Source organism: Tenrec ecaudatus, chromosome 11, assembly GCF_050624435.1.
Source record: "Tenrec ecaudatus isolate mTenEca1 chromosome 11, mTenEca1.hap1, whole genome shotgun sequence".
Taxonomy (NCBI): Eukaryota; Metazoa; Chordata; class Mammalia; order Afrosoricida; family Tenrecidae; genus Tenrec; species Tenrec ecaudatus.
In genome coordinates, this window is record NC_134540.1 from 100,903,000 (window position 1) to 100,975,088 (window position 72,089).

The 72,089-nt window shown below is 39.3% G+C and overlaps 1 protein-coding gene across 1 annotated transcript; it reads left to right on the top strand.

Annotated features, from left to right (window-relative positions):
- The first annotated feature begins 16,922 nt into the window (after positions 1-16,922).
- SLC10A2 (solute carrier family 10 member 2) lies at positions 16,923-42,225 on the top strand. Its single transcript, XM_075562603.1, has 6 exons — positions 16,923-17,299; positions 30,234-30,352; positions 34,911-34,999; positions 36,913-37,088; positions 38,693-38,850; positions 42,098-42,225. The coding sequence occupies exons 1-6, from the start codon at positions 16,923-16,925 to the stop codon at positions 42,223-42,225; spliced, it is 1,047 nt and encodes a 348-aa protein (XP_075418718.1).
- Positions 42,226-72,089: the final 29,864 nt, after the last annotated feature.

The following is a 72,089-nucleotide window of genomic DNA, read 5'->3' on the forward strand; positions in this document are numbered from 1 at the left end:
CAGGAGAAAACAATGGGACTGATAGTTCTGTGGGACATGGGAGACGGGGAGGTGGGGGGAAAGGTAGTGGTGTTAACAAACCCAGGGAACAACAAGCGATCCAAATTGGTGGTGAGGAGGGTGTGGGAGGCCTGGTTGGGCATGATCAAGGGTAATGTAACTAAGAGGAATTGCTGAAATTCTGGTGGGCACTGAGCATGATAATTGGACAGGAGGGAAGTCAAAGAAAATAGAGGAAAGAGCTGGAAGGCAAAGTGCATTTATCTAGATATCTAGATAAAGACATGTATGTATGCAAATATATTTACACACGAGGATGGGGAAATAGATCTATGTGCATATATTTATAAGGTTAGTATTAAAGTAACAGAGGGACATTGGACCTCCACTCAAGTACTCAATCAATGCAAGAACACTTTTTCTATTACATTGACATTCTATGATGCTCACCTTCCCGAAACAACTGCTGGACACAAATTGGGTGAACAACTAAATGTGGTGAAGAAAGCTGATGGTGCCCGGCTATCACAAGATATAGCATCTGGGGTCTTAAAGGCTTGAAGGTAAACAAGCGACCATCTGGCTCAAAAGCAACAAAACCCACATGGAAGAAGCACAACAGCTTGTGTGATCACAAGGTGTCAAGGGATCAGGTATCAGGCATCATCAGAACAAAAAAAAATCTTACCATAGTGAATGAGCGGGGGAGTGTGGAGTGGAGACCCAAAGCCCATTTGTAAGCCACTGGACATCCCCTTCCAGAAGGGTCTTGTGTGATGTAGCAACGATGAAAAATACAACTTTCCTCTAGTTCCTAAATGCTTCCTTCTCCCCCCCACCCCGCCCCCCAGCACCCACTGTCATGATCCGAATCCTACCTTGCAAGCCTGACTAGACCAGAGGATGTACACTGGTACAAATGGGAACTGGAAACACAGGGAAGCCAGGGCGGATGATCCCCTCAGGACCAGTGCTATGAGTGGTGATACTGGGAGGGTGGGTTGGAAAAGGGGAACCTATTTCAAGGATCTGCATGTGACCTCCTCCCTGAAGGACATACAACAGAAAAGTGGGGGAAGGGAGACGTGGGACAGAGTAAGATATGACAAAATAATTTATAAATTATCATGGGTTCATGAAGGAGGGGGAGTGGGGAGGGAGGAGAAAAATGAGGACGTGATGCCAGGGGCTTGGGTGGAGAACAAATGTTTTGAGAATGATGAGGGCAATGAATGTACAAATGTGCTTTACACAATTGATGTATGTATGGATTGTAATAGGAGTTGTATGAGCCCCTATTAAAATGATTTTTTTAAGATGAGGAATGCTTATCAAATACAACTTGAAATTTCAATCAATCTTTGACTCCTCTTCTTTTAACACCCAGGAGGACTAGTTTTTTAATATGTTCAGTTTCTAACTTTAATTAGTGTCTCAATCCCACTTCTGTTGTTCCACCTGAACTGCTCTGAGCAAAAGCTTGGCACAGGAAGAAGTCCAGCTTCCCTCAGATGCCAATTCACACAGGATCTCGTTCCTATCTCAGTCATTATCTCGTCCTAACTAGGCACCCCTCCTGTGTTCGTAATAGCCCAGAAAACTTGCCTACTTCTAGAATTTCCTGTGGTGCCTTTATTTTCATTTATTCTTTCTTCATATTCAATAACATGATCTTCGAAAAGCTGAGCCTGTCTTAGAAGTGCCCAGAAAAACAATGGAAGATAGTTTGTCAATTTATGTGTTTCAGTTTTCCTGAAAACTGGAATTTCCAAAGGAGGGTCTAAACTCAGGCTTGATGAAGATACAGGAGGGAAACTAGTTTGGATGTGGGAATCAAAGTGAGAAAACGTGGGCAGGGGGTGCAGAGAGCCAAACCATTATTTAATTTGCTTCATCATCTCCTCTACCACTTGGAAGATTGTGTGATTCAGCATCTTATTATTCCAGCTTTGGAAAACACATGTTTTGCTAGAGAGTTCGTTATCCTGGATTTTATTTTTCAAAGTACCATTGGAGGTGGCCCTTCTAAGATAACTGATGTACTGAACGTGTAGGAGTCAAGATCCTGAACATGAGTGAAGTCCATTCAACCATGCAACCTCTTCGTAGGGTATTTCTTAATACATAGGACATCTGTCCACAGGTAGATATAAGCAGTTATTTCAGACCTCCCACTTAAGGTTGGTGGGAAAACAAGAATACAGGCAGTTACAGAGAGAAGTTCAATATTAAAGTAAACTTGTATGCAAGAATTTGTGAGATGAGACTAGAAATAAATCTGTGTCCAGAGAGGAAAGGAGATTTTCAGGTTTCCACTGGTAGTGAGGATTTAAAAGAATAGAGACCAATGGGTTTCAAAATTGTATCAGAGGTACTATTTAATAAAAAGTCATATTTTAAAATGATTTAATGAAGTGAAAGAAGAAATGTCATTATGAATCCCTGCGTTAAAATGGGAAGACAATTCCTAGGGAAATTTGAATTTCTGTTTATAGTGATAGAAAATTGGGTAACAGATATTGGTGATAGTTGCAAAATATAATTGATGTAATTGGTGTTACAGAATTGTGTTTGTAAAATATGTTGAATTAATAAATGCTGTATTAAATATATTTCCACAAATAATTCTCTTACATGTTATTTGATTCTGAAAATATCAAATGGGAAGGTATTTCAGAGGGAACAGAAAGTACAAAATGCTGCAGAAAAAAAATGAGTTTGTTCTATCAGTAAAAGACAGAACATCAGAGAGGCTGGACTAAGAAAATGTGAGTAGAGACTTAATTGGAGTGGTAGACAGGGGCTAGCTTTTTAGAGCTTTCTAAACCCCAATAGATAGGTTTAATTATATTCAGTAGGCAATAAGAATGTAGTGTACAATTTGACAAGAAAGTGACATAATCTATTTTTTTCAGTTTTATATTCTGGATTTTCTTTTCTTATTTTTAAACCATGAAGGGCAAAAGAGAATGGTGGTTGAGGGTAGATAATTTCAGTAATTAAGATGATATATGCAATTGATCCAGGAATAGGTTTGGGGCTTGCTAAATCCTAGCCCCAATTTAAAAACAATCAGTTCTTACATCATGAACCTGCTCAGTACTCACCTGCATGAAATGATCACTGAGGATAAGGGTGCTACAGCAAAGTGTGGTGAAGAAAGCAGATGGTGCCCGGCTATCAATCTGAATAGTGTCTGTGGTCTTGAAGACTTGTGTTCATGCAAATAGCCATTTACGCAAGGAGTCAACTAAGCCCACACAGGAGAAGCACACTAGCTTATGTGATCCAAGGATGACAATTAAAAAAACTCAAATATGGTAAAGAGAAGAGCATCTGAGCAGAAAGTATGAACTCGCAATTTGTGGAGGGCTATGGGGGGTGATGAGAGCCCAAAGCCCATCCACAGAGGATCTGGTCAGACTGAGCCCCGGCAAATCCACACATGCCTCACGCAAAAGTCACCATCAGCCTTACTATCAGGCAGAGACCACTGTAATCTTGATTATGCTGGATCGAACTTGACAGTTGGCCAGTTGACTGCCCTATAGATGTGACCTGAATTTGTTCTGGGCTCAAGCATCTCTCAGAGTTCCGTGACAGAAATTTCCTCCATGGCTTTTTGATTCTTTGGGGCGGGGAGCTTTTCCTTCTTACACATGACTACTTTTGTGTGTATCCTGTTATGTTGTTTTTTCCCTTACTACCTTAGCATAATTTTGTTTCATATTGTTTTCAGTTGGGCCTCCCAGCTGTGAAGCACAGGAGGAGTGGATGCATAATGAGAATAACTGATCCCAGGGAGCATCGGAATACAGAGCAGGGCAGGGCAGGGGTGGGAGATAAGGAGGGAAAGGGATTTCAGGAGTAACTAACGAACTAATGAAGACGGAAGGGAGGAGGGAGTACTAGAATGGATTGTGAGTGCATAAGTATCTTACAGGAAATTTAACCATGGGGTAGCGGGGAGGCTCTGAAATTGATGTGGGGGTGATTGTGTGATTCCCCATGATATGATTGAATGATTGAACTACATGATATGTACATTATTTTCCAACAAAACTGACGGGGGTAAAAAGATAATATATGCTAGTGGTTAGAGCAGGGACGATGTTAGGTTTGGGGTATACCGTATGTACTCATGTACAAGCCGAGTTTTTCAGCTCATTTTTCATGAAGTTTTTGTGTCATAATTAGGTGCCTCAGCTGATATTCGGATCAGCTTATACTCGAGTGTATGCAATATATTGTACATACTTAAGTTATGTGGTAGGGAATTTTGAGAAACACTAAGAGGAAAAGTTAATAATGTGTGCTATCTGACTGAGAAGAGAACCTCGTCTACTAAACTTTTGATGTGAGAAAAGTGAATTAATTTCATTAGAAAATTCCTGCTAACGAGGCCAGATAAAAAGAGCAGTCGAGGCACTCTTGAATTCGCTTTTGTAGTCTCCTTTAAACCATATGAGAATAAGTTGAAATCTGAGAAACAGACACCAAAGTATCTTCTTTGCTGCTGGAGCTTGGGAGATTAAAACTGTCAGGAGAAGTGGTCTGAAGGGCAGTTCACCCTGAATAAGAATAAATACCCTGCACTACCTAGAAGATGGTATTTCACCAAAACAAACTCACACACTCATTTCCATCAAGCCAAAGCTCTCTCATAGCAATCTGGTAGCACAGTCAAACTACCCTGTGGATTTCCAAAATTGTACATCTTTCCAGGGGTAGAAAGCCTCGTCTTTCTGTGACAGAACAGCCCAATATGTAACCTACTATTCTACCAGGGCTCAAGCAGGACTGGTATCCTGAGAATTCCCGCATCAGAAAAGGCAACTTACGTTTTATCATCAGTCTGTGAGATCTCTGAAAAGTCCGGTAAAGAACAACCAGAAGTTACAAACTGAAACAAGAGAAAACATAACAGGGAGGACAAATATATCTCCCTTGTTCTTGTACCTCTCTGTCCCAGGACAACTGCAGCTGAGCCTCGGGTATAAACCACACCTGTCCTGTCTTGTTCAACAAGGTGGGGACAATCCTTGGCTTTTAAATGTCTATAAAAGATATCAGCCTCTATGTCTACGACTCAAGGTGTCTTCTGACCCCTTCCCACTCCCAGGGCAACAAACAGATGGCTGTGTAAAGCCTCAGTCACAGTCACTGTAAAGTTCTCCCGTGCACAGAAAAAGATCCCAATCTATGCCTCCAAAATAAATCAATGGATCTTGCTAGTAGACAGTTCAGGGTGCATATTCTGACTCGTCGAAAGGCAACCTGAAAGAATGAAATCTTAGTCTGGCTGGAATTCAAGTCCCTGGAAAGTCAGGGAGGAAGTGATGATCAAACCAGCAGACTGATTCTACTGGCCTGAGCATGATTTAAACAGAAATGACTTTTGATTGATTTTGAAGCCTCTGCAAGACTGAGGTTTTAGTCTGGATTAAACAAAGCCCTCGTCTAGCAAGGGGATGAGGGGAATAAGCAGTGTCTGAAGATTAAAGACTACGGCAACTCCCTCAGAATTCCCACCCAGACAGTAGATGGATTAGCGTGTGCTTTCTAACCTGACTGGAAAATGCTTAAGGTGTACAACATCAATCTGGCCTGAAGCAGGGATACCATAGGAAAGAAGAAATCGTGGGACATGAAATCTGAAGGCTGCGCCTACCTAAGAGTGCACTGCAGAAACTGGTGCTGTTGAAAGCACTATATAGTTGAGAGAATTGAGAAGCTAACATTTGGTCAGATTGAAAGCAGCAAACAAAAATGTCAGGGTACACACACATGAAAAGAAAGACAGAAAGGAGGAGAGAGTGAAAGGGGGCAGGGACCCATATAAATAACCAAGAAATGTAGAGAATCTAAGTCTATGGAAGGTCAAATAATGAACACATTGGAAGACTGAGTTCTCATCTCTGGTGTGTGTCATCAAGTAGACGCAGACGCAGAGCAACCCTGAGCACAACAGAACAAACACTGCCCACTCCTGCAGCAGCCTCACTACTGTCTGGCCCGTGGGTGCAGTCACAGTATCACCCATCTTGTTGAGGGTCTAACTCTTTGTCACTGACACGCTACTGTACCAAGCATGATACCCTTTCCCAAGGGCTGGTCTTTCCTGAGAACATGACCAAAGTACGTGAGATGAAGTTTCATCATCTTTAATTCGAAGGAGTGTTCTTATTATACTTCGTCAATGAAAACACATTGTTTGTTATTCTGGAAGTCTACACCTCTTTCAATATTCATAATTCTATTGCATCAACTCTTCCACTGGCTTCATTATTTACTGCCCAACTTTCACTTGCATATGAGGCAGTTTTAAATATAATGTTTTGGGTCAGATTTACCTTAACTCTCAAAGTGCTATCTTATTCTTTAACATGGTAACGAAGTCTTGTGTGGCAGATTTTCACAATGCAATATGTCATTTGCTTTCTTGACTTCTGATTCTATGAATGTTGACTATGGATCCAAGTAAAATGAAATCTTTACAACTTCAATCTTTTCTCTGTTGATAATGATGCTGTCTAGTGATTCAGTGAAAGAATATAATACAACAATATTAAACAAGCTTGTCGAATTAACCCAAACCAAACCCAGTGCCTTTGATTCAAGCCAGACTCAGATCTATAGTCCATGGCAGAACGGACTCTCTGGGTAACTGTTTATGGAAATAGAAAGCTTCATTTTTTGCCAGCAGAATGGCTAGTGGATTCAACTACTGACCTTGTGGTTAGCATCCCAATGTGCAAACTACTGCACCTCCAGGTCTCCTGCACAAAGAATTAAAGAAGTGTGGGGGCATATGAAGACCTAAAAGTAAAACATATGAAGACACAAAAAACACCACATAAAGAACTCAAGGAAATGATGCACAAATAAAATAAGACTATAAGCAAAGAGATGCATGTTATAAAAAGAAACCAAGAAAAAATTATGTAACTGAAATACAAAATTTGATTGGCCAGACTTTAAAACAGAGTTGAACCATCAGGAGCAAATGAAGGGGGAGAAAGAGAAAGTGGAGAACATCCTGGCCCATAAAGCCTTGAGGACGATATCCCTGCTCAGAGCAGCCAGTGCACAGAGAGGACCATAGAGCCAGACCCACTATGAGATATGAGACACGACATCCCTCACTGACCCATACCTCAACAGAGGACAACACTGGAGACACAGTGTGGGAATTGAACCCGATCTGACCACATGGAGGAAATCACTAAGGATGTGCAGCAGAACAGCAATGGGAGCAGAGAAAGGAAGTCCTGAGGGAGTACCAAAAATAGACTTTGGAGCCAGGGTGTGGCAATCAATCAAACTCAACTGGAAAATACACCCAAAGAGTCAACAAACCGACCTTGAACAATTTATAGGTTTTTATTTGTGTACATATGTGTGTGTGTGATTGTTTTGTTGTTGTTGTTGTTTTGTTGCTTTGTTTTGCTCTGTCTTATTTTTGTGCATATGATTATCTCTGCAGGTCTATCTAGATAAGATAGGCTGGATAAACCATCCAGAGGAGAAAACAATGGGACCAATGGTTTTGGGGGGATATAGAAGAGGAGGAGGTGGGAGAAAGGAAGTGGTGTTAACAAACCCAGGGACAAGGGAACAATAAGTGATCCAAAATCAGTGGTGAGGAGGGTTTAAGAGGCCTGGTAGGGATTGATAAAGAGCAATGTAACCGAGAGGAATTATTGAAACCCAAATGAAGGCTGAGCGTGATAGTGGGAAAAGAGGAAAGTAAAAGGAAATAGAGGAAATAACTAGGAGGCAAAGGACATTTATAGAGGTCTAAATGCTTATGTACATACGTAAGTATATTAATAATAATGATGGGGAAATACTATATATATATATATATATATATATATATATATATATATATATATATATAGTATTAAGGTAGCAGATGGACATTGAGCCTTCACTCAAGTACTTCCTCAATGCAAGAACACTTTGTTCTATTAAATTGGCATTCCAGGATGCTCACCTTCCCAACATGATCACTGAAGACAAAGCAGGTGCATAACCAAATGTGGTAAAGAAAGCTGATGGTGCCCGGCTATCAAAAGATATAGTTCCTGGGGTCTTAAAGGTTTTAAGGTAAACAAGTGGCCATCTAGTTCAAAAGCACAAAGCCCACATGGAAAAGTACACCAGCCTGTGTGATCATGAGGTGTCGAAGGGATCAGGTATCAGGCATCAAAGAACAAAAATAATAATAATATCATTGTAAATGAGAGGGAGGGTGGTGTGGGGACCAAAAGCCCATGTGTAAGCATCTGGAAATCTCCTCACAGAAGGGTCTTAGGAAGAGACTAGCCAGTCAGGGTGCAGTGTAGCAAAGATGAAACATACAACTTTCCTCTAGTTCTTAAATGTTCCCTACCCTCTACTATCATGATCCCAATTCTACCTTACAAATCTGGCTAGACCAGAGGATGTACACTGGTACAGATAGGAACTGGAAACACAGGGAATCCAGGACAGATGAACCCTTGAGGAAAAGTGGTGAGAGTGAGGATACCAGTGGTGAGAGTGAGGACCAGTGGTGAGAGGAAGGGTGGAGGGATGGTGGTGTAGAAAGGGGAAACTGATTACAAGGATCTACATATAATCTCCTCCCTGGGGACAGGCAGCAGAAAAGTGGGTGAAGGGAAATGTTAGATGGTGTAAGATATGACAAAATAATAATAATTTATAAATTATCAAGGGTTCTTGAGAGAGGGAGTGGCAGGGAGGGAGGGAAAAATGAGGAGCTGATTCCAAGGACTCAACTAGTAAGCAAATGTTTTGAGAATGATGATGGCAACAAATGTACAAATGTGCTTGACACATGGAGGTATGTATGGATTTTGATAAGAGTTGTATGAGCTCCCAATAAGATGAATTTTTGTATAAAAAGAATAAAGAATCAGTGAATCTAAAAGGTAATATAACCAAATTCATGGAAGCTGAGGAGCTTAAAGAGAGAGGGTAAAGGCTGATTGGGCATAAACATATGTTCACTTGGGTGAAAAGAAAGGCAACAATTAGAGGAAGGTTGGCAAAAGCTGATGGAGCCACTGCTCAATCCATACCTATCAATAATTACACTGGATATAAATGGATTAATTAACTCAATTAAAGGACAAAAGAATAATCAGCATAAAAACAAGTTCCTTCATTATATTGTCTACAAGAAAAACATCGTAGACACAAAAATCAAAAATGGCCTAAAATATAAAAGGATGGGAAAATAAATCAAGCTAACTGCAATCAAAAATGGAAAACTCCTGCTTTATTTTTTGACGTGAGTATAACTCTGACACCAAATCAGGCAGAGACATCACTAAAAAAAAAAAAAAAAAGAAAATTATAGAACAATATCCTTCAAGAATATAGATGCAACTATTCTCAATAAGATTTTAGCCAATAAAATCCAAGAATATAAATATATACAGTACATCATGACTAAGTGGGATTCAGAACAGGTATGCAAAGTTGGTTTAACATTTGAAAAATAATAAATATAATCCATCACATAAATAAAACAATGGAAAAGAAAACATATAATCATATCAATTGACAGAGAAAGGGCTTTGACAAAACCTAATATTGGCTCCTGATAAAAATGCTTAATTAAAAAGGAATAGAAAGGCAATACCCCAGCATAATTAAAGGTGTAGACACTAACCCAGTGGCTAATATAATTCTCAATGGAGAGAAATTGAGAGCATTTCCCTTGCAAACAAGAACCAGACAAAGATCTCAATTTTCACTACTCCTATTAAGCATTGGGCTGCAGGTCTTAGCCAGAGCTTTAGGGCAAGAAAGAGAAAGTAAAGGCATCCCAAGTGGGCAGGAAAGAAGTAAGACTCTATTTACTGATAAAATGATTCTATACATATAAAAGCCCAAAGACTCAGCAAGAAAAATGTTCAAATAAAATGAATGATTCGGCAAAGTGGCAGGATACTAGATCAATATACAAAAAGTCAGTTCAATTATTTTATGCTAACCAAGAAATCTCTGAAAAGGAAATTGGGGAGGGAAATACCATTTACAATAGCCAACCAAAAGATGAAATACTTAGGTATATGTATAACTAGAGAAACAAAAGACCCAAATCAAAAAAAAGGATGAAAGCAAAAAACCCAAACTTCAAAATACTATTATAAGAAAGCTAAAGAGACCTACGTAAATGGAAGACTATACCAGGTTCGTGAATAAGAAGTCTTAACATTGTGAAAATGTCAATACTACCCAAATGATCCACAGAAATATTGCAATCCTAATCCAGATTCCCACAGCATGCTGTAAAGAGATGGAAACATAATCACCAGGCTTATACTAGAAGGAAAGAAATCTCAGACACACAAATCATTACTGAAGAACAAAGTTTGAGGCCCCTCACTTCCTAGTCTCAAAACCTAAGAACAATGGTCTGCTTCCATAAAGATGACAACACTGGAAACTCTTTGGCACGGTTCTACTCTGTCCTGTAGTTCATTATGAGTCATAATCTTCCCCACAGCAACTGATGTTGGCTGTTGTGTTAGTCTGGGTACTTTAGAGAAACAAATCGACAGAAATTCATGTATGAGAGAGTTTTATATAAAGGTTAAGTGTGCATCAAGAAAACATCCCAACCCAGTGCTGCCCAAGCCCACAAGTCCAACATTAACTCATGCGTCCAACACCAATTCACAAAGTCCTTTTCCATCTCACAAAACAGAAACTATGATGCCAACTGTAGAAGGAAAGGCGAATCAGTGAATGTGTAAGCATCTCAGCACCGGCAGGGGTCTCCACACAGGTGCTCTAGCACCCAGGGCTGCATCGGGGTAGCTCCATGTGGCTTCTCCTTGGGATGTCTTGCAGGAAGTGACACTTGCCATCTGGAGCAGGGAACTGGCTAAGGCAACTGCACCCCTGTCTGACTATTAGAAAGTAAGAGACCCTAGAACTCGAAAGGGGAGCCTCACTGAGCCATTTATCCCTCTGCCCTTGAATTAATCCCACATGTGTTTGTAGTGCAGGTTGGCACAATAAACTAACTACCTCAGCTGTGTTCCATTGTTCTTCTCATTTCAGGAAACTAGGACTAGGATTTGTCATTGGCAGGACAAAAGGAAAAGAGGAAGAAATCTGGTGCAAACATTCAGTGGCTCTAAAATGTTCTGCTTGGAAGGTGCATTCCCTCTCTTTCATTCACATTTAATTGGCCCAAGAAATTCACCAGGCTTGACACTCAAACTTAACAACTGAATGAGGCAATAGTCATTCAACTTTCAAGCACAGCCACTCTTTTTCATCAGGTGAAAAGCCTATGCAAGGTTGTGGGGAGGAGATTAACCAGGTAGGGTGCAGAGTAGCAAAGATGAAACATATAACTTTCCTCTAGTTCTTAAATACTTCCTCCCCCCACTATCATGATCCCAATTCTACCTTGCAAAGCTCGCTAGACCAGAGGATGTACATTGGTACAGATAGCAACTGGAAACACAGGGAATCCAGGACAACTGACTCCTCTAGAACCAGTGATGAGAGTGGTGATGCTTGGAGAGTGGAGAGAATGTGGGGCAGAAAGGGGGAACTGATTACAGGAATCTACGTATAGCCTCCTCCCTGGGGGAGGGACAGCAGAGAAGAAGGCAGGGGGAGATATCATACAGTGTAATATATGACAAAATAATAATAATTTATGAATGATGAAGGGTTCATGAGGGAAGGGAGAGTGGGGAAGGAGGGGGAAAATGAGCAGCAGATATTAAGGGCTCAAGTAGAAGGCAAATGTTTTGAGAATGATGATGGCAACAAATGTACATATGTTCTTGACACAATGGAGTATGTATGGATTGTGATAAGAATTGTACGAGCTCCCAATGAAATGATTTTTTTAAAAGCCTATGCAATCCTATGAAGTAGCCATTAATATACAATAAGGGCATATTCTACCACAAGTGGATTCCCAGAAATCAGTGTCCATGCAAGACATGGAGATTTAAGCATTCAGTAATTAACCAAAAGCTGGTGGTTCAAATCCGACTGCAGAGCGATGGGCGAGCAGTCTGCTTCTGTAAATATTTACAGGTTTGGACACCTTGTGCAGGAGCAGTTCTACTCTGCCCTCTAGCAGCAGTGAGCTTTGGAAGGTTTTAATAGTAATGCTAAAACGTTAGTAACAAAACTTCTGTCAAGTAAGTTATCAAGAAACCACAAGAGGCATACGCAAATATACCAATAATGTTTCACTTTTAAACTGTGGTTGACTAAAAAAATGAAAACCCACTGCTGACTCACAATGACCCCTTGGGTCTCTGAGACTGTCACTGGGCACTGGAGCAGAAAGCCCAGGTCGCTTTGAGGACTCCACCACCATGGCTGACTACGGAGCCCAAAGAACAGAGGCTATCTTTTATGAGGCCGACTTGCCTGAAGAGTTATCTAGGATAACCAAAATGGACCTGGTTAAAGATTTATAGACTTGAATGTTTTAAGACCTCTAGAAAGTGTTTGATTAACAAAAGTACTACAAAATCACTAAACTCTAAGATGAGTCACAGGATCAACTTGCTAAAATGATGACAGTGTAATATCCACTCCCCGTGGCCCTGCTTCAAGTACTCAGCCCCTCTCCCTCTTCTGCTTCTAGTCCCTCCTCAGTTCTTCCACAACTTCTCAAGTCCACTGTTGGCTCATTTCTTCTCAGGTTTTGACATACAACTTTCTCCAAACTATTCTCTAGCGGTCTAATTATGTCAGTAATTTGCACCCAAAGCAGAACATTGTTTTGCATAAAATCTATTGTTTTATACTATAGGCCTGTAATTCTTAAGTAATCACTCATTTCAACGTTTGTGTTTCACTTGATGTTGAAGTATAGCAAGCTTATGTTAAAGTGAAGCCATTTAATATTTACTCTCCCACACGCCAAGAGTGATTTCTATCCTGAGTTCTAACACCATATATTAGCTTTGTTTGTTTTTGTTTCTGTCTTCTTCCACTCAATATTAGATTTGTGTGTGTTTGTACAGGAACATTCATCTTAACAGTTACATGGAATCCATTGGGTGAATATAACACAATATATGTATCTCTTCTAATCTTAATGTGTATTTGCATAGCTTCTGGCATTAAGCTATGCTCATTCTAGTTCCAGTATTTTGGAAAATTATATTTTGGATTTCTTAGATATACACTTAGGAAAGACTGGACCATGGGTGTGTGCATATTTACCTTTGATATTTTTCTAAAAATATTATGCTAACTGCCAAATTTCTAATAGGGCTTCACATTTATTCAGGATCCCCTTAACAGTTTGCAAAGTATTTTCACCAGAAGCAAACCTAGAGCCTATGTCACTGAGTTTAAACCCAGTAACTTCTCCATCCTTTAAACTCCCTTGTAGACTATTTTCCCCCAAGTTCAACTTACTTTTTTTTTTTTTTTGTAATTTAAAACCTAGAAATCTAGTCATTCATCGGGATATTTTGCCTTAAAGAAGGTAACCGGAGACAAAAAATAATATCGCTAAATGTGGGATTTCCAAGTTCCATAAAAGATGAGTCTGTAGGCTAAAATGGAAAAAGAGCAAGAGAAGAACAACATTTCCATCAGGGGCAACTGCTCAACAGAATCTGTCAAATCCCAGATGGCTGTCTGATATGGATAGAGTCATCCTTGATGATACGTAACAGAAAGCAGGAAGCTCATCTTGTCATGTGAACTACAGGGCAAGCACATTGAAAAGTTATTAAGTCCTCACTTCTCCAAACTGATACATAGGAACATTTCAGGGGTGACTGTGAAGGAGACCGCCAAAAGAAGTGTGAGTAGTTGAAGGAAACCCAAACCCACTATGTCTCAACCCAGGAGGCCAGGAACAATAATCATGTGCAATGCTCTTGTGATTCTCTCCTGTATTTGAATCATGTATGCAGAAACTTAGCAGGAAAAACCTTGAAAAGATGACAATGAAAGTCAAACACCGATCTCCTAGCTGCCCACTCAGAGGCACATCCATTTCCTGAATCTGTGTTCTAATTACAGAGAATTATTTTTGAATATTTAGATACTTGTAATTTATCATGGTCTGATGCCTGGATTTGAATACGGCTGAAGTTGAGGGTACTAATTAATTGTGAAACACTCCAATACTTGAATTTAAGGCCTCTTGAGCCTAATGTGCAAATTTATGTAAAAACAATGTGAAAATTAGAGATGCATTGGCACATTTTTTAACCAGTACTGTAGCACTCTGTCTAGTCAGACAGACTGCTCATTTGCAAGTTGTCTATATGCAAAGTATTCTGCCCCTGGGAGCCTAAAGTCTCCTTAGCAAGACATCTAATTTTTTTTTTCTAACAGCTTTGTTCTGAACCTGTCTTCTGTTTTCTTCACTTTCTTTCCTCTTCATCTAGCTGCCTGGGCAAAAGGCCAAGCGTGGCTTTCACCAGGTCAACCCCGCAACAAGGATTGTCGGCCACGTACTGGTTGCCCTCGAGAACCCATTTGACTGAAGAGGAAATCGTTGGAATATGCCTGTCTTGGGTCTTCTGCATTGACCTTGCACGGTGGCCTTTCAAAAGCCTGAGATGAATTTCAACATTTCATACAACCTTTCGTCCAACCACGCACAACTCAAATTTTCCTTGGTAGACCAGGCTGTGAAACAAAGGAGAATCTCTGCCATGAGGCCGTAGGCGAGCTTTCGGATGTTCAGGATGAAACGAACGAGGCTCCACCAATCCAAAGCAACGACTGAGATGCTCTTGAAAATCACTGCACATGGATCGGGCATCATTATTCTGCACCCAACCTCACCTGAGCTGAGAGAAAAAGGAAGATTCCGGCTAACTTGCAGGTGCCGAGGTGAAGCAGCAGGGGGAGTATTTGGCTTATCTGATGTGCAACTAACTGTCTGGCACTTCATCAAAGAAGTGGGCCAGAGGTCAGTCCAAAAGATGCTTCGACAGGGCCAAGAGGGCAGGGCCTACTTAGCACACACCTAGGAATGAGAGAAGAGGCTCCCTAGGGGAATTAACCTAGCTAATCATTTAGCTACCTTGGGGTGGGAAGGGTGAGGAAAGGCAAGAAAGACTCCCAGGTGTTGGCAAGCGGCCAGGATAGAGCCACCAGGCAAGAGAAAGCAGACAGCGCAGCATGATAGCTGGTGAGGTACACGCCTGGGAGAAAAGGTGCATCCAGGACTACGAATCACTGCCCTCCCCCCTTTAATCTGAAGTGGCTCAGATTTGTCCCAGTAGCTCAATCCCAGATTCAAGGGCCATCGTCCCTAGGCTCCTGACAGCTGGAACATTTAACTCTTTATCCCTCTACTCACCCTTGACCCCAGCTCATGTTGTCAGTTGTCAGCAGGTAAATTTCCCAGTATTGCGCTGCTATAAAAATGCCGCTTTCGGCTATGACTAATAAATCCAGTTTTCAACTGTTTGGGTACAATTGTTGCTATCCTCACATTGATATTTAAGGTTTTGCTCTTCAAAGTACGGTCCACGGGTTAGTATCATCATCATACCTGAGAGTTTGTTAGAAATGCAGAAGCCCCACACTAGATTTGCAGGACCAGCCTGCATTCTATCAAGGTCCCCAGAGCATCATGTACAGATTTCTGTTCTCAGTCAGGACTCTGAATCTCCACCCCAAACCAGCTGTTTTCTGGGGAAAGTCAGCAAAGTGAGTCCCAGGTTTTTGAGTTACTAGTAAAACTTGAATGCATGTTTTCATCTCCTTTACTTCCAACCCCAAATTTGTAAAATGGAGATGAGAATACTGCCTAATTTAAGATGATGAAATAAAAAATGAATGAAACGATTTATTTTAACTGTGGATCATGGTATAAATATTCTATTTTATTATAATGCAGTGTTCTAACTCAATCACCAGGTAATAAATTCATACCAACTGCGGCCATCGCCTCTCCCTCTTTTGCATCTTCCCTTTACTCCCAAGTCCAATGCCATGCCCCCAGCAAGGTTGAATAGCAGACATTTACAAAAATTTACCTCCTTGGAAACCCCTTTCACCAAAAGAAATTTTTAATTTCAATTCTTGACTCCAAGCACAGAGAGATCCTGTGACTTTGCCCTAATCCGGTAAGGTTCATCCCTTTAAATAATTGGATTGTCTTTGTCTATAAAGCACTTCGTTACTATGGTGACACATACATAATTGCATGGGTAATTGAGGATGGCTCTCTAAGTCAGGCTCCTTCCATCCTCTTACATGCTACTTGCCCATAGGTTTGCTTTAAAGACCTATACATCTCTCACCTTTACATGTGCATGGTACAGATGCAGACCAATTGCAAGGAGACAGATTGGTACAGTAGCAAAATGATTGGGTAAGGAGGTCTGAGGTCCAGTTCAAATCCTGTCACTAATTTGCTCTATAACTTAACCCAAGGTGCCCGTGTGTCAGACTGCTACTTCCCTCATCCTTACAGGGCAATGAGGGAACAATAGCCTTTCTAACGGCCCCACTTCTACAATGAGCCATATGATTCTGGGCTGATCTTAAGTGCCATTTAACTAAATTTATTAAACAAACCTTCCCAACATTAAACATTAACACAGCTCTTTTAATATGGTATGGTTCATTATCATGCCAATAAATGATTAATTAAGGTTCTCTGTCTGGACCAATAATGTAGCTGTACTTTTATGATTCATAATTTGTGCTGGGTTGTAAGGTTACCTCTCGAAACTGACATCCTAGCATTTACAGTTGTTTTTTTATTGCTTCTCTGAAGCAGTTTATTGAAAGAGTCACCAAGTGACGTGTGTTTCGGAAGGGTTTAAAAGTTTGGCATGGTTGAAACACACTGCACTTATCTTCTCTGGCAGCTGGGCCAGGACAGGGCGACCTGGGCTTCTCTGAACTTGACCTTGTGGGGAGCACACGCAACAATGAATAATTCGACCAGCTGTTTGGCCAGTGCAACCACCTGCGATGGAGCCTCCTGTGTGCTCCCCGAGAGTAATGCCAACTACATCCTGAGTGTCGTTCTGAGTACCGTCCTCACGATCTTGCTGGCCTTGGTCATGTTCTCCATGGGCTGCAATGTAGAATTCAAGAAATTCATCGGGCATCTAAAGCGGCCGTGGGGTGTATTCATCGGCTTCCTCTGTCAGTTCGGAATCATGCCTCTCACAGGATTCGTGCTATCGGTGGCCTTCAACATCCTCCCCATCCAGGCTGTGGTGGTCCTCATCATAGGGTGCTGTCCTGGAGGAACCTCTTCGAATATCTTAGCATATTGGGTCGATGGTGACATGGACTTGAGGTAAGATATTTAAACGTTAAAATATCGCAATTGAAGTAGGCTCATTTTTTAATGAATGACCGGCATTTTGGATTTCTGATCTGCCACTGATTTTACACACTATGAAGGAATTAAACAAGGAGAGGATACATGCATTCCCTAGCTGGTCCAGCTAAAGGAATTTGGAGTGTGTGTGTGTGTGTGTGTGTGTGTGTGCGCGTGCGCGCGTGTAATATAACTGTTAGCAGAAATCTAGGTAATTGCTGTTTATCTCTGGGAAAAGATTCCATTTTTGTCAAAAAATAAATCCTTTCCAAGCCAGATGCTGTAATGGAGAAAGTTGTCTCCGTTGGCATCAGCAAAAAACAACACACACACACACAAAACTCCAACTTTTTGTTAGTGATGAAGAGCTCAGAGTACAGTCAGGGAATCAAACTGCTCACGAAGCATCAGGAATTATGGTGGGATGATGATCAACTCCATTTCTTTGGACAAAGTTCTTCTTAGTATAAAACCTATGGAAGAATTGTATTTATTTTACCCGTACATCTCTTAAAAGAGAAAAAAAACCTAAGCATCTTCTTTTTTGTTAATTATGCTTACCTTACTACAAAATACACAGAAAATAGTTTCTCTACTTGCCACAGAGTAATCTAAATGGTAATGTTTGCCCAATTCATCCTGTGCCCGTCTGAACTAGCAGCAGGGCGTGGGGGCGGGGGGAAGAAAACTAATAGAAATGAGAGGAAGCATTAATGTGACTAGACCGTGAATTTTAATGCTGTAAGTTGAATAGACAAATGTCTTTTTCCTGACCTCACAATTCTTCATTTCCTGTGAAAGGTATGCATTTCTGCAAAACACCCAGGTGTTAATGTAACATGTGCTTATTAAATACTGTATAGCAGGCAATCAGCCCTGTTAATCACCAGCTACTATACTCAGAAGAGAGACGCGCAGAGCACAAAAATGTAAGCACTGCAAAATGGAAAACTGTACTCTGCGCCAATCAAGTACTACATGAGCCACTGGGAGCTGGGTGTCTCATTACACCTAGAGCTGATTTCTCTAGAAGCTTTGGAAAAGTCCTGTAATTGGTTTTGTTAACTTTGCTTCTGCACTACTTATTTTTCACTTACGAAAATACAGAATCTATCCTGCAATAGATGTTTTAAGGAAAGTCCTGCACGAGAACAAAAGATTCCTAGTGTTAGCATTGTCAGGTGCCAATGAGTTGGTCCCCAGTCATAGCGACCTTGTGGACAATAGAATGAACACTGTCCATTCTCACAGTCACTACTCAATTTGAGTGTACTGCTGCATCCACCTTGTCAACCCAGCTCCTTGAAGAAGGGGCTTTCTCTTTTTCGGTAAACCTGTGTGAAGCATGATGTCATTCTCTAGCGAGTAGTCTCTCCTTGTAACATGAGAAAGTCTCTCCATTCTCTCTTCAAAGGAACATTCTGGGTGTACTTCTTCCAGCATACATTTATGTGTTCTTCCTTTTGGCTACTGATGATATATTCAACATTTTTCACCAATGATATCATTCAAAGGCATCAAATTTTCTTTAGATATTTCAAAGATATGAGGCAATTGAAAAAGTCATGCCATAGGTCAAGTGCCCCTTAGTCCTAAAAATAGTACCTTTGCTTTACAATACTTCAAGGAGGTCTTGTGTAACATACTTGCCCAATGAAATACACCATTTAATTTCTTTATTGCTGTTTGATGGGAATGGATTGCAGATCAAACTAAAATGAAAACATTTATAACTTCAATCTCTTTTCTATTTCTCATGTTGCTGCTTAGTGACCCCACTGTGAGGATTTTTGTTTTCTTTGTGTTGAAGTGTATGTAACCCATATTGAAGGCTGTGGTCTCTGATCTTCATCAATGAATGTTTCAAGCCCTCTGTACTTTCAGCAAGAATACAGATGTTATCATATAACATTATTAATATCACACAGAAGTCAAATTTTGCTGAAGGTAATTCAAAAGCAGTTGTAGCAGTACATTGACAGGGAACTGCCAGAGACTCAATGCAGACAGTCAATGCAGATTCAGAAGAGGATACTGAATGAGAACTCTCATTGATGATATCAGAAGGATTGGGGCTGAAAGCAGAGAATACAAAGATGTTTACTTGATTTAACTGACTACAAAAATGCAGTATACTGTGCAGTTAATATTTTGGAGAATGGAAATTCCAGAAGTCTTCATTGTGTTAATGGAAAATTTGTATATAGACCAATGGGCAGTTGTTCAAACAGAACCAGGGGTAATTGAGTAGTTTAAAATCAGAAAGGTGTGTGTCTGCATTGCTATCATTTCACCCTACTTACTCAAATCACATGCTGATTAAATCAATCAAGAACCTGAACTATATGAACGAGAATACAACATCAGGACAGGAAGAAGACTCATTAACAAGTCCTATCAGATTTAGTGATTCTGTGAGCCACAACGTAATAATAAAATCATTCCAGATTTCAACTTAGTTTGAAGTGAACACAGGCACACAGAGGTGAACCTCCTAAAAGCTTATACCTACTCAAGGAGAAAGTGAATGTGATTGTATATTGGAATTTGACCTCCACAAAACCTGAAGGTTTAAGCCTGAAACCTAAAACAAGGCTCCAAGAATTGATGGACTGCCCAGTGAAATGTTTCAACAAGCTGATGAAGCGCTGGAAGCACTTACTCATCTGTGCCAAGACATTTGGAAGACAGCTACTTAGCCAACATCTAGAAGATGTCCATATTTATACCCATTCCAAAGAAAGGTGACCCAAGAGGATGCTCAGATTTTAGAATGATATCATTGATATCACATGTAACTAAAATTTTGCTAAAGATTATCCAACAATGGTTGCAGTTGTCCATGTACAGGGAGTTGCAAGAGATTCAGACCAGATGTGGAAGAGGATGTGAAGTAAGGGCCATCATTGTTGATATCAGATGGATCTTGGTTAACAGCAGGGAAAACCAGAAAGGCGTTCACTTGTGTTTATTAACCATGCCAAGTCATTTGTTTGTGTAAATCATAACAAACTATGGATATCTCTGATATGAATGGGAATTCCAGAACATTTCATTATTCTCATGTTGAATTTGTACATGACTCAATAGACACTTGTGCAAACAGTACAAAGGAAAATTTCATAGTGTAGGATCAGGAAAGGTGTGTGTCAGGTGGTTTCCTCTCACCACACTTTATGCAGAACAAGTCCTCAGAGAAGCTGGATTATATGAAGAATCATGCAGCATCAGGATTGGGAAAAGGCTTGTTAACATCCTGTAATATGCAGATGACACAGCCTTGCTTTCTGAAAATGAGGAGGACTTCGAGCATTTGCTGATGAAGATCAAGGATTGCAGTTTTCTGTATGGATTACAACTCAATGTAAAGAAGATCAAAATCCTCACAACTGGACAAAGAAATAACATGATAAATGGAGAAAAGATTGAAATTGAAAAGAATTTTGTTTTGCTTGGATCGACAATCAGTACTCATGGAAACAGCAGTCAAGAGACCAAAAGACATGTCATCTTGGGGAAATCTGCTGCACAAGACCTCTTTTCTCACTGCCGTGGAGTCTGCGCCAATTTTGAAGACACGGGAGCACCACTCTGAGACTATAACTCCTTATGGGAGTAGAAAGCCCTGTCTCTGCTGCAAGACCTCCTTAGAGTGTTGAAAAGCAAGGATGTGCTTTGAGGAGTACAATATGCCTGACCCAAGCCATGATTTCCATTGCCTCGTATGCATTGAAAGTTGGACATTGAATAAGGATGACCAAAGGTAAATCAATGCCTTTGAACTCTGATGTCCTCAAAGCATATTCAAAGTCCTATGGGCTGCCAAAAGGATAAAACAAAATCTGTCTTGCAAGCAGTTCAACCAGAATGCTCCCTCAAGTCAAGGATGGTGACATTTGTTCTTACAGACCTTGGACATGTTGTCGTGAGAGATCAATCTGGAGAATCTCATGCTTGGGAAAGGGGAAGGAAGTAAAAAGAAGAGGCCCTGTGGGAGATAGATTGACACCAGAGCACAGATGGGCTCAAGCAACTGTGAGGATGGCAAAGGACTGGCAGTGCTTCATTCTGCTCTACACAGGGAACTATAGTGAACAGTGGTTCGCTATAGGTGGGAACCAATTCAATGGCTCCTAACAATGATAACTGCAAGCTTGAAAGGGCAGTGGTGGTTACGCTGTCTGCTGGGGTCATTATGAGTCAGAATCGACTTGCTGATAGTGTGATTGAATGAAATGGCTTTTACATGATGTTCATAATTTTTTTAACAAAAATGGATGATTCTTATAGCTGATCACAATGAAGCACCGTATGTAATCATGTTCTTAGGTAGAAATATTTTTGTAATGGTGGCTTGCATGGCTGTTGAAGTGGATTTCTTTGAATAGTCTAAAGCTGTAATCTCTAATCTCATTATTCCAAGTTATCCTTTTATTTGGTTTTATGGAAATCTTATGTCTCTTGAGACAGGAAGTAATGGTGCAATCTCTGTCAACTTAGTATAGCAATTCCTATAAATAGCAAAAGATTAAGAAATCAAAATGAAAGGAAAGAATGACGCCTTGTTGAAAATATACAGCTCAGTCAATTTATCGAACTCCCTCTACAAATAAGAATAAACCCTGTAATAAGACATAAGTCAGTGAATTTTCATTCAAATTGTATCGAAGAACAGGCTACTCAGATTCCCCCTTGCCTTGCGAAGTATGCAAAACACCAACACGCCTCCCTTTCAGCTATCCAGACTCAAACAAGACCCAGGGAAAGATTTTTTCACAACTCGAAGGAATTCTACTTGATCTCATAAACTTTCCTCACTTGAGACTTACTTCCCTTCCTAGCTAAAGCTCTGTTAGGCAATTTCTCAGCACTTAGAGGATCAAAAGCAGGAAATGGGGAAGGGGGCTAGAGAGGCAGGCAGGAGTCCAGCAGCAGCAAGCAGCCTGGAAAGTCTGACCCTCAGGGAGGAGATCAAAAGGACTCTCACAGAGTTAGCCACCTGATTGCTTTATTGGGGACAAACAGCTCTATGAGCATACAAAGCCTGGAAAACACCATTATATGGTAGTATAGCAAACAATAATGTCGACTACTCCCAAAACACCACAAAGAAGTTATCTTGTGCTGCTATGTAAGAACATGATGTGTTGGCGGGAAATCAATTGAATATTTCTTTGAATCAAGTTAAGTGAGCAAAACTTCAGCAACTGGGAAACAATTTTCCATTGGTAAAAATCAATTTTCATTCTTCTGAAGTCTCATGCTAATTTATTTAGATTCAATTATATTTCCCATTTATATTTCAAATTATTTACCCTGGCACTTTGCTTTCTCCATCCCTATTTGAATTTTAACAATGGCAGGGAAGACATGATTGTTTAGATGAATAAGTATCTGCACTGATTGAACTAATACCCACAATGTCAACAAAACAACTCTGCCTGGCTTTAACTTTCCTGGAAGAAAAAACTAAAATCAAAACACTTCTCCCTCATCTTATCCTTTTCTTCTGAGCCTAGGAAGCCCTAGCATTCTGGAGTATCTAGTAACGATAAAAAGGTACTTATACCTGTTTATTGAAATACAGTTTGAAATAGAGTTGCAAGGGTATAGCTTCTCCCACCCTAGGAAAGCATTATTTGTGAATCTGATCTGTGCACAGATGTATCATCCTAATTGACATCTGTCCCATGGGTCTCTTTTACACAAACATTTCAGGGAGAAGTGAAGGCGACATTTTCTGGTGAATCTGCTTGTAGCCAAGCCTCCTGGATCAGGTGGCATATCTTTCCTTGCATCTGCTCGATTATAAGTCAGTAGTATGCCCCTCCTACCTTAGCAACAGCCTCATCAGACTGTTTAAAGTCCGTCCCTCCATTTCTTTTCGTTGGCTTTTATTTTTTCAGGTAAATCCCTGGCTCATGCAACTTTTCATTAGCTTCTCCGGTTTCGTCATTGCCACCTGTTTTCTATGGATCTTTTTATTATTTTTTCTAGATTTGCCTATTGAACTCATTCTTATGCCAAATAGTTTTATATATTTTTAATTTTCCACTTCACTGCTAACCATTATTTAATGGGTCAAGACCTCTGACTGACCCCCGTGCTTATCACAAATTCAAAGCAGCATTTCTCATTCCAAACGCATACATGCTTATTCCTTTTCTACACTGATAGAAACCCCGCTTTAATAGAACCCACTCTACACCATTTGATATTTCCTTTATTTTCCCTTAAATTAAAAACGTGTGCTGTCATGTAGATTTAATTTTGTTTTACCAGCTAAAATTTATAAGGTGCTATGAGACACCGAGGTGCATTGGTGATTCAGTGGCAGAATTCTCACCTCCCCTACAGGAAACCCAGGTTTGATTCCTAGTCAATGCATCTCATGCACAGCCGCCGCCCATTTGTGGCTGCAGCTCCTGTGTTGCTCTGCTGTCGAGCAGGCTTCGCGGCACTTCCTGACTTAGCTCAGAAAAAAAAAACAAACAGGTGGTTTACTTCTGATAATCAGCCATAGAATCCGACACTGAAAACTCTATAGATCAACATAGTCTGGCCCATGGTTGTTGGTGTACGTTATCAAAAGACGGGGCAGCATTTTGGTCGGCTGTGCATGAGGATGCCTGGATATGCCGTGCATGGTGCCAAGTCCTTAAATGCATTTGTTTACTGAATCCTCAACAGCAACCAACAAAACACCTCTAAAGTCAGCATTACCATTTTTTACCTTTGACATATGATTGTGGTGATGATTGTACAATTCTGGGGGCAGGATTGAACTATTGAATTGTCTGATGTGTGAATCATATGCCAATAAAACTGCTAAAAATAAAATAAAGGGGAAACAGAAAAGTACTAAAGCCCCAGAAAATCTGTCAAAATCCATGGCCATAAAAACACCAAAGGCAGAGAAAACAACAGGATATGCTTGTAGTGCATGCAGATGAAACCACGTGACTCAAAGCCTTACTGTAATTGAGTAGTAATGGCAGTTTGAGCAGAGAGCATGGACACCAACAAGTCCACTCTCACTGAGTTGATTCTAAGTCCTACAGGGCAGAGCAGACCTGCACCCTGGGGTTTCCGGGAGCATAAAGATTGACATGGTTCAACACATACCTCTCTATACCAACAGAGCTCCTGAAAGATTCACAAGATAAATGAGCATGGAACTTTATCCTGGCGGGGACATTCATACACGCAAGCTGGACTCTGGAGAAATTTTCCTGTTATTTTAACTATCTACAGGGATATTATTGTAAAATATAATACACTGCTGCTGAAACACTGATAAGAAAAATTAAGGTTCAGAAACTTAAGGTCACAGAGTGAGTGGCACGTCAGTCAGCATTTGAACCCAGAGCAGGCTCCCCACCATTGTCTACATTATTTCTATAACATATCACCTCTCCTGTGGCCAGTAATATCTATACCCCAAAGCCAACCTCACCGCCATCGAGTCAATGCTGACTCCTCGTGGTCCTCTGTGAGTTTCTGAGACTGTCACTGTTTACAGGGGTAGAAAGCCCAGTCTTTCTCCTGCGGAGCTCCTGGTGGTCTCAAACTGCCGACTATGCAGTTGTCAACCCACTGTGTAATCACTGCACCATCAGGGATCTTTTCAATATCTATAAGCAGATCTATTTTTCCTTCACATTTGGGGTTTCACTTCTCATATCATTATCTTCTTTTGCATTCTTTATCACTGACTCCAGGGGATTCCTCAACGCTCACTGGATTCTAAGCTAGTCTTTTATGCCCCCCTCCATACACACACCTCCAAAAAAGTTCTTGCTGGTACCCGTAGTTAATAAATTAAGGCCAATAATTAACGCCATGGAATTTTTATTTCCTTGTACAACAGTATTTTCTTCCACTAATACAAATCCATGATAATATGTTTATTGTTTACATCTTGACTTCCATTATGCATTAAAGCACAATGATATCATTACCTGTTACTAATGTATTCCTCCGTGCTACATGTTAAAATTCTCTGCAGGAGGCATTTTACTCCTGTGTAGAGTGATTCGATTTGAGTTTTATAGTCATTGAAACAGATTTGACTTCCAGCCATCTATTTATTCTCTGCTCTTATTCAGTTCCTCATGGTCAAGATCCCTCACTAAATAAACCATTTCCTTCCCAACTCTGATTTTTTACCTCCTCATGATTTTGAAGAAATAATCTTCCCATTTTCAAAATAGTTATCAGTCTCATAAATTATCTTAGCAATAATTCAGAATTGAAGCTTTCATGAAGAAATTGGAAATAAAAGCAAGGAGGGAAAAGGCTTTCTTCTAAAATTTGTCCTCACAGCTTAAAAAACATTCTCAGCTTTCTCTTCCCTGTAATATAGGTGATCAATAGTGCCATCCCTATGCATTTCACTCTAGAAAGCATAAAAGATACATAGAATAAAAGTGATTTGATTATGTAATTAGTTTTAAACCATGCTAGCTCATTCAAAAGCAAATACATGAGAAGGGATGAAGTGAGGGAGTGAAGGAGAGAGAGAAGATAAAGGACGGGAAGAAGGGGGGAAGAAGAGGAAAATCTTGGACAGCCTGCAGCCTGTTTGCCAGACTCTAGGACACTGTTGGCATCCTTTTTTGTATATTTTAAGTTAACTATGACAGTGGTATACAGACACACTTAGGAAATGCTATGCATTTATCACTGGCATTGACTATAGATTCAATGTTTTAGCTGTATTAACACAACTCTTATATCAAAGTCATTTAAATATATTGTCAGTGAAATTGCCCTTGATGAAAAATGACTCCTAGGGAAGTTGAGACACCTCATTTCTCATTTACATTGTGCCACATCAGCGGGGCAGGGAGAGGAATCTTGAAAGATTTTCTCCATCTATGTTGCTAAAATCCACTCTACTTTGAGGAAGCAGTTTTTCTCAATGCTACTTGAGTGTCTTCCAACTTGAGAGCTCATCTTCTGGCATTATGACAGACAATGTTCTGCTGCTTTCCAGAGTCTTCGCCAGTTTTTTCTTTGGGAATATATCTGTATGTCTTTATTCCAAGTCTGCTAAAACCCATCCATGTTTGAAGCTGCTAGTATGGAAATATTGATAGCAAAGACTCTACCATGCAAGCCACTACCATATGACAAAGTGGAAGAAAAGATATGGACTCAAAATGAGAAGAGAGAACTGCACACATTCATTAATAATCATAACATGGAATATAAAAAACATGAATCAAGGAAAATTATAAATTGTCAAAAATTAAATGGGAACAATTAAAAATCAATATCCTTATTATTAATGACATGAGTTTAAATGGATAGGATGGCATTGGGCATTTATAATCAAAGCCTCATATGCACTACTATTCTGGGAATGACAAACAGGAGAAGCAATGTTGCATTCATCATTAAAAATAACATTTAAAGATCTATCTTAAAATGCAATACTGACAGTGATAGAATAAAATGTATATATCTTCAAGGAAGACCAGGATTAAAATGACTATTACTCAAATTTATGCACCAACCACTAATACCAAAGATTAAGAAACTGAAGATGATTTTTATCAACTTCTGCACTTTGAAATTTATTAAATAAACAGTCAAGACAAGACACATTGGTAAAAATTGGTGACTGGAATTTGAAAGTTGGAAACAAGGAAGAAGGATCAGTCATTGGAAACAATGACCTTGGTGGGGGGCCATGTGTGCGTGCAGTGGTTGGTGTGGTGGTGGTGGTTGCAGAGGAAGAAGGAGGCGGGTCTTCTAGGAAAGGTGGTGCTCAGGGGGAGGTGGGGGTGTTCCCCTGTGTCCGGGGGCCCTTGTTGGCCCGCCACCAGGATGATGGCGGCGACCTGGCGGCAGTCGCGGTGAGTTGCCCAGTTCGGTAAAAAGAAACAAACAAACAAAAAAAGGAAACAATGGCCTTGGTGATGGAAATGATATGATAGAATTTTGCAAGACCAACAGCCCTTTTTCAACAGCATAGGTGGTGACCATACACTCTTGACATCACCAGATAGAATACACAGGAATCAAATGGACTACATCTAGGAAAAGTGAGGATAGAAGAGACAAGATTAGCTGTCTATGTAAGGTTAGATTCCAACTATGGAACCGACCATCCCTTGCTCATATACAAGTTCAAGTTGAAGCCAAAAACTAATTAAGATAAATCCACGAGAGACAAAGTAAAGCTTTGAGTATATCCTACATGAATGTGGAAACTATTTTAGAAATATATTTGATGCATACAACACTAATGAAAAAAGACAATATTAGTCTTCAGATGACATTAAGGATAACATCATATGGAAACAAAGTAAAAGGTCATTAAAAAGAAAGAAAAGAAAAGGCCAAAATTGATGTCAGAAGATACACCGAAACATACGCTTCAACACAGAATAGCTAAATAAAAATAATGGAATAAATTATAAAGTAAAAGAAGTGACTAGAAGATTCCAAGGGACATTCAAGAAGACTGCAAATATCATAATGAAATATTTCTCATAGTAAAGCATTACAGTAATAATATATGATTTGTTGATATTGAAGTGTTATTATTCTTGATATGTATAATAATATATTATTATAGTAAAAAATTGCATGAAATGTGCAAAGACATACAGTTAAAGATCCAGGAAGGAAAAATGTGCTTGGAATCACTCAGGCAAAAAGAACTGAAGACAAAAATGAAGCCTCAAGTTTAAACATTGGTGCGTTCTATGTGTCAGATATTGAATTATACAGGAAGTATTAAAAGGAGATAGGAGGAATACATAAAGCCACTGTTTGGAAAGAATTGGTTGGCATTCAACCACTTCCTGAGGTGGCATATGGTCAAGAATTGGTAGTATTTCAGGAGAAAGTCCAAGCTACACTGAAGACACGTGTGAAAAATAAGGGGACGGGAATTGGTGGCATTCCACTTGGGATGCTTCAACACAGAGGGATAATGCTGGAAACGCTCACTTGTCAAGGCATATAAATGTGGAAGTCTGAGTGCAGAGATCCCAATGTGCATTCAAAAGAAAAGTGATCCAACAAAAGGCTGAATTTACTAAATAATATGACTATTATTACATGGAAATAAAATTATGAAAAAGACTATTTAAAAGCAGTACAGAGACAGGGAACTACCAGAAGTTCAAGTCAGATTCAGAAGAGTGTTTGGAATGAAAGCTATCAGATGGATGGATCTTTACTGAAAACAGAGAATATCATAACTACATTAACAAGTTTTTCATTGACTAGGAGAAGGCATTTAAATAGGTGGATCATAACAAATTATAGATAACTTTGTGAAGAATGAGAATCATGTATAACATGTACATAGACCAAGAGGCAATTGTTGAAACAGAACAAGTGGATAAATATGTGATAGAAGATCTGGAAACACAAGCAGCGGGTTGTATCCTTTCACCATACTTATTCAATATGTATGCTGAGCAAATACAAATATTCTGAGAGGCCGGACAATATGAAGAAGAACACAACATCAGGATTTTAAGAAGACACATTAACAAGCTGTGATATGCAGATGGCACAACCTTATTTGCTGGGGGTGGGGGAAATGAAGAGGACTTGAAGCATTTACTGATAAAGATCAAAGACTATGGCCTCATTATACATTAATCTCAACAGAAAGAAAAGAAAGTCCTCAAAACAGGACCATTAAGCAACATCATGATAAATGGAGAAAAGAGGAAAATGTAAAGGATTTCATGTTTCCAAAGTAAACTCCCATGGACGCAACAGTCATGGTATATTGTATTCTGAAAATCAACTGCAAAATGTATCCTTGAAGTGTTTAAAACAAAGATCTCACTTTGAGGACTGAGATGTGCCTGACCCAATCTTCCCGTATACATGTGAAATTTGATCAATGAATAAGGAAGACTGAGGGGGGAAATATGTCTAGCAACTATGGTGCTGACAACGAACGTTAATATACCATTGAATTTCAAAAGAATGACCAAATCTGCATAAATACAGCTAACATGCTCCTTAGAAGCTGTAAGACAGACTTCATCTCTTGTCTTGTTATCAGCAGATACTAGTTCCTGAAGAAGGACATCCTGCTTGGGACAGTAGAGGTCAGTGAACTAGAAGAAGGCCCTTAGGGAGATGGATTGACATGGTAGCTGTAACACCAGACTTAAGCAATTGTGAGGCGAGTGCGGGGTCAGGCAGTCTGGTGTTTGCTGTATACAGAGTCCTTATGAATGAGAACTGACTCAATAGCACTTAACACATTAAAGCTTTCCCTGCCAGCCCCTCCCTTTATTTTGTCAAAGTTATGCCTATTTAAATACTTGGAGACACAATTCCTCAGCTGAAACTGCTTGAGCACAAACCCATTGCCAATGACTTCACAGTGACACTATAGGGGAGGGTGGAACCACCCGCTAAGGTGCCCAAGGCTGTAATCCTTATGGTAGCACATCTTTCTCCCTTGGAACGGAACCCCTGACCTTTTCATTAATAGCTGAGGTTTTTACCCAATGTGGCCCGGGGTGCCTTCTTTCTTAGTACAGGTATGTTTTCTCTTAGAGATGTAAGTGTAAATGTTCACTATTTTTCTTCAAGTATGCACATAATACCTTTAAAAAATCACTACTTTGATTTCTTAATGCTACAGTTCTTGGGGAAGGCATATTTCTAAACAATTGCTCTTAGATGCTTTTAATTTTCAATTATACTGCAACAAAAAACTTATGGCAGTTTACATAAGGATAGTAATTATCTGTTAATGAATGCCCCAGATGAACTGTCTATTTCTGCCCATCATATGAGATGATATTGGTTGAGATAGTTGGGTTTTTTTACAGGGCTTTCTGTAGATGAAGAGAAAGACGAGACAAACTCTTACCTCAAAAGCCCAAGTGGGCATGTCAACTTGCCTCTTTCTTTTCAGTGTCAGCATGACGACATGTTCCACACTACTTGCCTTGGGAATGATGCCACTATGCCTTTTTATCTATACCAAAATGTGGGCCGATGCTGGGACCATTGTAATTCCCTATGATAGCATAGGTAAGTCATTCCGCCGCAGTATCTTTCAATATCACTCTCTTCTCTTCTGCTTACCCTCTACTCCAGTGGTTCTCCACCTGCCTCATGCCGCGACCCTTCAACAGAGTTCCTCATGTGGTGGTGACCCCCCAAACGTAAAACTATTTTCATTGCTACTTCATCACTGTCATTTTGCTACTGTTATGAATCAGGCAACCCCTGGGAAAGGATCGTTCAACCCCCAAAGGGGTGGTGACCCACAGGTTGAGAACCGCCCGCTCTACTCGATTTTCAAACCAGGATCAAGCCCAGACATTGACCCTTTACCATTTCCTTGCACGTGTGGTCTCTAAGGTCTGATAAAATGCCACTTCAGGTATTGTGCATTTGAGTGCGTGCCACCCACGGGGTTGGAGTCACTGTTGACTCGTGGCGACAAGACAGTACAGAGCAGAGTAGAGCTGCTTCCTAGGGGTCCCGAGGCTGTGGAACGACTATCAGCAGATTCCAAATTCCCAACCTTGATCCCATGGGAGAACCCACTTTTTCCTCAATTCAAATCACCAGACTAATTAAAATAACCCCCTCCTCCCATATCAAACTGCGCATGAGCAGACTTCAGTAACCAGAGCCCAACAGGTTCCATTCATTCCTTCACTCACACGCTAGTGCAGCTGCCAGTTGCTGTTGGGTGAACCTCTGATGCGCGGCGACCCCACCGCAACAGCGACAGAACAAAACGGTCCCCAGACCTGCCCCATCACTCTGAGCAACTGCCATCCCGGGTGGACTGACCATTTCTAGTAAGCACTGAAGGAGTACTATAAGCAAAAGCATCAGCTACCACCCATTGTTTACACACTCAATAGTGCGCCACGTCATGGCAGGTTCTGCATACCGTGGCCCAGGAAGCTGATTTGTGAATTCGGACTCACCGGAACTCCTTTCCACTCCTGGATGTCCTTCTCATACCAAAACCACAGGGAGTGACTGGCGGGTCTGTGAGATGATGAAAGATTAAATGGTTGGTGTTACTATATAGGAAGAAGGAAGTCAAGGGAAACACAGATCATTCCTAAAATACCCAAATAAGCCATTTTATTGAAATAGCTTACTAAAAATGAAGTGTTGGTGAAACTGCATTCGTTCCAATCATGACATGCTGAATAGTTTGTTTCAACCCACCCGGAAAACGAGTAACGCCCTGTTAGGCTCCTTCCTGAAGGTGTGCGTTTATTTCTGAAAGGGTGCTTCTCAGGAAAGGCTAACTGATACGGGAATCCTGCTGGGGACATAAGCTAGATGGACCAACATCAAAAGTCCTTCAATTCCTAAAGATGTCATTTCTGCTATAAAATATGACTCAAGGTCTACACAACGAATACAGAGCACTAAGTGGGAAGTATCTGTACTCTAATATGTTCATGCAGTCCCTGTTCTCTATACCACCTCGGCCATAACATTAGACCGAAAGGAGGGCCGCCTTTGACACACTCCTATTGGCATTTTTTTCCACATAATGCCCTTCTTGTGACCTCTAAGAAATGCTTTCATCTTATGTAGAACTGCTAAAAGCAGGTTTTAGAGCGACCTTCTGTGACTATCTACTTCTGTCTCAGGCACTTCATTCTCCTGCTGCTATTGCCTCCTAGACACCTGCCTTAGAGTTAAAGAACCTGCCCATAAAGGAGTTTGAATTCTATGTTGCTGTGTGTGTGTGTGTGTGTGTGTGTGTGTGTGTGTAAGGGGGCGGGGTGGGCAATATTCTCCTCTGGACATTCATTCCCTTCTGGAAAATGTCCTTTTGCAATTTTGGATAATTCTAAATGACACATCACATCCTTCAATGTGAGCAACTTTTGGAAAACACCTGCAGGGGAAAGAGCTATCCGTATCTCAGTGGAGAAAGGATGTCGTCGTGAAAGAGGGAAAAGGGAAGGATAATATTTAATGAATTGAGTATGAGAGACACAAATGAATCTTGCTTTCGTATCCTTTTCCCTGGGTCTGGTCTCTCACCCAACCTTCTTGTGACTGTTTTCTGTACTTTTTTAGTGAAGAAAACAAACTGGCTGACAGCATCTCAGGATAATATCACCTTTGTAAATAAGGAAATTTGGGTTCAGGAAAATCATTTAATTTTTCCCCAAGATCACTTGGGAGTTCGGCTCACCAATCAGCTCTGCGGTGTGAACAATTGGTATTACTATTTTTTTTTAAAAAAGACAGCAAATTACGATGCCTACTTCATTCTACTCAATATTTTTGAGTGTCTATGAGCAAGAAGTTTATGTCCATTTCATCATTTAATTCTCCCAACAGCTCTGTGAGGTTTGAGAATGCCTACGCTGTACACACAAGTTGACATGGTTGTGTAGATAGAGTAGAACTGTCCCATAGCTTCCAAAGGTTGTGACTTTCCAAAAGCAAATCACCTGATTCGTTTTGTGAGATGCCTCTCTGTAGGTTTGAATGGCAAACTCTGCAGTGAGTATAATTCTACCCCTTTTACAAATAGAGAAAACTAAGCTCAGAAGAAATAAATAATTTCCATAATGCTCAAAGTGGTAAATAAACAAAAATTCAGATGGAATCTGCCTTCACTTTGTGGCCCCATTTCTACTCTCATTCTCTTTATCGCTTTCTGCCTGTCTTTTTCTCCTCTACCTACTTGTTAGAGGCCAAGCTGAAATTTCGCACATGCAACTGAGCAGATGCATTGCCTCTAATAAGCAGGCTTTTGCAGACAGCACAGACATGAAGACCACATAAAACAAAGAGAGCCTGGTGGGGAAATAAAAGAAGGCGATTCCTAGCCACAGGAGAGTAAAGAGTTTAAAAAGCCATCTTTCTAGACTGGCTGTAAAACAGGTGAAAAGTATATTCTCCAATCAACTTCATATCCCTAAGAAGCATTCCCTTGCTTTATCTTGTCAGAAGATGGAAAATATTTCTGCTATGGAATTTAGCAGGTGGTGTTAATATTTATCCTCTTTCCTGGAGCTTCCCCCAAACCATAAGGCCTCTTAGCAAAAGAGGTCAAGGATGCCTCTTCCTAAGAGCCAGGTCATGTCAAATGCTACTTAAAGGGTATCTGGCTTACATTCTAAACACAGCATTTGCACTGGGATTCATGCTACCATTGTACAACCAAGTTGTGTCAGAATGGTTTCAATTTAAGGCCTTCGAACTTCATATAACTTAATAAGAAATGGTCTAGAGACACGAAGAGGAAACCTCCTCTCAAGGAAGAAGGATGCAAACATGTCAAAAAAAATTGGGAGTTCTTACCAATACATCTATCAATTGCACTGCCATTGAGTCCATTTCAACTCAGCGAGACCCTATAAGACAGAGTTGAACTTCTGTGGGTTCGTGAGACCATAATTCTTTACGGAAGTAGAAAGTCTCATCTTTTTCCCACAGTGTAGCTGGTAGTTTAGAACTGTTGATCTTGTGGTTAGCAGTCCAATACATATCCACAATGACACCAGAGATCTTCTCACAGCTCCTTCCATCTTCTTTGTTCCCCCATGTTCTCCTTATTCTTTCTTACCTGTATATTTACCCCTGCTCTTGCCATTATTTAATTACACAAAGTAATTTCTGACCAAAACTAATTACTGACCTCCAAATGGCCAGGGCAACTAGAAGATGAAAAAGAAATTCCTCTTCTTCACTACTGTATTACTTGTAACCGAACCTTTAAAGACTTGGAATCCAAAATCTGTTCCCAAGTCATGGTCAGATCTACTCTCAGAATGAGTGCACTTTCTAATATAGCATTAAAAGATTGGCGGGGGGGGGGGGAGGGGGGATGGAATAAACAAAGAAAAGTTAGAAATTGATGGTGTTTTGTTATATAAAATCAACTATTGGGCAAATGAGTACCAAATAATATGGAGAAACAAACCATATGTCACAAGAGTAGCAGTAAATTTAACACAGTGAAATTGAAGTATGACTTTTATCTGCCTGGGTGAGCCTGTTGTTGCAAAGAATTGTAATTACTTGAGAGGTCACCAAATATATTATCTCACAGAGACATTTAAAGCATGTTTCTTCAACCTGCTCTCTCACCTCTATGCTGCAGATTTGAATAAGCAACATCAGTCTTAAACAGGAGTCGTTAGCTTTTGGATATTCAGAGAACTCAAGTTAATTTAAATATCTTTGCTTCATTTCAACTACCATGAAGCAAAAGACATAAGTAACATATACATATGAACACACACTTGGGAAAGGAAAATGATAAATGAGCCAAGGTTCATTTATAAATTTATAAATTGAAATGAAAGAGTTGTGATCATATTTAAAAATTGAAAAATGAATCTAAGATTAAGGAAAGAATCTGTATCATCAACATTTTCAATTTTCCACCAATAATATCCAATTATTTATTGGGATGGGTGAATAAAAAATGTAGTTTTATTCACATGTTCTGTTTTAATTCTTTTTTATGTATTTATAACAGGACATTAAGATAGTGTCGAAGTCTCTTCAGACAGCTTAGTCTTTAGTTTTTCTCTTTTCTGTGCTGTTTGTCCTGTCAATCTCATTACCTTTCTGTCATTTTAAGGTATCTCACTGGTGGCTCTTGTTGTCCCTGTTTCTGTTGGAATGTATGTTAATCACAAGTGGCCTCAAAAAGCCAAGATCATTCTGAAGGTAAGTACTGTGTGCCATAAGTTGCACGGTAAAGATTGCAGAATGAACATGGAAATGATCCAGTCTTCCCATCTACTGCATTTTTGTTCTCATCATATGTGCGATGACCAACAGTGCGTCCTGACATTATTAGGCAGACAGGCCGCTCTTCTAGAATATGATCCCAGCCACAGGGCAAATTTCCATCTACATTTGAGACGACCAATTCAAACATCACCTCTCACTTTATACTATGCCTCCTCAGAGATTTGTTGTGTCTATGACTAAAAGAAAAACTTGACATTCCAAAAAAGCACAATCATGGAAATTCCTTCCCAAAGGGTCTACGTTCTATGTTCTAGTCTGAAACACACAGCCACTGGGTCAATTCTGACCCGCCGTGTCTCTAAAAGACAAAGGGGAACTGCTCCACAGGGTTTCTCCCACGGAGACACTCGGGGGCTTGAGTCTCTGACCTTACAGTTTGCAGTCCAATGCATGTGCGACCAGAGTTCATGCTATCTATCTGTCTATCTGAAAGCTATGTGCAAACAAAGAAATTAAAATATATACGATATATGTAATCTAAAGCCAAACTCATTGCCATTGAGTAGATTCTGTGCCATAGAGACCTATGGGACAGAAGACAACAGTCCTTGTGAGGCTGTGATGCTCCTTACAGAAGTTGGCATCCCTGTTTTTCTCCCATGGAGGGACTTACTGGCTCAAACTTAGTGGTTGGGGTAAGCAGTCCAACACATAATATACATATATATACATATATATATATCTCCCATTTAATGTGTGTGATTACACCTAAATATACACATATACAGGTATATTTGTATTTTAATGTGTGTGATTACACCTAAATATACACACATACAGGTATACTTGTATTTTAATGTGTGTGATTACACTTAAATATACACACATACATGTATACTTGTATTTTAATGTGTGTGATTACACCTAAATATACACATATACATGTATACTTGTATTTTATGGTATACATGTATAAGATGTGCATGATTATATGAAGAGTTTCATGGAAAAATGAAGTTCAAACATAATAAAATTTAACCACAATCTTTTTGAAGCACACACACACACACACCCCAAACTGAACTCACTGCCATCAAGTTGATTCCAACACCACCCAAAGCACTGTGACATGTTCTATTCTAAAACACGCAGCCATCAAGTGCATCCTATAGGACAGAGTAGAACTGCTCCCTAGGGATTCTGAGACTATAAATTTTTACAGGAATAGATAACCTGATCCCCAGGAAGGGCTGGTAGATTTGAACCACTGACCTTGTGGTTAATGGACCACTACTATGAAACCATTCATCCCTTTCCATATCCCAACTCAATGATATGTATAGCATACTTATAAGTTTAGTTTGGTTCTCTGAGGGGCAAAAAAAATGATGTCACAAATAAGAAAAAAAGATTATGACAAGAGAAAACAAAAACAGCAATAACTTAAATATTTACATTCTTTATTTGGAGAGAATTTTTATTCATAACAATCATAACTTGTGTTTGGAGCTGACTACAAATAAAGAAATGAAAATGCAAAGGGTTCCATGATTTGCCTTAGGAGCCAGAGTAGGAAGACGGGTATCTTACCCAAGCGTGCTTTTTCACTTCACTTCAACAAGGCCAGTTAGCAAGCTAGCTAGACCATCTTCTCCATGATAATCAAGTGTGAATACATATGTCCTGCTATTTACTTAAATTTTAAAAGGGGATTAAGCGTCAGTTTTTCAGGGCATATTGTGATCTTCAGACTAGGATTGTGTGAAGAGAACATATTATCACTTGCCTGAATGGGAAGGAGATGCTTTTGATTTTTTTCTCTGCTAAATATATATTCCACTTATTTGGACGCTTGATGATTGAGTTTGTTTGTGCTTCACTTTCAGATTGGTTCCATCACAGGGATTATCCTCATTGTGCTCATAGCTGTAGTTGGAGGAATACTGTATCAAGGATCCTGGGCCATCAATCCCAAACTCTGGATTATTGGCACAATCTTTCCTTTGGCTGGCTACTCCTTAGGGTTTCTTCTGGCCAGAATAGCTGGTCAGCCCTGGCACAGGTATGGTGTTTTGTTAAATTGGATTGAGAATTGAGTCGTTGGGCCTTCAAGTTAATTGCGATTCCTAAAACAACAGAATAAAAGGCTTCCTGGCCCTGCGCCATCCTCACAATTGTCAGACGGGGGCCCAGTGTTGCCGCAACTGTTCTTAATCCATCCTCCCCAGGGCTGCCCTCTTTGGGCTAGCCCTCTTTTTTTAACCATGTATGAGGTTTTCCTTCAGGGACTAGCATCTCCTGATAATGTATGCAAATACATGAAACTAAAGTCTCACCATTCTGGCTTCTGAAGAGCATTCTGGCTGCACTTCCTCCCAGGCAGACTGGTTTGTTCTTCTAGCCTCCATTGTCTCTTCAATATGCTTCTCCAATATCACAGGAGCTGTCAGTGCTGATGACAAGACTAACATCCTTCATTTTTAATAAGCATTAGCTCTTTTTCGGAATACATCCTTTCAAATCGACATATTAATTTGCAGATTGTGTAAACCCCCTAGAATGAAAATGCTGACTGCCTCCTGTTTTTGCTAAAAGATCTTTCTTCATACCCATCCATTGCCATGGGTCCTACTTTACAAGTAGAGCACCTTTAATGAAACCAGTTAAGTTGGCCTTCAAAGACATGATGTTTCGTCCATCCAACCACACAGTGAAGGCCTCATCAAAAGGTGCTGAAAACTAGCATGTGCCTTAGGAATCCTTTATTTGGTGCTGGGTAGCCATAATTCTTCTCTTACTAGCCCACCTGAGGCAATGAGAAAGCAGGAGCTGGGAGAGCAACAGTAGACAGTGGGAAACAAGCAATGTGTGAGTCCGGGAGGTCTGGCCTTGCATTCCCATCAGGCCATTTCTCAATTATGGGACCTCAGGGCAGGCCCTGACTCTTTCGCTTCGTTTCCTTGTGTCTGAAAAGGGAATGATAATGCCTACTTGCATTAGTGCAAGTCAGCAATGGTCAGGAGTTCATCAGAAGAATGACCCCAATTTAAACCATAATACAATCACCACAAATAATTTAAATATTTGCTGCACCCCTGCTCTTTGCTCTGCACTGTAACAAAGGACCTCATGGAAAAGGGTAAAATAAAACCCCTTTGCTATTGATAGAGGAGCCATGACCGTACGGTTGAGTAAGCCATGGTTTCAAAGCCACTGGCCACTCCACTGCTCCTGCAAAGTCTGAAAGCCTGAGAAAACCCTGCATGGACTTGATGAGTTGGGATCTACTTGATGGCAGTGGGGGTTGGGGATTTTGATTGTTGGTTGCCATTTATAAATGCTGGTATTTAATGAGCATGCTCCACGGATATTTGTATAAGTACTTGTTCTCCTTGGCAATGTCTGGGCAAAGAAAATGATTCCACACTTGACTATTTATAAGGTTGGTGCTGTCAACCCAGCCAGAGCTGGCTCGAATGATAGGCTGGGCGATCTGCCCGGGGACCAGTTCTACTGTGCTCTTACGCAGTCACCGCACATCAAGATCCACTCAACGATCATGCCAACAGCATGTCTTCTCGATGTCTCCGTTTATAACCCCATTTGATAAGGGCATCCCCCAGAAGCAACAACAAAAGTCAGGCATTCGCTTCCTATCTCTTTCAGGTGCCGGACAGTTGCCTTGGAAACAGGCATGCAGAACACGCAGCTGTGCTCCACCATAGTCCAGCTGTCCTTCACTCCCGAGCAGCTCACGCACATGTTCACCTTCCCCCTCATCTACAGCGTCTTCCAGCTGGTCTTTGGAGCCCTCTTCTTAGGATGTAAGCAATACTGCCGATTACATGTCATTATGAGGCTCTTCATTGAGAAATCTTGGACTTGCTTACATAGCATTACTTTATCTCTTCGCTTTTGAATAAAAGGATTACACGGGAGGGAAAAGTCACCCAAATACTGATCAAAAATTGGTAATTTTCCCAAACTTCTAAGTGAAGATTATTTTTAAGTGAAAAGTGATGGGACCTGTTCTCTCCATGGATTTTCTTTTCCTAAATAATTAGAGAGAAATATGACCATTAGGACCATTTTCTTATGTGCCTTCCTAACTGCTTTCAGGAGCCGAGGAAGGGTCTTTGTTTTTCCAAAAGTAAACTCAAAGTAGCCTGGGTATTGCTTATCATGGCTCCTGAATGGTGCAGTTAACACACTGGTCTGCTAATTAAGAAAAAAAAATTTTTTCTAATGGAAGTTTGAGTCCACCCTGAGGCAATTTTGAAGAAAGGTCTAGAGGACAATTTGCTTCAGAAAAATTAGTCACTGAAATTCTATGACACACAGGTCTGACACACGTGGCATTACTGTGAGTGAGAAGTGATTCAGCAACTTGCATGTTTTGTGAATACTGAATATGTATCACAAACTAGCATATTTATTAGCTTAGGTTACACTGGACAATAGATGTGTGTATAAACACACTTTTTAAAAATTCCCATATAATTGCAGCAGTTGAAGCTCAAAATGGTTTTATGTTTGTTTGCTTTTTACCTAAAGAACAAGGGGGAAATCATCTGATTCTTCGTTTTACTCTGAGGAAGCATATAGTTTGGAACCATGCTCATTAGCATGTGTTAATCTTAATCTCCTTGAAACTTTTTACATATATATGTATATTCAATTTTAAAAGCTGTACTTTTATAAACTCCATGAATCTTCATTTGGAATGTAAAGTGAAAGTGTAAAAAGAAAATGTGAAATGTTAAGTTATAAAATGCCTGGAGATATTAGTTTTGGGTTTTTTTTATTTTACTTTCTCCTTAGCTCCAAGTAGAGCTAAGTAGAATTGAGTAACTTGCTTATGAGTCATAATCATACTCTATATCAATTTCTTCAATTTAATTATTAAGGTATGGCTCTCCTTCCTAGACCGAGTCTCCTGAATATATTGTAAATATACCACTGATTTAGCCCAGAAAATAGTAAGCCACTGCCAAAGAGTCTTTGCTTGCATAATCGAAATATAAACCACTTTGTATCCTTGAAATTGTTGCCAAATACTGGTTTGTGATACCTTCTCGATGTTCCATAAAAGTGTTGCTAGAACAATTCCATGTATTTTCTAATTGAAAAAAATAAGCCCCAAGAGATTGACTGTTTAATTTTATCTTTTCCCCAAATCTAGCAGTATTTTATATGAAAACATGAAAGTAGCTGTATTGAGTGTATATAATGTTGAAAATATAGCTTAGTGATAAAATTAGAAGTGTCGTATATTCTGGAATAAAAAGTTACACCAAAAGAAAGGAAGGAAGGAAGATGCTTTGGTTTAATAAAAGCAGAGGCAGAAGGATATGCTGAGGGAGTTCCTTTAAAATTAGTTTATAATTAAAGTTTGGGGATAACTTAATGGAGCACAATCCCAGATAAATTCCATGAGGTCCAGTAGATTAAACTAATAGAGTACTAGAAACACAGGGACCAATCCAAAGAAAATATTGATTTGATTCTTATCTTTGAAGCTGGACCTGTCTCACAGCTCTGCATTCTCCCAATATTAGCATTTACTCAGAACTTAACTATTTTCCTTAGGTCATGCTACACAGGTTAATATTACTTATCATTTTAATAGTTGCTGTTGTCCTCTGAGTGGCCCTGGGTAGAGCGACAGTGAGTATGCCTGGCTGCTAATTGAAAGGGTGAAGGGGCCAATCTTGGCAGAAAGAGCTGGCAATATCCCTCCAAAAGGTCCAAACACATGAGGGTTGTCATGAGTCAGGATCAAGCCAATGGCAACTGTTGGTGTTGTTTTGTTTTGTTTTTAACTGACATAAAGTCCACTGCTTGGGAGTCTCATCTGACTCACAGAACTTTCCTACCGAGTTTCTGATCTTGTAAAGCTTTACGAAGCAGAAAAAGCTCATCCTTCTCCCACAGAGCAGCTGGTGGATTAGTCCCACAGACCTTTGGGCTAGCAGCCCAGTGCTTAACCCAGTGCACCACCAGGGATCTTTAGGAGGTAGATGCTATTATTCTGATTTTATCTGAGAGATGGTGGATGGATGGGCTCAAGGAGGCAGACCTTTCCTCCATAAAGAAATTGGAATTGGAAACAATTGAGAAGTTGGGGGCAAGGAAGAAGCTATTTAAATACGGAAATAAGAACTTTTCATGCTAATAAATCCATGTGCTTAATTGGAAATTTTAAATTGAATCTAAGCCAACAGCTTGTTAATACTGCATCCTACCACCACTGCCACACACATGTACATGTAACACACACACACACACACACACACACACACTGCAGGATACTGCTTGGGAAGCAAAGCCTGTGCACGTCAGCTATCCTCAAAAATAAGCTGATAAAAATGAATGCTACAGAAGCTCCCAATTCCAAAGGAGAGAGGAAGGATGACCACCAATCAGCTGAGACACCAAGCAGCAGGCGACCTGAGGTGTAATTCTAGCTCAAGTCTTTCCACAAAGGAACTTTAGGCCAATATTTTACTTTAGCAGGTGGTATATTAATTGAGAATAAGCACATTAAATAGGGTTTCATAGATATAGATCTAGAGATACATAATTAGATCAATTATTTGCTATTGTTGCTAACAAAAGCCCTGGCTAAGCACGAGGGGCTAACCACCACAACGTCTGTGCTTCAAATGTATCAGCCTCAGCAAGGGAGGCAGTCGGTTCTCATAACTATTTACAGGCTGAGAAGTCCAAAGGAGCAATTCTCCTCTGCCCTATAGGGTTGCTATGAGTTAGAACTCACTGGAGGGCCGTGGGTGGGTTGCGTACATTGCTGCAGAAGGCTCGTGTCTCCCAGGAGGAAATAAACCCAAATGCTGCATGGTGGGGTTTCCTAAGTCCATGCAGTCCCCTTCTCCATGGATGGTCACAAAGCTAAGAAGTGGTTTGGGTTTTGCTTTCTTTTCCTTTATTTGAATATAGCCTCTGGTCTACAGAAAATGAAAACTGCTTCAACAATCATATCCAAAGTAACTTTTCAGGTGATGGTTATGAAATTAACTTAACTTCCTGTGTGTGTTGTTGTTGTTTTTCTAGGTTATATGGCGTACAAGAAATGTTATGGGAAAAATAAGGAAAACTTTCCAGAGAGCAAAGACAGCGAACCCGTGCCCGAGTCCTCCCTGTATAAAATGAATGGAGGATTTCAGCCGGAAGAAAAGTAGAAAGCCGTGGCAAAGCAGAAGCATTCTGGGGGATGGTATTCAACTATAAATATATCTGAACTATTTGTTTTGCTGGAAGAGCTGGCAGGAAACGATGGCGCGAAGTTTTAAACTCAGATTGAATTCCTATTCTGGATTCAGTGCCGAAGGACTGGTGATCCAATTCGTTAATGTGACAAATACATGCAATGTCATTGAACTATACTAAGAAAACCTCTCCAAAGTGAACCTGACAGAGTTAAACACGGAGGGCCGTGGAAGTCTCAAACTTACCCAGAGTCTCGACACTCACAGATGAGCACCTTACTTTTTGTATGTTAAATTAAGAGCCATAAGTTATTCTTATACAGTGACCAAAATTTCTCAGTACTTATAATTGCAAAAATACTGAGGAGAAAACTTTGCAACATGTTTATTTCTATAATATGATAGCATAATGAGAAAATATATATCATGCTATCATTAACAACAATAAAAGAAACTTCCTGCCCTGACAGTCAATAAAAGAAGAGTTGCCAGATAGAGTTCAATACCAAACTGAAACAGGTCTGTAGCTCGTCAGGGCAATTGTACATCCGTTGTTCTACCTCAAAGCCCCCGACCATTCAAGGAAAAACAGACAACTTTTAAGTCACTTGAATTCGGCAGAGTTTTTCAAATTCTGCAAAGAGACATTGCTCAAGAGATTCCAGAAGGAGGCTCGTCCAAATTGACTAACTTGACAACTAGTTAGTTGATACAAGGCACCAACAATAGACATCACAGAGCAACAGATTGGCAAGAAGTACAAAGACAAAAGTTTTGGCAAAAACACCAAAACTCCAGTGGGTGAAAGCAAGCCCATGTGCCTCATGAGAAAACACGGCAGAGCATAAATAAAAGAAGCCTCTTTGAAATGTTTAAACAGAGTCAATTAGATACGCAGTCGTGAGTAGTGGCAAGAAGAATCAAGTCAAGGAAGGTCCAAGAAAGTGAGTATTAAGGAAAGCAGAGGGAAAGCACCATTCCAGGAAGAAAGGGGACATTCCTAGACCAGTTTCCTGGGTATTTCCAGTATTTGTTAACTAAAGATAAAAATTTTTTTTAAAGATTTGACAAATAGCAGGATATTTTGACAAATGGTCAAGTCTTCAATTTTCAATTATAAGATCTAACTTAATTTTCCTTACCTCGTTCCGCAGTGAGGTGTGGCATTCTTAATTTCATCCTTAAGGATTACATTTTGTTTCCCTTGTAAACATGTTTCACTGTCTCATCGATCCCCTTTCAAATGCTTCTGCCTCAAATGATGTTTTCCATTTAAATGATCTCAATTCAGATCCTGCTTTAGAGGGGGAAAAAATGCTTAACTTAGCTCTTTCAAATGAGAGATAAGGAAAACCTGCTTTAAATATTGTAACTTTTATGCCTGTCCACTTTTTCATTCAAGATACACATTTACAATTAAAGAAGGCCCTTATATCTTTCCATTGGATAAGTTAAAAGGACTAGACATATTTAAAGGCTAGGGGTGTAGGGGAGCTACATATTTTCCTCTTAGAAATTAATCGGTAATATTTCTTGCTGTGAATGGAAGACTTTCCGTTTTTAAATACCCTACACACTGTCCATATTAAACGGGGGTGGGGATGGGGAGGGGAATTGCATTAAAGTCATACTGTGAATTGTAGCATAATTTCAACATATCCAAAGCCCACGGCTGAGACGTCAGCCACTGTGGTGCCCATGTTCCCCCTCCAGTTGGTAGAAATATGTGAGTAAGGCATTGTTGAACTTTTTTGCATGATGTATCTTGTCAGTTGTGTTTCTAATGCATTAGAAAGAAGAAAAATAGCTGAGGTTTTTACAATGACAGCTATTTTTAAATTAGTTGAAACCCTGGTTAAATTATATATTTTATTACCTCTGTATCATGTTAAATGAATATTTTATTTTCAAGTAATAAATAAATGAAAACAGTTTTTTGTAAAGTTTGGTCTACTTGTATCATTTTTGACAAGTGTCAAGATTTTTCTCTAGTCAGTTCTAAGAATATAAATAATACACAGTGTTTCAGATGTTAAATTATTCTCTGAAAAGGGCCTGAAACTCTTAATACTCTAATAATTAAATCTCTTGCTGACACTGATTGATGTTTTCCAAAGAAAATTATAATGAATTAGCATTAGTCAAAAACTCTTAAATATCCTGTGACAATAATACTTGATTCAAAATAATATAGTTATTTTCACATTATATCACTTATAACACCAGCACCTTCTATGGTCTATGAAAAGAGTGCACACACATACAAAGAAATTCAAAAAGTTCATGTAAAAGAGGCTTTAAAAGGTAATGGGATTTTTCCATGAACTTTCTGAAAAAAATAAATATACACATATATCTGTGTGCGTCAATGTATGTACATGTATGTGTGTATATGTATATATAGCATATATAGATATAAAACACACAAATATTAGTATAACTATCATGAGCTCCTAACTTATCTCTTTTAATATACACATAGAGGTAAGGGAATTCTGCCTTTAAAATTTTAACATTTATACAATATATATTTTAATTGTGGTTTTCATGTATTAAAATTTCTCATGAATGAGACCAGAAAACCTTAAGGCGATGGACATAACTTCTCGGAGACATCATTCTGTCCTATATTTAGGATTCACTAACTCTTTTCCAATGAGGCACAACTTGTCTTCCATGGAATATTTGACACTCCATCGGCTCACAAGTCTTCACCTTTTCAAAACCACAGTTTTCCAGAACAAGAATTTCAAACTGTGATATGATTGCTTCTGAGGGTGCTTGAAATTGCCCAAGGGGTATGAGGCATGGATAGGGAAACAACCTCCTGCTTTTTCAACTTCCATGGGCACACTTGCCTGAATCTGCCTTGTCAAAGATGACTCAGGGATTATGTGGTCCTGTGGTTCACCCTTTCTCCCCTCCCTTTCACCACTAAAATTCTCTTCCTTGACAAAAGGAAGACCTAGTCCTCACCCACCTTAATCTTACTTTGGAGCATTGGCCCAGGGTAGAACAGAACTGAAAAATTGGTGTTTCAAAACAGATCTTTATCTTGTGAACGTACATACATTCTCATCTTTGGTAAAGTTAAGGATTTCATGTTACCTGGATCTACAATGCACATGCATGGAAGTTCAAAACCTAATGGTGTAGTATGTACTGGACAGCTAAACTACACAACCCCTCTCAACAGTGTTCAAAAGCAAAGATGTCACTCTGAGAACTAAGCTGCCCTTGATGTAGATCATGCTATTTTCAATTGCTTCTGATATCTAGGACCTGGATAATGAATAAGAAGAATTGAGGCATTTGAATTACTAGTCTTGCTGAACACTATTGAAAGTACCATGGACAGCCAGAAATGAAAAGCAAATGTCTTGAAAGGATGGTGCTTAGAAGTTGGGATAGAGAACATTTTATGAGGAGGGACATATAATCAGAAGGGACCAGTCCCTGGAGAAAGACACTGCTTGACAAAGTAGCGAGAGAAAGATGAAGACGCTCAGTGAGCTGGATTGGCACAGTGGCTACAACGGCCTCAAACATGACAGAAGCATGAAGAGGGTGTCGGAGCAGGCAGTGCCAGGCTCTGGGGTCCAGAGGGACGCTATCCGTCAGCCCCACCAAAGTGTCAACAAACAATGCTTGTCTAAGCTTTAGGAACTGGGCCCTTCCGCCTTTGCTGGAATATTTTTAATGCAGATTTTTTTAATTTGAGAGAGTGAAGACAATTTTATGTTAATTACCTAGCCATTTCTACCCCTAACTACTAACACATAACCACCATCATCACGCAAGGGTCATCCGGGGAAAGCAACCCCAGGAGCTTTGTTAAAAAGAAGCTTAATGAGGGTGCACCTTTTTATTCAACACGTCACAGACTTACAATAACATCTGAACCTTAGCTATCTTAAACTCAGAATTCAGAAGTGCAATGATTAATAAAAGAACCAATGTTAATATATTTGTTGAGATTGAAAAAGAAAGGCAGAATTGGTTTATTGTTTTTCCGAATGGAAAGAAAGTTTGATTTGGCTGATTGTTTGGTAAGGGCCCCCACTGGACAAATTATATGAAAAATGTTTCCCCTAATTTATATGAGTTAAATCTTTGACTCCAAAATGTGTTTACTATTAAATATATACATATATTAACACATGGTTTATATATGGCTTACATATATATGGCAGGTGGTAAAGGTTCTTTATATGAATAATCGATCTAAAATATATTTTAAAATTCATATAACTCAGAAAGCAGAAGAAGGAGGCAAGCAAACCAATTCAAACATGGACAAAAATTGTGATGTTACTTCCCCAAAGATGACAACTAAAAAAATAAATAGACAACAGTAAATAAACACATGAAAGATTCTCAATACCATTAATAATAGTTAGAAACAATCGAAACAATAATATATCACTGCACATTTTAGTGGCAAAAATGAAAAATACTAAAAATACAAAGTATTAATAAAGCTCTAAACGGCAGCTCTCAAAGATTGCTGGTGAAATAACCACCATTAACCATGGTGAAATAATTTGGAAAAGCATAGTGCAATGTAATCACACATGATAAGCATAATTAATGTTGCTGATTTGTACATGTAAAAATTGTTGAACTTAGCAAAAATATATACATTTTTCTAACTCAAAAAGTATATTTTACTAAAATAAAATTTTGAACATCTGATAATTTCTTATACTATTAAACATATTCTTACAATACAACCCATCAATTTCATCCCTATGTATTTACCCAGCACTCCCACAGTAAATCTATAATTCCATTAAGCACATCAGGGAATAGGTGGGCAGGCAGGTAAAGGATTACCTACAAAGAGGCATAAGGGGGCATTCAGGGGTGATAAATATGCTTGATGTGATTCTGTTGATGGTTATACAATTTTATGTATTTATCAATATTGATAGAATTATACTTTTAAAACAAGTAGTCTTCATACTAGGTAAATTCAATTAATTGTATTCATTAAGAAATTGTAGAAAAAAATATTCAGTATTTTTATTTTCCCAGCTCTTCCTGAGACTATTGGGTTAAGTTTATATTAGGTTAAATTTGGAGTACTACGTATGAGCCCCAGAGGCACAAGGGTTAAGTGCTTGGCGGCTAACTGAAAAGTTATCAGTTCAAATCTACTGTGGATCTGTGAAAGAAAAGACTTGATGATATGTTCCCCTAAAGATGACAGCCTTGGAAACCCTATGGGCAGTTACACTCTGTCATATAGGGTCAGTGTGAATTGGAATTGAGTCAGAGGCACATGGCAAAAAGTGAAAGTGGAACAGGTGTTTGATGACCCCAACATCTTCTTTTCCAAAGATACAAGGGAATTATTTCAATTATAAAAATGAATCATTTAAAAATGCTAATATTTCCGATTCTTTTCTTCCAATAAAATTTTAAAAGATCCCATAGAATGGTTAACTGTGGCATTTTTTTAAGTGTTGGTGAAATACTGTTACCTGAATTGTTTTTAAATGCAATTTAAAATGTGTTCTAAATTGAGTGATCATAGTTTACCAGCAGTCACATATATGTTTCCAAATCCTTCTGGTGTGTGTGTGCGCTTCTGTAAGTAATATATGGAATCCCTTATCTCTATGTCATGGAGAAAGTTGGGGCTTTCTGCTCCCATAACAGTTGCATGTGAATTATTGGCTCAGAAACTCAAAGTAGCAGGTCTCCCTGTCCTGCAGGGTTGCTGTGAGTCAGAGCGACTTGATGGCAGTAAGTTTGGTTTAAGTTTATCTCTATTAAAACAAAAAAACAAATAAAATGGATGTTGAATCTCGTCTCAGTCTAAAGGTAACCACAAGCATGTGGTGCTTATTATTTTTACTCTTTAGTTTTTCGCCTTTATTCTAATGTCTTTGCATTTGTGAACTGCTATCCTCACAACAACTCTATGAGATATGTAATAGCATTCAGAGATGAGCTTAATCTTCTCAGCAGTAAAAGGGTTAAGTAGCTTTGCCAAAGTCACATGGCAGCTAAATAACAAAGGTTGATTTGAACTCAGAAAGTCTATTTCTACATCTTGTGCTGTTAAACCACAGTGCAGAACTTCGTACTATACCAGTTACATACTATTCTACCACAGACCCATGACCTTTGTACACTTTAATAAATACATGACGTTAGGTAAAATTCTACAGTGGAAATTGAATTAAATTATAAATTCAAGAAGATGAAAAGGATACAAAAATGTCAAAGATGAACGTCAAAATGTCAAATGTGAACGTCTACTTTTTCAGATAATAAGTATCATCTCACTCGGGTATGTTGATTCTACTGAATATATTTAAACAGATCTAAAGTTTCATATAAAATCATGATTATTTACAGAGAGAAATTATATTTGCAATTTTCCAAACTTAAGATGAAAATAGCATATGTCTAAAAACCTTGAGGGTATATAAAGGTTTTAAAAATTCTTTTTATAACCCATTTTTACTTAATCAGAAAAGTTGATTTGAACTCACTTGGTTGGTTGGTTTTGATCACAGTGTCCTAGCCTCCTATTTACCTGCTAATGACTGCATTGTAAATACTGGTCAGTATTGTAAAGGTGGTCGTGTTGTTTATTGTTAGTTGGTACCTTGTTGACTCCAACGGATGGTGACCTTCTGTAAAACAGAACGAAATGTTCCATATTCTGAGTCAGGGCCAAGATATGCATCATCATAGGTATGTTTTAAGTCTCTTTTATAATAAGAAGATATATGGTAAATTAAATGATGTTATCAAGGCTTCTTACTGTCATAAGGATCCCCATTAGTGTAGTGGTTATGAGTTAGGCCATGGTCCTAATTGTTAGCAGTTCAAACACGCCAGCAGCTCAGCAGAAGGAAAACTGGGCATTCCACTCCTATCAACAGTGGCCGTCTTGGAAACCTATAGGAGTCACTATGAGTCAGCACTGACTTGATGGCAGTGAGTTTGGTTGTGGCTTATAGATATTACTAGACACAGGAGAGATAATAAGTGATAGAAATCATGTCGACAAAGGTTAGGAGCATGCTCTAGGTTCAGATGTTGATTATGACATGGACTCATTCTATGAACTTAAATTTTGAATCTTAAGCTTTTGTTTCAGTGTTTCCACGGGAATTTGTTGTGTGTTATAAAACTACCTCTTTAGTTAGTTATAATAGCAAGAAAATTTCTCAAAATCCAACTTACATGTATCAATACATACATGTCTACCCCCATAAACAGTGAACAGTCTTGGAAACCCACAGGGGGTTCCTATCAGTTGGCCTTCATTTGATGGCAATGAGTCTGGTTCTTGGGTCTCACTGTCATCAAGTCAATGTGGACACACAATGACCCCATAGGACAGAGTAGAACCGCCCTGGGGGGTTGGGAGACTGTACATCTTTCCAGGAGTTGAGAGTCTCAGCTTTCTCCTGCAGAAAGGCTGGTGGTTTTTATTATTATTATTGTTGTTATTATTATTATTAGGGGAGTTAATATCTACATATATATCCTATCACTTCATAGTTCACTCACATCAAACAGTATTGAACAATTGCTACCACAATCAGTTTCCAGTCTCTTCCTTCCTAGACTCCTGGACATGGGTACCTTTTATTCCCACCAACCCCCACCCCCATTGTTGCCAACCACCCCCACCCCCAAACCTTATTCTACTTGCTGTCCATATAGGTTCACCAATCCTGAGTTTCATATACTAAAAAACATAAAACATATAACACAAATTCAAGAAAGTGGTCCCCAATGAATATAACATATCTGAGATTAACCCCAATATATACAAGCAAGAAAACACAGAAAAGGTTGAAAAAAAAACAGATCAGGACTAACAAGCAACAGAGGGGAGACTCAACTGAAAAGGCTTGAACCATTCAAGTCAGGTTGATCATTTTGATCTCCTACAGTCATCTCTCCAATGCACTCTGTTGGGTAACTGCTTTCTTCCCAAGTCTCTATTACAAATAGAGAGAAACCACCAGAGGCTCATTTCCTATGGAGTTCCCACAAATGTATCTTGGGCTCCTGTTAGATCTCTCTCTCATGGGAGAGACATACCTCAGTCCTTGGCTTTGCACGAGAAAAGAATTCACACCAAAGCCTGGTTTGTGATCCACTTGAGCGGCTCAGCCACTCAGAGCAGTTGGCCAATCAGCAGTCGGGAGAGAGAGCCAGAGCAAAACCTCTGACTTTTCAGGGGCCCCGTTGGGAGGCATGGCCGACAATACTGGTCAAACTCATTGGCTGAATCACATTCACCTGGTTTAGATGAGCCAATCCAGGTGTAACGCCCTCCTAGGTGTACCACCCATGCCTGGCCAGGAGCTCCAACCCAACGCTCCCACTGTCATCCAAGCCTTCTGCAAACCAGATTCTCACAATTTAAGCTTGATAGGGTTCCCTCCTTCAACTTCAGATTATATGCTTTCCAAATTTATTTTTCCAATTTGTCGGTGACTGATGTTGGTATGCTTCTTCCATTTGGGTGTAGTTGACATCTCATTTAGATGGCTGCCTGTTTGGGAACAAGCCTTTAAGACCCCAGACACTATTTTATCTGATAGTGGGCACCATCTAAATTCTTCACCAAATGTTGCTAGATAGCACCTATATCTTTGTGTTCCCTTCCTGAGGGCAAGAATCAAGTAGGGCCATGATGAAGAAGTAATTGTTCATAAATTGGAGCTAGGATTTAGTGTGAGCCCAAAACTCATTCCTGGATCTATGGGGTTTGTTTTTGTTTTCCTGGCCTCCCTTTGAAAACCTCCTTGTTAATTTAGGGTACAGAGTTTTATAGACTATCTCCCTTCCAAGACACTCCCAAATTTTAACAATTTTTCCCGCATCCCGCAGCGTTTTTAAAAAGTCCTGAATTTTGGAAAGAATGCACGACAAGCTAGGGTATACGGTTTTCGGCTGCCATGGGCTATTTCACCAGGATATGAGTTTTATCAATGGTGTCCTGCTTTACCAATGATAACATCTGGTCACCAAGGGGGCATAACAGACATCTATTGATGTCATCTTTGAATAGGCCCTGGTACTGAACTGCTAACTTTGTGGTTAGCAGCTCAAGGGTAAGCCCTACTGCCAAAAGGGCCTTTTATAAAGTGTCATATTGCTGTACCCTAAACAAAATTGCATATGGAGAAACTTCAACTTGACACTCCCCTCACCCTATTAAACATCTCCTTGTTCACTTGACTGCCAGGAAAAAGATTAGTTATTTGGATACTTGGAAGACAGGTGGGGTGATTGACTTCAAAAAGGCAACCATCTTGAAAACGGTGTGGATCTGCTGGATTCCACCAGGATCACCAGGGGTCAGAATTGACTTGCCAGCAAATGGCAGAAACAACTCTCTCAGACATGATGTCAAGGAAGGCTAATGTTAAGTGGTGGGACTCAACTCGTTCACACTGGTTTGGTAGAACCAATACCTACCATATATACTCGAATATAAGCCAACCCAAGTATAAGCTGAAGTACCTAATTATTACCTGGGAAATCAGAAAAACTGATTGACTCAAGTATAAGCCTAGGGTGGAAAATGCAGAAGCTATTGGTGAGTTTCAAGAATCAAAACAAATGGAAATAACATTACTAAAAATTGAGACATTGGTGGGGTAATGTATTTAATTATTTATTTTAAATAAAGAACATAAATAAAAGGACAAGTCATTTAACATTAGTAAACCTGCACAGTAAGTGGAAAATAGGTTCAACAAAAACAATAAGGTATTAATAATGATACCTTAAGAGTACTATTCCCTGAGCTCAATCAGCAACCAAGCTAAAATGTAAAGAGTTAAAATCCTTCAAAACTGGATTCCTCATCATCATCCATATCCCAATGCCGAGCTTCAGCTGGTGTGAGGTCATCATAGACGCTGTCCTTGCTGGAGTACACTGACCCGTGTATAAGCCGAACTCCAGTTTTTCAGCATTTTTTATGTTGAAAAACTCAGCTTTTATATGAGTATATACAGTAAATGTTTGTTGAGTTCGGAGAACCAGTTGCTAAAATGGCACTTGTAAGCAAGATTCTCTGTAAGGCAGGTGGCTGGACAGCCACCCAACTTGGAAATCAAAACTTACATTCCTTAGTCCGGTTTTAACCATCTGTGCAACGGTGTTATTCTGATATCATGTTGAAATAATAAACTACCTTTCAATATATCTTTTTTTTATACTTAAAGTGGTCATTGGGACACTGAACCAGTTGTTCAATGATATGAATCTCACCACTGGGAATAACCTAATCGCATTCATAAGGATAGGATTTATGCACACAAACACATTCATGCATACATATAGGACTTGAAGTAATGAGGGGGAATATCACTCCTTAAAATTTTAAATAATAATTTAGGATGTTTTATTATAAAGCCTTCTTCCATGATACAAAAAGGAGCCCTTGGGGTGCAGTGGATTGCATGTTGGGTTGCTAACCATGAGGTCATCAGTCGGAACATGCTCTAAGGGAGAACAACGAGGTTTTCTGCTCCTATAAAGATTGACAGTCCCAGAAACTCAAAGGGGTCTCTATGAGTCAGAATAGTCTTGTTATATACCACATAGTATTGTTATAATACCACATATTGTTTTCGTGGTGAAGGCTTCTCAACCAGCATCACAAACGTCAGTCCTTTAAAGGAACCAATGAAAACAACACAAATATTTATTATGAACAAAGACAAAGAGGGACCAACTTGTGAAATAATGTCAAGCAAAAAAAATTCAACTAGTATTTCATTATATTTATAGTTAAATGCCTGAAAATGATGAGAATAAAAAAAGAATAGGCAAAATGCTGTTCATTTTCCAGGAGAAAGAATTTTTGCCAAAGTCTTAAAAGCAGTAAACACAGGAGCTAAATCTCTGGAAAATATTTTTATTTATCAGTAGGTGCTACCTATCAATGTGCTTGAAGTATTTTACTTAGTATACAGCGCAATTATAATGATTTTATTAATCCTCTCCAGACCATACAAATTGCTCTAAAGGATAATTACACTATTTGGCTGCTGTAGTAAAAATAAAGACCTTCCCTATAACAATTAGGGGGTTGAAGGACAGAAATTAAAAATAAAAATTATGTCACTCTAATATGCAGTAATCACTTTTAGAGCTTTCAAATGTCTATGTATTGCATTTGTTTTCCAACACACTCACCGTGCAGATTATTAGTCTAAGACCATCGGGTAAATATACACTGGGCACATTTTTAAGCACTCGTTATGAACTCGGTCAACCAGAACAAATCCATTAACACTAAGCCTATCTGATTTATTACGTAAATCTAGAATAGATTATCAGAATATGCTTGAATGTTACAGTTATTCATTAGATCTTGCTAGAAACCCAAAGTAGTATATTCATTATCTCAGGAATTTTTAATGTGCTGTGTCAAATGATGTTCTCTAAAATGTTGAAGTGACATAATATGATTAACTTTATAGCCCAGGTGTTAATTTTCATGATCTAAAGAGATATAAATGAATCACCAACATTATAAAGAGTTTTGCTACCTTTAATCTCTAAATTCTCTAATTTTTTTCTTCCCATCATTTGTAGGCCTCCTTTTCCATTCTTACTCAGTAAGTTGGTCTCTTATTGACCTCAAGAAAATCCCTCAAGGTCCCTGCTATTCTCTCCTCCAGGTCCCTCCGAGTCATTCCCTTAAAGTCCCTCCTAAACCCAGGATCCTTTATAAAGAATCTCCCACCTCCTCAGGCTGAGAGAGTGAGAACAAAACCACTCATTCACCATATACAGGTATCTCTAAAGGGACTGCTTTATCTTAGACAACATACCGCATGTCAAATTAAGATGCTGTAAATTATTTCATTTTCCGATTTGGTATCTCCTTAAATCTACCTCCTCCAGACTCCCCTAGGTCCATTACTTGCACAATCATTTGACTTTTTCCAAGAGCCTTGTTTTTTTAAGTTTCTCTCTCCTTCTCCAAGCTTTGCAAATATTTAAGGTTTGATAAATATTCATTGAAACATGGGTGTTTTTAAATATTACAGCTCCTTAGCAGGTGTAGCAGGTCTTTGTTCCTTTTCTATATCACCTGGCAAGCGTATTCTTATTCTTGTCTTTCAAAAATAATTAGCTCAACAAAGGGTGATTTTCTAACTCATAAAATCTACAATGGCTCCACAAAGAGATATCCACGGACCACTTGCAGTTAGGCCTTGCTGTTCCTACCAAATGGCTAAACAAACACGCATGTCTCTAGGGCAAATACCTAAAGCTTAACTGAATTATAGGGAAATCCTTGGGAAAGGTCACGAGTATAAGCTCCGCCGGTGGTTACCGAAGGGCAATCGGCATGCGTCCTTGCGTGCTATGTGCATGTGTGCGTGTATGTGAACGAACACACAGCTGCATAATTGCAACACACAAGATTCTGATATTTGTAGGTGGGTGTAGAAAATTTTGTTTTACATAGAACAAAATCACTCTTCTGACCAATGCAGGGTAGGTAGTTCCAAATGTGTGTGTTTCACATGCTAGCGGAACTTGCTTCCCTTTGCGTATTGCCTTCTTTCCTGACAATGCAGGAAAGGCTGTATTTAGTGGCTTTCAGCTACTCAGCAGCTTCATTCCCAAGGTAATATGTCCTAAGTATCTAGTCCCGGCCACGCCTCTCCTTTTCAAGGACTTAACCACTTTTATAGTCTTGTAAAGAAATTGTATTATATCTGATAATGATGCACATCAGTCATGTACTTAAAGTTCTGTTCATTCTACACTTCCTCTTATCTCTTTTTATGACTCACTTTTATTGTCAATGGAATTATTGAATCATAAAACGAAGGGGGGAAATGTTCTATTTAAAAATACATTTCTTACTCTTTAGGGGTTCCGCCCATATTCTGAATGTTCCCAACAGGATGAGTGGCAGGGGATTCACCCTAAGGCCTGAGGGTTGTACGACAGGGCATTGTAAAATGTCAATGTCCTTACCTTTCCCTCCCCCACGAAGGAACTTCCATGGGGTCAGTACTTTTCTTTTCACGCTAAGCACCCGACTGCCTGCACTAGTTCCTAGCGCATACCAACCGTTTCCATCACGTTGATTCTGACTCATGGTGACGTCAGGAAGTGTCAGAGTGGAACGATGCTCCACAGGATTTTTAGTGGCTGACCTTTCTTTTTAAAAGAAAGTTTTATTGGCCTATACTTCATATATCATATAATTTCATTGGTCGATCATCGTTAAGATTTGTGCAACCATCACCACATTCAATTCCACAGCATGTTCTTCCCATCTCCTTGTAGTTAGCTCTCCATTTCCCTTTATCCTTCCCTCTCATGCCCCTGTCCAGTTACTCTCTACAGATTTAGCTATCTTTAATTTCATATACAAAAAAGCACACAAAACAAAAGTCATACAAAATCATACAAAATGAAAAAAATGAAATCCAACAATAATTACTAGAGAAAGCATAGAAAAATCTCAATCAAAGAGAAAGCAGAAAATATTAAAAGTTGAAACAACTTTAAAATGGGACAAAAGGGAGATCATATTTTAACCTAACTACATCTGCCATAGTCCACTTTACAGTGCCCTCTGATGATAACAAGGCTGCTCACATCTTTCAACTGTGGTCAGCGGGGATTCACAGGACACTTAAATCCATGTGAAGTCCCTGCAAAGGAATGTGGGCTTCCACTGCCATCCACAGCCCTCTGCAAACTGGAGGTTCACAATTTAGCTCTGTTGTCATTCCTTCCTTTGGGTTTGGGGTTTTATTATTTATAATCCTTGGATCACACAGTGAGCTTCTTCCATGTGGACTCCTCCCTTCATCAGCTGTGTATTTTCAGACAAGCCTTTTAGACCCCAGATGCTGGTCTTTCTGATAGTGCCTGATTTTTCTGAAGTTAATTGCTAGGCTTTTCTTTCAAGGAGTCTCTGGGTAGCGTTGAGCCTCCAACGTCTCACTTAGCAGCTAAAACCAATTGCACCTCCATTTGCATCACTCACGCTCTCTGCCTACAACTTAGTAGGGGTTCGATAGCCTTTGTTAAATAAAGATACTTATTTATTTAACACACGTTTTGGTGCCTCAAATGCTAAACTTGCCTCTGGATATATTTGGCCTGCTAATTCCAAAAATGGCAGTAGTGTTCCCTTATCAACTGTGGTGCTGAGATACAGAACATATTCCATATTCCACCCTTCACTCTGCTAACTCATAAAAAAATCAGGATATGTTAATGTAGCGTAAGCAGGTCTGAGACAGAGGAAGTACATGCTGACTTTACTTAAACGAGTTGTGTGGTATTGAATATTTAGGTCAAGTTATATGGCACATGATATTCTTTGGTCCAAAGACATATTCGAACAGTTAAAGTTAGAAGAATTTGCGCTTTTCTCCAAGTATCGCTGCACCTTTATCAGGAACTGAATAGCAGGTAGTTCCAAGTCTTGATTTTTGAAAAGGGCCAGAAATAGGAGTTACTGCCCAATATAAAAGAAGCTTAATAGGTTATGTGTTTGATTGCTGACCACTTGCGTAGTTATGCAAGTCCACCAGCTATCTTTATCTGCCAGATAAAGACGTGATCTCCTGCTCTCATGAAGATTTACAGTCTCAGGAACCCTCAGGAGGAGCTCCTGTCTTGTATGGGCGCAATGAGTTGTCATCAACTAACTGGTGGTCAGTTTGGTACAATAAATAGAGATTCGTATGTTCTGTAACTCAAAATGGGCCTGTCAGGGTTTGAATTCCTTTATTAAAATTAAAATCTTCCAGTGTGGTTTATAAGGTAACATAACTGCTCCACCTGTGCACAGAAACTCTAAAAAGTTAGACTTTCTCTTATAAAGAAGCTTAAAGTCAACTTCACATTTGAAACATTTACCAGGAATTATCCATTGGCCTCTAGATGCTAAACTGTGTTCTGAAATGTAGTTAACACTGCGTAAGTTGAAGAAGAAAAAATTAGGTCTTCCAAACATCTATAAACAATGGGAAAGGAAACTGATTGTGGAACAATTGTACAATTCTGCTTGATCAGGTTAAACTGTGGAATGATATGATACATGCGTTAACTCCCAATCAATACTAAATTTTAAAAAGAAGAAAAATAATAATGAAAGACAAGATCAAAAAAGTGTTAAAAATGCTTATATTTTTACACTCTAAGTCACCCTTATACATTCCATATATGTGCCTCGTGCATTTTCCTTTTTTTGCTTTCCACGCTTAAGCTGGGTTCTGGCTTTGCAGTATGCCACTTGCAGTCTTTGTATATACTGCACAGCTTCTCCTGGCAAAAAGAATAACCTGATGCCAGTTAGTTGATTCTAACTCACAGGACAGAGAAGAACTGCTCCGTTGGGTTTCCAAGTCTTGTCATGTATGAAAGGCTGCCGAATGACTGGTGGGTTGGAACCACTGACCTGATGATTGGCAGCTCAATGTGTAACCAAGTAGGCACTGAGTCCATACATAGTTTCCCTTGGAAGTTTCTTAATATCTAGATCTTTTTCAAATCATTCTTACCTTTTTTGTGTTATCTTGTCTGAATTATTCTCATATTTAAAACAAGGATAAGTTAAAAATCAATAAAACACAATAGCTGAAAATATAGTGGAATACCATAGCTAAGAAACTAGAGCCAATGTGGTTGATCTGATGCAATTTTCTGAATGACCCAATGACCCAAATAAGCCCAGGAGCAGGTTCAAAAACACCAGGAAAAAACATTTTGGTTGTTTTTGCCTTGATGGCTAAAAGATTAGTTGTTGAAAATCTTGAAATATTAAACAGCTTCCTTCTCTCGTTTTCTTCCAATTCCTCTGCTCCTTGTAGGTTTCCTCTATCTCTTTCCATGATTTCTCATAGCAGCAGTGAACATCTTCCATTCTTGACTCAATGATTTTTCAACAAAATAACAAATTTCTAAATCTCTGCATCAATTAGTCAGATTTAATGGTGTTAACTCCACATTTTGTTGATTCTAATATCGATACTTCCAGCCTTTGTCTTTCACTTAAGCTCCAGTCTTACATCTCCAATTGCATAGAGGGCATGGCAAATGTAAACGATGCCTGTCCTCTGCACTCTAGTTAGACCCGCCTACCTGGTTCCATTGCTCCTACCAAAGACAATACCGATTCAACCGCACCCGAAAATCTGCAATCGGCGTCCACTTTGCCCTTTCCTTTAGCCCCTATAGTCAGTGAAAGTAGTGAGTTAGTCTTAATCCTAAAATCCTCCCAAATCCAGCTCTTCCTCTTTGATTCCATCGCTATATTCTAATACTGGCACTCGTGTTCTTATACCCAGACAAGTACATTCGACTTTTGATTTCCTTTCCTCTAGTTTTGGTACCTTCCAAAATCCTGCATCTCCAACATGTGGCAACATGTCTAGAAAACACTAGGAGCCAATTACTGTTTGTTAAATGAGGGCTTGGGAGAGCAAACCAATGTCTGAACAATGCTCTGCCATATAATGTGCCGTAGAGAAGGAATGCATCATAACCACTTGTGTCCCAACACTTCTCCACACGGACTTCAAAATTATCTAACAGCAGACTCTACCTTTTTTTAACTAATCCAAAGTAAACCAGGTAATTTCCCCTATATACACCAGACTCAAGTTTCTCCACCTCTGGAAAATACCTCCCTTCTTTTTCACAAATGCAAAATCAAGCATCTTACCTCCATGAATCGCTGTGTAGGATGAGACATCAGCCTCCTGTCTTCTCTGGATTCTTACAGCACTCCCTACAAAATAATGATAAAATTTGGTATTCGTATTACAAGGTCTCCTCACTATTTCTTGCCAATATATCTTTTCCTTAGCTAGATTCACAAAATCTTAGAGGACAGAGAGAGCATCTTAAAGTCTTTGTTTGACTAGCTGAAAAGATTTAAAAGGCTAGATATTTCATTCACTTTCTCTGTATTTCATTTTTCCTGTGTAGACTTCCTCTAACGATAAAACAACTTTAAAGCAGAACAAAATCTACACCTAAGAGGCTCCCAGAATAAAAGTAAATCATAGAAAAGAGGGGACTTTAACAACAGCAAAAAGTCCATTAAAATATCCCATTATCTTTTAGTTCCATTGCCCCATACACTTTTTAAAGCCTCATCATACTACAAAAATCTAAGTCATAATATGTCATATATTGGTCATTCAAATGGACCTCAGGAATAGAGCTCCTAAATGCTTACATTTATAGACATGAAATAGAACAACTGGTAGGAAAGAAAATATCAGACTTAGAAATAAAATCATTTAAATATTATATTATTGCTTGCTGAAATGCCCAACATTTACTAACTCTACTTATGAGAAGCCAATTGAAATGGGGGAAAATACATAAAATTACTCCTGTTCTTATACACTGTGTCTAGAAAAACTTATTTCATTTGAAGGTTGTTATACTGTAGCAAATTTACACAATCTGTTTTTAAAAGTACCCATTTATTAGTAATGTCCAAAAGGCGATGTTTTATTAAATAAAACTCAAACTTTTAAAAAAAAAGAAAGACAATAAACACAGATAGAAATCAGATGCCAAAGAAAGTACCATATAATTTTATTAAGGATCCCTGTTCCTGCAGCTCAAAAGTTGAAAATGTTCTTATCAGATAAGCTTCAAAGATAAAAAGAATGAGTGAAGATAAGAGTTTATTTTCTGACCCTCCAAAGACCAGCGGGCATTTAGTAAAGGATTAAAAATAAAAGGAAATAACTCACATTTCCTCCCTCAGGAAATACCTTGTTGTTTATGCAAATAATTTCCCAATCTTTATTTTCTGCCTTTTTTAAAATAAAATATTTCAGTATTGATTTGGTTTTGTGGATAAATAATAAAATAAGAATATTGAAGGAAAGATCTTAGAGGCCCTAATAGATGAAAACAGCCAACCCTAGACAATTCTGTAAGAGGAATTGTGTATTTTCTTGGACTAAATTCTGCCTCCCTCTTCCTGTTCAGTATTCTCTGCAGGTCAGTGTATATTTCTGGTCTTATGTCCAATCACTTCCCAGAAAGCTAATTCTCCAATTTGGTGGACCCACTAAAAGTTTAAAATCACTCTGCAGGTAGACTTGACTCTGTTCCTTTATGTGGATCATTTCTTTGGACTGGAACTTTTTTTCTCCTGCCCCTCTGCCTATCTGAAGACATCCATTCTTCACAAGGTCTAGCAGGGGTCCTCAAACTGCAGCCTGCGGACCACATGCAGCCCACTGAGGACATTTATCCGGCCCGCCGGGTGGTTTTGCCCCATTTGCTTTTTTACTTCAAAATAAGATATGTGCAGTGTGCATAGGAATTTGTTCGTAGTTTTTTTTTTTTTAACTATAGTCTGGCCCTCCAACGGGTCTGAGGGACAGTGAACTGGCCCCCAGTTTAAAAAGTTTGAGAACCCCTGATAGAGTCTCGGTTCTTGGAGCTTTCCCTGAATGCATCAGTCTCTTCTAAAGCCGTAGACAGCAGGCACATTCATGCAAAGGTGTGGTCTTCTCTCCTCGAGTGGACTAACATGTGCTGCTAGAGGGTTACTATGTTTGTATTTCAAAAGAAAAACTCTCTAGTCCAAAACCAGAGCTCATCTCAGTTAATGTGACCACCATACTGATTAAAATGACCACCTGTTCCTTCCCTTTCTATGCTGCTTTTCTGTACATCATTCTTCTTAAGACTTCACATTATATTCACTAACATATTTCATTAGCTTAGTGTAAACATTGCTTGTTTTCTTATCAGAAACATAAGTCCCTAAGAGTAGTTGTATGTTGTTGAGTTGGCCCCAAACCCTTGGTGGACTCATACACAATAGAATGAAAAACTGCCTTCTCGTGCAGTATGTCTTAGATCACATTAGCCATCTCATACATGTGATCATTGAAGACTCAAAATGGATGAGATTCACTGTCATCGTGTAGATTCCAACTCAAAGCCACCCTACAGGACAGGGTAGAAGGCCTCTGTGGGTTTCTGAGACTCACTCTTTATGGGAGTAAAAGCCTACGCTTTCTCCAGCACAGCAGCTGGTGGTTTCAAACGGCTGACCTTGTAGTTAGTAGAGCATTGTGTAAAGCCACGCTGCCATTTCCGTTTCCAAGAAATAGCCAGAAACTCAGTAAGTGTCTATTTAATAAATACATCATCACAATCTAGAGAGGTAGCAAAAGTTGGGATCAAACCACGGCTCTGGTTCTAATTTGGAGAAGAGATGTGACTTTGAGTTTGTTATTTTCCCCCACCAGCCTCTGTTGCTGTACCATTAGTGTGGATTTGTTCTGCTGTTCCCAGACTTACTATATGGGCTCCTTCCACCTTCCAAGACTGGAAGAAAAATGATGTCTGTGGAAAGAGACAATTCTTTAAGAAATCTTAATTGTGGCATTCAACCCACTGTACAGCATTTACTGAGCCCTATCCCTGTATGTTTCTCAATATTCTTTTTTACCAAATTGACACATACCTGAAGTATGAGAAGGTAATAAAAACAAAGAAAAGGGAAAATTACTATATATATATATATATCCTTAAAACCCCAAACAAATGATGCTAAAAGAGTATGACTATCAAATATCACTTTGTGATCCTGGATGGGTATCCAAACATTTATGAGCACCGGGCTGAGTTCAGGAGCTGCTGTTACCATTCATTACCCTCTGGATTGGGTCTTCCACCCCATGTCACTGCTCCATTGAAAAAGGTCAAACCCCCTTCAGCTATTTCAAACAAAAGAGTTACTTGCTTTTGCTATCTCAAGTCTATTCTATAGTATAGCGGTATACCCGAAAGGCATTGCGACAGCCAGGTGACAATCTGCTGGTGTGCTAAAATTTATATGCCTGGGTGACTAACTGATTCTCACATGCCAAAACAATTAAACAAGCAGGAGCGGGGTTTTTATAATGTCAATTATTTTTCTTTTTAAGTCACTGCAAACAGGTCCCATGCATAATTTGTTTTCCATTATGCAGAATTTAACATCTTGTTTACTACTGCTCAGATGGAGTGCTTCTATTTAGAAAAGGCTTCTGAGTTTAGATGAATTGATTAAGAGTATGAATCCAAGATGCAAAGAGTAGTAATTATTCAGTGAAAGAGGAATTGGTGGGTAACTGTATGTGCAGTAAATGCTAGTGACCATAGATAAACCTACACTTGCCTCCCATTTGTCTTCACCTACTTCTTCATTGAGCAAACATTGTGTCCCCGGCACTGTGCTAGGCTTTGGGAGGAGAGTAATTGCCTATTTTAGGATATCATGCGTCCTTTTTCTATAGTTACAATCAGAACACACATAATCGTAATGGAAAACCAGAGGGAAGACATCGCCCTAACAAAAGATTAGTCTGACCATAAGAAAAGAATGTAAAAATCAACTGGCACCAGTGTTTTATCATCAGACTAATTTCTGATCATGACCCTTTAGGGCATTCAATAATAATGTCTTTATAATGCCATCATCTAAATTTTCCTTCACTAAAAGTCAGTCAAAAATTCTTTGTAACATATGCATACTTGATTTAGGTCTTTTAAGTTGTCATATTACTGTGTTTGCTCTTGTCCTCATCCTTGGAATGTTCTTCCCACTTTCTACTAAACTATGGCAGCCCTTCTCAGATTCAAGCGGTAATTTCCATTCTCCCAGAAATCCTTCTGCCTGTGGCTTCAGCCACAGTGGCCCCTCTGCTAGAGGGCATTTCCATCAATCCCATATAATAGCTAGACCATTCTAAAATATACATATCATCATAATATCTCTCTGATATGTTTCTTACCAGAGCAACTACATAATTATTATTTGAAAAATAATACATGACATGCCATTTATTTTCTTATCTTTCTACCAGAAAAATCTTACTAATACACCATCATGCTTACTAGGATAAATTTGATCCCACCAAACAGATTTCTTAGGGACATAAACCAATTAACAAAATTATAAAGTCCATTAGCATTAGTAACAAACTGTGTGGAGTATGGAACAAGAGAAAAAGATGGACTATGTATAAGTATTTGAGCCACTTCAAAGGAGTCTTTGGTTTTAAGAGTCTACACTCAAGGAATGTAGGCTACTAGAACAGATGTCTAGCAACATGAGCCCAGTGTTTAAAAGAAAAGCAACAGCAAAACAAAGCACAAGGATGGGTCAAACCATAAAATGGTGTCTCCTATGTAGACATTTCGGCAATAGGTATTTATAGAAAATGTATAAAGGGAAATAAGTTAACTTCACCATACTCTAATAGCCATGGACCATCAGAGCAGTAAAACTCCTAAACTTGTCTCCCAGAGGTCTCCTTGACCAGGGACTGGAGTAGACTGGGCAGAAACTTTGCAAAATATGCCAAAACCCTTGATTGTTCTGGAATAAAACCAAAGGGAAGCCAGAACAGAAGCTGTTTCTTCATTTGCCAACATTTACCTCAGGATGGAGCCGACAAAGGTTAAAAAAAAAGTGCCAAAAATTTTTAAAGAGAGTTACTCTTAGCTACGCGCCACAGTAAGAGAGGGATTGGACAAGAGTTAAGATAGATGTATTTATAGACTCTCCTTCTGAGGTCAGTGCACTGAATTTTGCCTGATGTTTCACAGTAGGAAACATCTCTTTGCAAAATTTCAAAATGATGTCAGCACTATGATTAAGTTCTAACTACAACTATGAAAAGCAGTTGAGACAATTTAACACTAAAACACAGTAACCCTGAGAAACGCTGATGTTACAAGGAAAAGACAATGATTTGCAGAATCGAATTCTAGGAGCCCTGGTAGCATTGTTGGGTAAGCATTAAACTACTAACCACAAGGTCATTGGTTCAAACATACCAGCCTCTAGAAAGGTCAGGCTGTCCATAAAGATTGATAACCTCAGAAATGCTATATAGGACCACAAGAGGTCAGAAACAATTCAAGGGCAGCAAATTTATTAATTTTTCTTATAGTGTTTGTTTGTTTAGATCTAGGAAATATAGAGGTAAATGAAGTTCAAAATCAAACTCACTTCCATTGATTCATTGGTGACTCAGAATAACCCTATAGGATAGGGTCGCATTGCCCCTGTGAGTTTCTGAGCCGGTAAATCTTGATAGGAGCAGAAAGCCCTGTCTTTCTCTCAGAGTGGCTACTGGTTTTGAACTGTTGACTTTGAGGTTAGCAGCCCAGTTCGTAAACACCATACCATCAGGGTTTCTTTAAAGGGAACTACACATCTTGATTAAAGATGTTTTACCTTTCTTTCAGCTGAATGCCTTGCTAAAATAGTTATAACAACAAATTACTAGTTATTGGCCTCGAAATCATTGGCATAAAGGCCTAGAACTGGGTGTCTAAGAAACCCCAGCTGTTAGTACCTAGTAGAGGCATGCCTGCATTACTGAATTGCAATGAAGATTTGCAAGTTAATTGAATGTCAGGAGTTTCGGGGGTTTTTCCTTGATAATCTATGCAGCCAACACTGCATTGGAGAGTAGGTGTTTAAATTTATGAGACAGAAATTCCAGTAGGAAGACACCTTTGAAAGCAATTTTTTTAGCATGTTCTCAACATTGTCTTCCCCCCATTTTCAGACAGCCTCAGGCACTGCCAGTTCTTCTGTGCTGACACACAAGTGTCTTCCGACACTGCGGAAGTAGGGCAGAAACCCTCTTTGGACTCAACTTCATTTGAGCCTCGTGACATACGCCTTCCTGTGCATTCATCCTCAGATGGCTCCTCATGAGTATGTATGCTTATAAATATGAATTACCCCTGAGTGAGGCTTGATCAGGGAATTCCGCAAATAGCTTCAATGGTGATCTAAGGCAGTACTATCTCACTCACTTCTTAAATGGCATGTAGACTAGACAAAAGGCAATATCTCCCTGATAGTCTAGTTACATTGTTATTCTGCCACAGTCTGTCTTTTTTCATATTTTGTGTTTTATCTTTTGCTCTTATTAAACTTAATAATGTAACACCATATCTGATTTTTCTTTATTTCGACCTATACATATACATACAAAAAAGAAAGTTGAGAGGGGAGGTCAGGCACATAAAAAGTGTGATATCTCCTTACAGTGCCAAATTTCTAAAGAGTTGCATATTAACTGGCCAAGCAAAATAAGGCACAATCGGTGCTAACTTCATTTTCAAAAGTTCCCACGTATAGGTTTATAAGTGCCTAGAGGGATGAGTTAGTCTCAATTGTGTCGTGTTTAATTTGGCCATTTAAAGGCTAACCCTTCTCTAACTTGGCTCTGCTCATAGATCTCACACCTCTGTGTGTCTGAACTTTTGAGTCTTAACTTGGCTTTTTCGGTGGATTTGAGATATTTCTGACTTGGTATCACTCTAAAAGAATTTAAGTGGTTTCTTTCCACTATGTCTGGACTGACCAGGGTCAGGTGTGTTGGGTAGATTTTCCCTACTAAATTATTTCACACTCCCCTCACCCCGACATCAGAGTTCATCTTGCATGTGGGAGGCCGAAATATTCTGAGATTGGATTCTGTAGAAGTTAAATCTAAATGTTTCTGTTCCCAAAAAACAGAATTGAAATATTTCTTGCTAAATCAATGTATTGTTGTCTTTGCTTAGGGTGTCGCATTGGCATTTTTTCCTTGGGAAAAATAATTTCTTAATCTAGTTGATAGAATGCAGCAGTTCTTATTTCTACCAGTTTTGTTTGTTTTGTTTTGTTTTTATTAAGCGTTAGACTACTGTTCATCTAAGAAGTACTAGTTTATTTTTTAGTATGAAAAAGCTGGAATAAATGCTAAACTCTTTTGTGGACATTCATTGTATTTATTATTTTTCTTTAAAAAAAAGAAATTAAATCCAATCTATAAAAGCAAGCCAAAACAACAAAAAAACAATTGCTGGCGAGTTGATTCTGACTCATAGTGAGTCCATAAATGTTTCTAGGAGCACATAAAACTGGAGGTTATTTTAATGTTTTGATATAGCTTGGGAAGAAGAAAACCTGTGTGAGGAAATCTGTGTGAAAATTCTTAGATAAAGTGGTGAATTCGTGGACTATGTTCCAGAATCAGAAATCTACTTCTGAATCAGGGCTCTACCAGTTGGCAGTTTTATAAACAATGGTAAGTCATTTAACCTCGCTGAGCCTCAATTTTCTTACATGTAAGATAGGAATTCAAATCATTTCTACATCTCTGGGCATTTGAGGGAACCACACAAGATTACAGACATGGAACCACTCCCATAAGTGTACATCTCCATAATATAATTCACTCAGGGTTCTAAAGAATTGGAGAATAGCTAAGTATTCATTTTGGTGTGGCTATAATTTAAAGGATTGAGAGAGAAGAAATCAATATGAACTGCAGAAGTGTTTTTTAAAAAAACTATTCATTGGAGCAAGTGCAAGAACCAGTTATGTTTGGAAAAAGTACAATGGGAAGAGGAGACTCCCATGGGTGCAATTTAAGAAAGAGATCGGTGTGCTTTGGGGGAACAGCAAGCGCAAAGGCTTCCAGGTTAAACCAACAACAACAACCACAACAACACTGAATTGGGGCAAAGTTGTTGGCAGTGGAAAAGCTAGAAATGTGCAACGAAAATGACATTGAGGGACGTGAAGGACCCCAAATACGGGCAGCTTGAAAAGTCAGACAGAGTGACTTGTGCTCATTTTAAACCAAACCAAACTCACTGCCATCAAGTCAATTCTGACTCATAGTGACCCCACAGGACAGTGCAGACCAACACCTGTGGGATTCCAGGGCTGTAGATCCTCAATTCCTTGCTGGATGAGAAAACCTTATCTTTCCCTGTGGGGCAGGTGGTGGTTTCTAAATGCTGACCTTGCAGTTGCCAAATGCTGATTTAATTCTTCATTCTAGTGGATGATAAGTGGTACCCCCTCTACTTGTCCCCACTGCCCCAGACTTCCGACTCCAGGCAGATGAGGGGACCTGCAAAAGGAAAGGCACATATTTGGAATATTACCTTGTTGATGGTGGGCAAGGTGAAATGAAAACAAGCGAAGCTAAAAGCAAATGGGCAAGTTATTCCACGTGGGGTGTGAGGAAGGCTGGAGGTTTACGTCCACGTAGAATCTGCTCAGAATAAAAACATGGTCAGATCGACTTCCAAAAACGGAGCCACCAAAAACTGATGGAGCACAGTTCTGCTGTGACCCCTACAGGGTCTCGGTGAGTCAGAACAATTTAGTTGATGAAAATGATCTTTAGAATCAACAATGGGAGTGGAGGAGAGAGGGAGACTATACTGGGTATTTCTAAAACGTAAGCGGCAGTAGCAGTGATTGGGGTTAAAGAATTATAGAATCATAATTCTTAAATGTCTCACATTTCTTGCATACTCTTTTTAAAAAATAGATGAGCAGCTTTAGTGAGCATCTTGAATGGTTCAAAATAGGAAATTCAAACAGTATAATCGTCATCTTCATTATTAATATACAGCACTAACTCATTAATCATGGGTAAGCTAATCAAAGAACAGGGGACGCGAACTACCCTCAAGTGTGACTGAATGTTAGGCCCGCTCTCTAACCTCAGCGTTCCTAAGACAGTTGCTAGTGCATATCCCTGCAGTCATATGCAGAAAATATGAATAACTAACAAAACACTCCATTAATACTCTCTGAAGTTTAGTGGTGAATGAGAGAGGCAACTTTTATGAACAGTTGGAGCCCTGCAAGTATAAAAATTAATATGCCCAGACACACAATTCTTACTCATCAGTATTCATGGTCAGTTGAGCAATAAACGGCTACAAATTAAGTATTTTCTATCAGGAACTTCAAGAATTATAAATTAGAATTTCCCTATTAGACTGTACATTAGTTACTGAAAGAATACACTAAAATTTTATATATTTAAATTCTGGAAGGTCTCAGGTTAATATAATGAAATTAAGAGATTTTCATAAATTATGAAGTATTTTTATTGAGAATCTATATTTTTCTGTCTATGCTCATAGTATATCTAGGAGGTAAGCACAATAATATTATTCATAAGACAAAATAAATTACTTGTATTTAATTAAACAGAACCCTGATGGCATAGAGGTTATGCAATGAGCTACTAACCTCAACGTCAACAGTTTGAAACCACCAGTCACTGTACTGGAGAAAAAAGAGGCTTTTCGTCCTATTACAGTCTGAGAAACCCATGGAGGTGATTTTGCCCTGTTTTGTAGGGTGTCTATGAGTCAGAACCCACTTGATGGCAGTGAGTGACTTTAATTTAAAAAATATATATATAACCATGAGGGGCTTTCAAAGGGTTCATGGAAATATCCCATTACCTTCTAATTCCATTTCCACAAATGTTTTACAACCCCCTCCACGCATCTTTATGTGTGTATCTATGTCTATGCAGACATAGATACACACATATATGCCATATCAATATCACAATAAATACAGACAAGATTGAATTTGTGGAGGATTTTATTTACTTAGCCTCACAAACAAACCCCATGGAAGCAGCTGTCAGGAAATCAAATGGCATATTTTATTAGGAAAATCTGTTGCAAAAAAAAAAGCTCCTTGAAGTGTTTAAAGCAAAAACGTTACTTTGAAGAATAAAATGTGCCTGACCCAAAATGTTCTTTTCACTCATGTCATCTATTTGCAAAAACTACACAGTGGAAAAGGAAGCTCAAAGAAAAAATGGATGCCTTTGAATTATCATTTTGGCGAAGGATGTCAACTCTATCTCAGCCTGTCAGAAGGAGGAGGAAATCTGTGCTGGAGGAAGTGCTCCCAGAAGGTTCCTTAGAGACAGAAGAGTGAGACTCCGTCTCCTACACTTTGTACAGAAATCCGTGCTTGGTAAAACAGAGAATCGGGCAAAAGAGGAAGACTTTCAAGGACAGTGATTTCGAAAGGAGCTCAAGCACAAACAAGAAAGGTCGTGAGAATGGCGCAGGAGTAGATAGTATCTAACGCCATTGGACTTAGTTAGGATGGCTAGGTCTGAGCGAACCCCGAGTCTCCAGCAACAATCACCTCCACTCATACCGAGGTTTCCGAAGAGCTGCAACCTCGCATGGTCTGCTACCCGAACGGCAATGTTGCAAGCAGAAGGAGAATCTGCCTGGCTTCATCACTTTGCTCAATAGTCAACCAACAATCCAACTGGAGAAACCGAACATGACCACGCCGGCATCTCCCCGCAGACATAAAGGGTGAACTTCAAAGTGCCCTTCTCTCTCAGACAACATATAGCTGCTTGTTTTAGGCCATTCAAGCATTCTTCCTTGCGTTTTTTTCTTGCTCTTTATGTGTGTGAAATATCCCACTTTTATTTACTGTATTGTGTTGGATGATTAAAAGAGTGTGTTTGTTGTGCTTCGATATTTTAGGGGCTATTTCAACAACCTGGGGCTGTTAAGTTTGTATTAAAGTTCTGGGGAAAGTAAGGTGTAAGTAATTTGAGGGACTCGGAACCAATTATTTGGTGTTCCTTTATTTCTTAGGGGAAAAAATATTTTCAGTTCTCAAACGTCTCCGTGTTTGAACGTGACTTTAGAATGAAATGAGTTCAATAACTGATGTATCCCTGTATATATATTCATACATACAAGTAAATGTCTGCTTGGATCTCATTTGTTATCATCTGACAAATAAGAGCAAACTACTACATGGCTTTGAAGATGATTTCTTGTTCTAAAGTTCAGAGTTAGATTATAGATATTGTTAGTCTGGGTACTTTAGAGAAACAAGCTCACAGAAACTCAGGTATAAGAGAGAGTTTTATATAAAAGCTAAGTGCACATCAAGAAAATATCCCAACCCAGTGCTGCCCAAACCCATAAGTCCAACATTAACCCATATATCTGACACCAATCAACAAAGTCCTCTTCCATCTCACAAAACATACACAATGATGCCGACTGCAGAAGGAAAGCCGAGTCAGTGAACGGGTAAGCATCTCAGTACTGGCCGGGTCTCCACATAGCTGCTCCAGCACCCAGGGCTGCATCGGGGTAGGTCCATATGGCTTCTCTTTGGGGATGTCTTGCAGGAAGTGAGCCTTATCAGCTAAAGCAGGGAACTGGCTAAGGCAGCTGCACCCTGGTCCGACCATCAGAAAGCAAGAGACCCGAGAACTAGAAATGAGAGACTCAATGAGCCAGTTATCCCTCCGCCTTTCAATTAACCCCACATGTGTTTATCGGCCAGGTTGGCACAATAAACTTTAACTATCTCTGATGTACAAAATAAAAGATGGTTAAACTCTCCATGAACTTTTTGAAGCTTCCTCTTGCACCCATGCTCACTGCCATCAAGTCGATTTCTGTTCACAGTGATCGTTTCGAGTGAGTTTTCTGAGATTTGGGGATCCTGCGATTTTCAGTCTTCATAAAAGCATTCAGTCTCTCCTTTCTCCCACAGAGAAACTGGTAGGTTCGAATCACTGACCTTATAGTTAGTCTCTCAATGGGTACTCCATGGTGTCACCAGGGCTCCGTGTGTGTGTGTGTGTGTGTGTGTGTGTGTGTGTGTGTGTGTGTAATTCGATGGAGGAGATAAAGATTAAGAGCAAGAAGAATTTATTTATATTTAATCCAGTACTTACCAAGCTTATTTGATCACATAACTCTATGTCTAGATTACATACCTCAGAAACTGTATTTTATAAATTGCATGTTGGGAAAATTTCCATTAAGCTCTTTGTGCCTGTAATTGGATTAATATTCTGCTTGTCCCTGATAATGGGGTTGTAATTTAACTTGAACTTCCTGGAAATATACCTTAACCCAAGGGAACCGATTCCTAGAGGAAGAATTTTATATGGATGACAGTCCCCCGAGGGAGCTGACAAGTGGCAGAGCCTCTCCACACGGCACAAAATGTCATCGAGAACAGTAGTCAGCCTGCCGGGAGCTCCCAAGCGGCAACTCAGTGCCTGCTACCACAGCGAGCACCTACCAGGAAGAGAAGATGCATGGCTGCCATTCTTTTTTTTAATCCCTTTTTCTACATAAAGGCATATGGATATAAAAATCCCTGAGGAGAAAATTTAAATGACATAGTTTATCACACAGTGTTCTTTCTTTGGTATTTCTTGAAAAGGGCATTCTCACATAGGCCATCCTTTCAAATTGCGTTATGATTTTGTCATTGTATTTATCCGGGGTTTTCTGATGGCAAGGGGTTGTACGAGCCTAAAATTTTACTTCATAGCCACCCAGTAGTGTCTGGCAAGAGCTGAGAAAACAGTTCCTGCCAGGTGAATTATATGGGTTGCCCGTGCCCTGGCTAATGGTTCCCACTGCGGCCAGCAGGAGTCATCTGAATAGGGAGCTTTCCCCTTAGCGTCGCAGGCCTCTCCCCAGCCTGCTCCCACAGTGCCAAGCAAAGCCTGAGTGATTGACACGCTGTCTGAAGATGCTCAGCTGCCTCTATGCAAATTATGTTATTTCCCCCCAAAACTGTTTTGCAATCATTTCTGGATAATTCAAAGCCTGTATTAGCCTGTCCTTTGGATTCTCCTCCTCATTCATTTGTTGTCCACCTTGTTAGCTCCTCGGTGACTCGTCGGCAACATCAGCACTCGAAAGGCCGCAGAATAAGAAGAGGTACGTTTCCTACTAAGCTAGACTGATTTGCAATGGGAATGGGAGATGAAACTGACAATGACCCATTGAAACTTCAGACTGGCTCCTGATTTTATGTGCAGAATTCTTTCTCATCCATCTAACACCCGTGCATTCATCAAACAGAGAAATTGAATTCCCTGCTTTGCTTGTGATAAAATATATGAAGAATCATAACATCAAAGGTGTGGGGTTTCTTTTTATCTCAGAGACACTCGGTGTAGTTTGGGTATAAAACC

What these genes read in the sequence shown, in the direction of transcription:
- SLC10A2 (XM_075562603.1), top strand. Translation starts at nt 16,923, where the DNA reads ATGAATAATTCGACCAGCTGTTTGGCCAGTGCAACCACCTGCGATGGA. An exon ending in AAGCCAAGATCATTCTGAAG is followed by an intron (nt 35,000 to 36,912) that starts GTAAGTACTGTG and finishes CTTCACTTTCAG; the next exon opens with ATTGGTTCCATCACAGGGAT. An exon ending in TGGAGCCCTCTTCTTAGGAT is followed by an intron (nt 38,851 to 42,097) that starts GTAAGCAATACT and finishes TTGTTTTTCTAG; the next exon opens with GTTATATGGCGTACAAGAAA.